We start from the raw sequence: 72,089 nt of genomic DNA on the forward strand, positions 1-72,089 counted from the left end.
TAAAGATTTAAAAATATAAAGGCTAATATCCAATATATATATATATATATATATATATATATATATATATATATATATATATATATAAATTAAAATCTGAATAAAAAGTTATACTAACTGATCGTTATATACATGTCAAGTGATCTAATTTGAATTCTAGGTTATACATGTGATGTGAACTATATCTTATTACATAACGTGTATGATAAAAATTAAATTGTTATAATTAATTATCTTTAAATGAAATAAACAAAGAATCAACTAATATTATTAGAATTAAACCTTTTTTTTTCTTTTTTTAGTAAATAACCTGGAGATATCCTCACACAACATCTTCCAGCTATTTTATTCTCGGAGTACGGCCCCTAAGGCTAGTTTCCTATTGAAGCAGATGATGCATTGGATCACTGTTACCCGGTGAAGGGTGAGACTAATCCCTTTTAAGAAAGAAATGATTTTCCTCTGACCCCAAAAAAATCCAAGAATTTGTTTTACCCAAGTTTGAATCCTTTTCTCTGTAACATCCTATGTAACTAACTAATATAGAGAATATCACATTATTTCTTAAACTATGCTTTAACTGTAAAAACAAAGAAATATAAACATCGATCGATAATACAAACTTTCTTAAGTTACTTTATATGGTACCAAGTCAGGTATATATTTTACATTTAAACTATTGTACATCATATACTACATCCTAAACTATTTTACATTAGTACAATATATATATTACATTCATAATTACCTCAAGTTACAAATTTATACAATACATAAACCTCATTTAGTCTAATCTATATGAGTAGGTTTTCACACTTTTTGCATAAAACATAGTTGTTGCTCCTTGATTTCCCAATACTATGTAGAATTTTGAATGGTCATCGTAAAGATAAATGTTGCGAACACGACAAGTATACCGGTCGTACAAGTAATAAAGTGATTAAGTAAGAGTATCGTTTCCACGAGGATTAAATTCAAGCAATATTTTCACCGCTTTTATCTAACTTAGACGCATCCAAAATGTGTTTTCAAAGATAACCAAGATTTAATTAGGAATTCAAAGAAAGATGACAGTAAAAGCAATTAATTAAAAAAGCTAATAAGAATAAAAATTGAGTTTAAAAGATAGAATAAAAACTATAGCCAGGATGCACTTCACCTCTGATCCTCCCTTATATTCCTATATTGTATTTTATAATTAACTAATTGGTTTTCTCAGACAATTCATTATTTCTCTGTAAATTAGTTGAACCTTAATGTCTTAGTGATTTCAACCCTTTAACTTAATTAGAATCCTAGTTTCCTAGTAATCCTTCTTAAATTAAGCATTAAGCAAATGAATTATAAGTCTGCAATCTATATAAGCCTATGTCTAGGTCATGCACAAATTATTATTCTACCCTTGTCCAGATTAAACCCTCAATATGTCTATTGTGAGTTCTAACCCTCAAAGCCCTATAATTTAGAGTGGCCAATTCTAAACAGAGTATGGAAGAATTAACACAAGCAGAATAAAACAAACTAACTAACTAACATACAAAAACAATATAGAAAGTATAAAGGATTCACATCGGGTCCGTGATCCCAACTACAAAAAGAAATTAGCCAGACATATTAATGTCTGAATTAAACAAATTCAAATAAGAAAAATTGTTCATGAACGAAAAAGAAAAGAAAAAGAAGAAGAAGAAAGCTCAATGGTCTTCAGTCTTCAACTCTGGTGGAATCCTGATCTCCAGCGCGAGTCTCTAAGAATTCTCTCAATTCTCTGATCCTCACAATTCTCTCCATCCAAAGATGGTTTGGTCTGAGGTCTGAGTCTCTATTTATAGAGTCTATGCCTTGCTTAGAAATCTTGATCAAATCTTCATCTTGTATCTTGGTCCAATCTTCTCTGATACAATCTGAGGTAAGTTAAAGATTTTCCCTCTGATTCAAATCTTGATCGTATCTCTCGATTTCAATCTCTTCCAAATACATTATGATATAAGATTTAAAACTAGCGCGGACCTCGCGCTGATAGCGTGGGATTTTTGTTTAGATTTAGTATCTTCGCGCTACTAGCTTGGTGGATCAAATCTTGTGTTTTTCTGTGTTGCTCAATTGGGCCCCTTTCTTGTACTTTTTCGTACAAAAAAAAGAAAATCAGTGACAAGATATCTGATTATGATTTATCAATTTAATAACAATTCTAGCCCTTTTTATACAAGATTGATCAAGATTCTTTATCTTTTTGGGCTTAAAATCATATATATGCTGGAGGCATATCAATAAATTGCAATTGCCTATCCCTCTTTTTATATTTAGTGTACTATAAACTATACATATAATAATCCTAAATTGAATAATTAAAAATTAGAGAGTTATTATGAGGACTTAAGGATCATTAATGAGATGAGAATAAAATTAGAGGAATTTTGATATCCATATTGAGGGTATTCTGAACAGGTGGATCTCTGCTTGTTATTTTTGACTGCTGATGCAGCAACAGACAGTAGAATAACCTTAACCAGGTGAATCGGAGTTACAGAGTTATTCTAATAATATCTGTATCTTAGATGAATTTAGAATTCAATTATGTAAAGATTGACACCCATATTGCGGGTATTCTAAGAAAGTGAGTTTTGACCTAATAGTTTGTACTACTGAGATAGTAACATGTATCTGATTAACCCTAATCAGTGAATCTGAGTTAGAGGAATATTATAAGGATATAACTATCATAAATGATAAGAGGATCCGATTATGTGAATCTTGATACCCATATTAGGATATTTTGACAAAATCATTATTACCGTGTATTTTGTACCGCTGTGACAGCAGCCGGTATAGTTCTGAAATGAGAAAAAGATGAGAAAAGAGAATATAAGTCCAATATATGTCAAACAAGTCATAATTAGACCAATGATGTAAAGTACAGAAAGTTATGAAGTCCGGGTACAGTTAAGGATACACGTTAAACAGTAATAAGCGTATATGTGAGATACTAATTATATTTTTGAGTTAGAAACATGTTAATTAAACAAACTTAATATTAATTACTTAAAGTTGGGATCTTGGGGGGGTTTTTGGGTAAAAATCCTATAACAGTTCAAAGAAAAATTACACTAGGTGTCACTAAATGACAGAAAGTCACTTAAATGATATGGCAAAACCCTAAATATAACACCTCGTATTTCATAAACGTATTATTATACATGAAAATGTGGATTTAAGGGAAGGGTTAGTGAAAATCCTGAAATTAGGGTCAAATTGCATAAGGGTAAAATGGTAATTTACCAAACACGTGTTCCTAGGCAAGAAAAATTGAGTTAAAGGTCTCGAATGACAAAAATAATGCCGGAAATGGATTCAGGGCAAAAAATCAAGTGGATAGGCAAGTTTCAGAAAATTTGATGAATAGTGATTTTAACAGTGTAAAATACTACGGTATAATTGTACCGTTAAGCGTGAAATTATGATCAGTATTTTTAGGAAGTAAAAATATGATGTGAACGAGAAAAATACGTAGGTTATGAATTTGTGGGTTAAATTGGGTGATTTAAGAAAGTTAAGTGACGAGTGGGACCCACTCCCACTTAAGTGAGTGAATTAAGCACATGTGAGAGTGCTTTTTGGAACAAAAATTCTGCACTCTCTCTCTCCTCTCCTTCATCGTGGAGCTCCTCAATGGAAGTATAGGGCAAGGTTTTGCTTTCCTTTTTCCATCCAATCTAGCCACCAAATCACAAAAGTCTAAACATCAAAGTTGTTTATATTGAGATTGTGAGTATCTTTCCTTTCTTGGGGGTGTCTTGAAAGTGAGTGTGTGAGGAGATCCTTCTCCACCTCCTTTGGGTAATATTGTGGTGGTGGGAGGCTTTTGTGGGTGCTTGGACTTGTTCTATTGGTTGGAAACTACTTCTTGGAACATTTGCAAGCTTTTGGTGGTAAGAATCCTTGTTCCCTTTGAGTTTTCATGGAAATCATAAATTGGGTTTATGTTTGATGATGTATTGATGAGTGGTGGTGGTTATGAACCTTTAATGATGTTGCTCTTTGTAAATTGTTGATTGTAATTATGTATAATGATAATTGAACCAATAAAATTTATGGTGATGAAATTGTTGGTTGTAATCATAAACATGATGGTTGAGAATTAATGGTTGGTTGTTGGTATGGATTAATGGTAGGATTATATGATGTGTATAAGTGTTAGAATGGATTGAAAACCTTGGGGTACCATTCATTGAGGAATTCGAACCATGTAGTGGTTGGAAGGAAAAATTGAGGTGAAAAATGGGTACAATTGATGGTTGATATTTTCATGCACAGGATGTGGGATTGGTGAGTTAGTTTGATGACTAAATGAGTTAAGGTAGTTGAATTAAATGAGATAGTGCCATTACGCCTAGGTGATTCTAATTGGTTATGATGTGTGTGAAATGAATTGATATGCATTGAAATGGTATTTATGGTCATTTTGTTGATCATATAGGTTGCCTATCATGGACGCTATAGAAACGGAGTAAACTTGGAACATACGTTGGAGAGCGTTGCTTTGGACTTGGGGTAAACCTTTGGAACTCGGGTTTTAATCCCTTGTGTGCTCCATCACACCTAGTGGAAGGTTGTGGTCGGATTTTGTGCCTTTGAATATTGTGTGAATATGTATGTTCATGCATTATTGCTTGATTGTTTGACATGCTTGGAGCATGTTGTGTGTGAATTGTTTGATCTCTGGCCAGTAGATGTGTGTTGGTTTGTACTTTCGCTGGAGATATCCTTTGGGGATTCCGGTCGGGTTTTGCCGTGGGGCCGACTCTGGGAGCGGTACCAAGATGATCCAAACGTGAGACTTTCGCTGGATAGGGCTCATGAGGAGTTCCAGTTGAGTTTTGCCATGGGGTCGTCTCATCCATGGGAGAGGCACCAGGAAGATTCCCGGAAGTTATATGATGGGGTCCTTGAACGAAATCCTTATGTGGATGTTCTTGGATTTGTGCCCAGTTGTTTGTGATTTTGTATGTTATGCATTTTACATGATGTTATTTGTTGCACATTGAGTGAGCCATGGGATGGAGTTATCCTCTAGTATTCTTGGTTTACTGAGTGAGATATATTTGTATATCTCACCCCGCGTTTGGGGACATCATTTCAGGCTATAGCGAGCATGGAGGAGTTGGATCATGATGTGCATATGGAGAGCATAGCATTTTGGAGGATTACATAGGATGCACATACTAGCATTTATTTTGTATCTTGGACTTAGAGTATGAACATTGGATTGCATGAGATTATAGCTGCCATGCTTTGGTTGTTCATATGTGGTCTTAAGTCATTTGATTATGGTGTTGTATTTTGGTATATGAAATTGTATATGCCTCATGTGGTTTATATTTGTATTTTGGTGAGGATGGGACTTGTCCATGGCACATATGTTATGTTTTGAGGCATTTAGAGTCTTATGTTGTAAATAGACCATTTGATGTTTAAAATGGCTATGATATTGGAAGTCATGGTAATTGTCACTTAGATTGTGCTTAAAAATTAGTTGTTGTAAATAATATTTTGTGGAGGTTATAATTGATGGAAGGATCAATGATATATTGAATGGATTGAAGTATGATGTGATGTAAGAATGTCTATTAGGTTTTAAGAGAATGGCGAAAGAGGGAGGAATTTCCTCAAGAAATTATATGAAAACAGGGGAGGCATGTTTTGCCCAGCTAGAGCGTTTTAGCGCTCAAATGGGCGCTAAAACGCACTATGTTCGTAGAATGGAGAAAAAGTCTCTGCCCTTGGGCGTTTTAACGCTAAAATGGGCGCTAAAACGCTCAAGTGGGCGTTTAAACACTAAAGTTGGGTGCCAAAACCCTCTGGAGACCTGGAGAAGGCAAATTTTTCTGCCTCTGGGTGTTTTAACGCTCAGTTGGGCGCCAAAACGCTCAACCTGAAAAATCAGAAAAACTTAGTTTAGTAAAACGGGCATAACTTGAGCTACAGAGCTCCAAATTGAGCGCGGTTTGAACCCACATGTAGCTAACGAATAAACCTATAATATATTAATGAATGAGAAGCATTTGAAAGGTATAAAAAAATTGTTAGAGTAAATAAAAAAGCAAAGAAATTTAGTGTTAAACATGAATAGGATAAGTTTTAAGCTTTGTTGGTTTATGAGAACCACTTAGCATCTTTAAATGTAAGTTGCATGGTATTAAGCTATGGCATTCATAATTCCGCAATAAGTTTTGAGTTATGATCACAGTTATTTTAAAGGTATAAACGATATTAAAAAGAAAAATTTTCCCGTAATTACAAATAACTACTGTGATGGTAACTGTGCTTAATATCATATTTGGTGATAACACACCGGTCCGGTAACGGGGTGTTACACTAAACACTTAAAGAACCCTTCCCCTTCCCTTCCCATCAGCCGCCCACTTCACCTTCTCTCTAGGTTTTGAGTTTCAAATTTTCTCCACCTTCTCTCTAAGTATTAAGTATGGCTCATACTTCACATTCAGGTGAAAACTCTTGTTGGCAGGTGAAAAGAAAAGTTGGCAAAATAATCACACAAGAGATGGGATGAATTGTGTGTTACTTCTTTCACAAGACATAATAAAAAACACAACCTTCTTATAACAACTTTAACCAAAATCGAAACTCACAAAGTATCAAACATTTCTCAACATAAAAACAGAATCAAAACATATTACATAACATGTAATTCAGAGAATTTACAGCAAATCAAAGTTAAAAGGGAAAAGTGAAGAAAATCAATGTTTATAGCAACACCTTTAAAGAAAACATGTAAGAACGAAATCAAACCAAAAACTGTCAATTCCTAGCCCTTAAACAAATTCAAAACAACATATAAAATGAATCAAAACGAAATCAATTAAATAAAATTAAAAAAATAATGGTAAGAAAAAATAAGACCGAGATATATCGCGGTTCACTCTCTAACCACTTGAGAACTACATCCAAACTTAGGTCGATCGTTCCACTATCATCAAGCTTTCAACAAGTGCTTGAAGAAACTTTTTTACAACAGAAATTTTACAAGTGTATGATCACACCTTGATCACACCCAACCTAAGCCCTTCATATCACTCCAATTGTCTCACCAACAATTAGAGCAACAGAAATCGTCCAAACAGAATTAGGGTAACCTCCCCTTATTCAGTTCCATCAGAAAAAATGTAAAAAGATTGAGAAACTAAATAGTAATTGAGCTTTTCCTCTAGGATATGCAAAAGTAGGCCAATTGGGGTTCAATTTCGAATTCTATGTGTTCTTGTGTTTTCCAGTGTTAATTCTTATTTAAAAACCCTAATAACATGTATTTATAAGTGCCCAATTGAGTCACTAGTCGTTGGACATCTAAAAATTCGAATTACTTAGAGTATAGGTCACTTATAACTGAAAGTATTCGATTATTTTTCGTGGGGTAGTCGAATACTTCTTCAAACCCAGCAAGTATTCGAATATAGAGGTGTTCGAATACTTCTTCAAAGCAGAAAGTATTCGATTACTTTACAAAATGTATTTGATTATGCATATGATAGTTTCTTGCTGCTTTTTTGAATTTAGAACCTTCTAAATAATTTTTACTGACTTCTAAATGACTCCTAATGACATTTAACAAATGTATGATCATGTCTCACACTTATATAACAACTCTTGGTGCGTGTGTCTGTGTGCATGATCAAAGTGTGTGTGTGTGTGTATGTGTGACTTTGTATGTATGATCAAAGTGTATATGTCACTTATGCTTGAGTTTTTGGTCTATTTATGCAATTCTCAAGTTAAAGCTCAATAAACTCATTCATATAAGTTCTAAGACTCTAAACAAACATCACAAATAGTAAGTGTATAAGTCTTCTTTATCTTCATATATTTTCATAGTTTGAGCCTTGTTGTACTTGATTTGGCTTGAAACTTTAACTTCTAGCTTGACTTTGCACATTCGAGTATCCTTATCAACTTTGCACTTTGCTTTGGTCTTCTAGTACCATTTCTGACTTGTTACTATGCCTTTCATTAAGAGCATTCATGTTGAGGTGTGTTGGTCCTTTGTAGGTGCTTTGTTTTCATCAAAACTTCAATATCATAGTCTTCATGACCTATGGTTCAACAACAGAGTTAGCAGAAAGTCAAATGGGGTACCACTCAGGCCTGGTACTGTTATGGGCCTCTGACTTATTATAATTTTCTTTTTTTTAGTAGTTTGGGCTTGCACCCATGAATAACTGTTGTTAGAATTTTTTAAATCTTATTTATATATTCTTGTAAACCGAGTGACTTATAACGAGTTGCAGTGAGATGAATATAGTACATACAGCTGAACGTAGCCTACATTGGATGAATCAGGATAAACCTCTGTGTCAAATCTCTATTTCCCTTCTCTTTACTATTTTCAATTTGTGTGTCAATTTCCAACAATATGTCTATTTGATGCTTTTGATATGCTGTGAAGACGGGGGAAAAAAGACAGGGATTTGATCATTTCTACTCCTTGAGAAGGTCCACCTATTACAAGATGTAGAGAGAGAAAAAAAATCATTCATCCAAAATATGTAGGGTGAATAATCATCTTGTTCGAAGTCAAAACCCACTTTTATGCCTTTTCAGAACGTGTGAGTCAAAGCTCCAGAAATGGACATCATGGTTTGAGGATGAAGATTATGATAATGGAATTTTATGCAAATATTGCCATGGAGATTATAAAGTAAGTGTATTTTGTAAGATATTTGGAGTCGTCTATATTATAAAGAAGATTACAAAAACTCACTTGATGTAAATATCAAAATAAATTCACTTACCTTCGATATTTTACTTCTCTCTTTACTTTCTAAACCCTATTTTTCGCTTTTTTGTTTCTTTGTTGCAAATGGTTTAGGTACGGGTACTTGCAATGACCAAGTTTTATGGTGTCCCCTCATGCTTTATGTACAAGCTAAACCTTCCTCATATCCTCTTCTCCTTACTTCTTTATTTTTATTTTTATGATTTACTAAAATGTTCAACCAGGAATCTCCATTAAATTTTGAAACAAAGCTTACTCATTTTACATTATGTTGGGGACATTTTGATTCAATGTCATCACTATCATTAAAAGAATGTGTTATGGACCAGAGGAAGGCCCATAGTCACAACTGGCCCAAGGTAGCGAAAGACCACAGGTATGACAGAATCGCAAAAACCCTACTTTTAGGCAATCACGACAGTGCATACACACACCCCTCAGGCCAAGGCCATCATATTGTGTGTAGTGATTCATTGTCCCCCAAGATACTTAATTCATAGGTATCTAGAGAGAATCACCAAATCCAAGATTAAAAGGAGTCAAAATGTCGTACTGTAAAGCCTGGTTCGAGACCGTGGCTCAACAGAGGAATATATCTCGTATTCGACCTTTGTATCTGAATTTATCGTCTCAGACCATGGGCATTTGTCCTTTAACTGGTGACCATCCAAATTGACTATTGCTTCAGTTTGACCCGATATTTCCAAGTCCGTAGCCGTGGTTCCTCATACTACCCCGGCTACTAAAGCACAACCAAGGTATTGGTATTGCATATTCTTTCCTGAGCCCATGACGATTCTCCTTCTAAAACGACGGTTCTTCTTTTCAGGTAATCATAACGGCCCTCCACGTGGCCTTCTTACCCTCAAACACAACGTGCCACTGCACCTGTTTGTGCCGCTTGCATTTATTGCAATTGTCAGGGTGTTCTTTCAACTGTCTCATCTAGCAAAGTTACCCTTTTGCCCCCATCGTTTGGTTTCGCGGGTCATGCTATTTGATTTCTTTCTTTCCACTCATTTGCCACTTACGTTTTTGTGAACTGGTGCTGTGCTTGGAGGATTTCTTCAGTTTGCTAGTTTCCTATAATCTTCAACCTTTTTCCAAGTACATTCTTTGCTCCCTACCACATTTCATCCCATGATGCTTGTCGCTTTATTATGCTTGTTTTCCATTTATGCATGCTCAGCCCTTAGCTACCTGATCATATGTCATTCGAACATCTCTTTGCTCCTCGCATGAAACTTCCTTCCTTTGCTTGTGATTGTTTACATTTTACTGTTCCTTTAGTTCAAGTTCTTCTGAAATATGAGTGAGGGGAACTTCAACGGTTGAGGAAGGTCCACCTGCCCTCGGATCTTCGACCGTAGTGATGAAGTTATGGCGGAAGAAGATGATCGGGTTGCGCAAGAGGAAGAAAGTTTCATCCAGAGCCTTCCTCCTGGTCTAAGATATTGGTTGTACGGTAGACCTCGGACCGAGGCGGAAACTCAGGCCACCCTTCTAAGAGGTTACCGAGGAGGTAGGATTAGGGGGGCCTCCTCATCTCGTCCTTCCATACGGGGACGTCGCCAAAGGTCTGGCCGCACTCCAGATGCTTTGCGAGGATGTACGGTTAACAACTCTGGTAGAGACTCTGCCCCCCTCCGTCTAACCTCAGCTTCCGTTTCCAATCCTAACTCGGCTCGAATTTCCTCTCAAGCCGAGTTAATTAATAATGAAGTTAGAAACCCGGATCCATGTTTCAACTGCGTCTACCTTAGCGCCTAATTTGTTGAGAGAGGGAACGACTCTATGGCCGACATAGTTCTAGAGAGTTGTACCCACTATCCCGGCTCATTTACCCTGCTCCTTTAGTTTCATCTGATGATTCGGCAAGCTCTTCTCGTAGTAGTTTGTTTAGCTCAGGTACATGCTTTCTTTGCTACGTACTGTTTCTGTTTTTAATCCTCCCATTTTTATTGTTCTAGGTTTTTATGGAGTCCCCTTCTGCAGAGTTAAACCCTGAGGCGACCTTTTCTAACCAAGAACAGGAAGTCGACGTCAGTCCTGCTGAGCAAGGCTCTGTCCCCGTCAGCGACGCTCTTCGCAAGCAGTTTCCCTGAGTTACTGAGGAAGTGCTTAGCTGCATGTCTCTTATGACCACCGAGGAGATATCCGGGCTTCCCATAGGTAACCCGGTGGGTTCCATACCTTCTGTCCCGCAGAAGACGAGCCCATTTGTTCAGGCCGGAATCCTCAGGAACCTCCCTTTTTCTTCTGGTACCGTGACTTAATTACCAAAATTGGTCTTCGCTTTCCTTTTTCTTCATTCAAAATACACCTGCTCAATCATCTTCTCCTTGCTCCCACCCAAATTCACCCCAACGGGTGGGCGTACATTGTCGCCTTTGAACAGTTATGCACCTCCTTGTCTGTGACATGCACCGTTCCCTTTTTTTATACTTTTTTAACATATACACCCCTCGTACTGGATCCGAGCCTCCCAAGTTCAAAGGGTGGACCAGTATCCGTGGTCGTGCTAGTAATCCTTCCCGGAGATTATTTTTTGTTTATAGTGATTCATTCAAAGATTTCAAGGGCGCATACTTTAAGGTTGTTGCTGAAGTCGGTGCAAAGCCATGGTTTTTAAATGAGAACGGGGAAAGCAAGTTTCCTCTCTACTGGTCCTACGACCATCATCTTCATAGGTCGGCTTATTTTAGGCTCGGGCTGTCAGCCGAGGAGAAAACCAGCGTGAAGACTTTGTTGGCCCATGTCGGCGCGCAAGGCCACTTGAGTTCTGCTTCTTTAATTGCAAAGTCTAGCGCCAACATAGCCCAGACCAGTATGCCCTCATACAAAATATGTATATTGATTTGTAGTAATGGTTCTTTCTCCTTTTTTTTATATATATCTGCACTTATGCCGGCTTCACTTTTTTTTTAAATATATAGGCAGCCAGATGGACCTTGCTGCAGGTGGAGTGCCGGATTATGTTCTAGCCCGGCGAGGAAAGGCTGCTGCTCGCCCACCTCCTGCGCAAAAACGGCCACAAACTGCTAATCCTTCTGCTGGGACCACTACGTCTTTGCCATTAACTGCCGACATATCAGTGTTGGATTTGACCAACGATGTTGTCAACTGGCTTAATGCCGGAAGCTACCAAGTTTCTACTGTTGTGGATCCAGCCGGGACCACAAGGGCCGTAGTTTCTACGGACCGTGGTAGTCCGGCCCCAAATCCTCTTCCTGCCGGACTTAGGAGAGGGGCTTTCTGGGAGACCGGAGTTGCGAAGGAGCTGCGAGGTGTGACGCGTCCTCTGCCTGAATTCTATGGGACCAGCATTCTGTCGAGAGCCCAAGTGGAAGAGCTTGAAAAGGCCGAACTGTATACCTACAAGGTGGCATCCTTAGTGAAGCCGTACTCACTTTTGTTGGAGAAACACTCTGAGGTATGCGCTGAGAAGGATGCCCTTCAAGCTGATAAAGATACTCTTCGGCTGAGCATGACAAGATGGCTGAGGAGAATAAAAGCTTATCTACTGCAGCTGTAATTTGAAAACGTCATTAGAGCAATCTCAAGCCGATTTAAAGCTTGTTGCAAATTCCTTTGGCCTCGAGGCGAACACAGAAGCTGTTATTAATTTTTTCAAGGGAAAATTGTCCTCTTTGTCCGAGCTGGAATCAAATAACAAGGCTTTGCATGGCAATAGTCAAGCAGTTCTTGAAAGGGCTGCTGAAACTGCGTTTAATAACGCTGTTAACCAGATCAAGCATTTTAACCTGGGTGTGACCTTGAACATTGATCAACTTGACTGTTTTGGATATGTTCTGGGCGGTGTATTCGTCTCTTTAGCCACAGAAACCGACGCTGCCGCTGGGGAGGGTACTTCTGCGAACCCGACGATTGAAGCTGCAGGGCATCAATTCGAAGAGGAGATGAAGGATGTGTTTGGGAATGATGCCCAGCAACTTTGAAGAGCCGGAATGCCGATCTATTTTGTAATAATTTTTTCTCTGTTAATATTTTGCTGACATTTATGGAGGTCCAACCTTCATCTTCATGATTAATGCCACATGTTGGCTGTTCCCTTTTTTGACTAACTTAGAATGATTTAGCCATACGTTGCAATTTAATCTGCACGATTCTGTTTTAGTTTGTGACAACATTAAAAAAGTTTTTAGGGCGTCCCCTTACTTTCCACGTTCGTTTCCTTTGCGAGGCCAGAGCTCTCAATCTTGCCCTTTAGGCAAGACGGGTCTAGGTACGACGGCTTTATTGCAAGGCCAGAACTCTCAATCTTGTCCTTTGAGCAAGACGGGTTCAAATACCCCATCCATATTTCGAGGCTAGAACTCTCAATCTTGCCCTTTGAGCAATACGGGTTCAACTACCCCGGCCATGTTTCGAGGCTAGAACTCTCAATCTTGCCCTTTGAGCAAGACGGGTTCAAATACCCCGACCATATTTCGAGGCTAGAACTCTCAATCTTGCCCTTTGAGCAAGACGGGTTCAAATACCCCGGTCATATTTTGAGGCTAGAACTCTCAATCTTTCATTTTGAGCAAGACGGGTTCAAATACCCCGGCTTAATGCATAAAAGACAGAAAATCGTTTTCAAAGGAAATGTATTCTTTATTGAACTTATCCATCATTCGGATTTCTGGCTACAAAGAGGGAGATGGGAAATTAACGTGGACCTTTTTCAGCTATAATACTTTTTTTAATTTGTCTGCATTCCATGTTCTCCTGACATGCTTCCCGTGCAAAGTTTCTAAGACATAAGCTCCTCTTGATAGCTTTTCTTTTACTCTGAAAGGTCCCTCCCATCTCGGAGTTAGCTTCCCGTCGGCTTCATTTTGGCCACCAACGTCTGCTCTTCGCAGCACTAACTCTTTTATCTCGAATGATCTGGGATTTACCTTCTTATTAAAGCGATTAGCAACCAGCTGTTTAGCAGCATAGTTTTTACAGTGTGCAATAACCCAACCTTCATCTATCAGATCTAATTCTGTTGCTATTTTTTTGCTATTTTCTTCCTCTGCTTGTGACAGGGCTTGGACTCTTCTCCATGACGGTTCTCCCAATTCCACCGGGATCATGGCTTCGCATCCATATGTCAAGTTGAAGGGAGTTTCTCCAATAGAGGTCTGTATTGTGGTTCTATACCCCCATAGCACGAAGTACAACTCTTCTACCCACTTTCCTTTGGCGAATTGTTCTATTCGCCTCCGTAGTCCTTCTATTATGACTTTGTTAGCTGCTTCTGCCTGGCCGTTTGTTTGAGGGTGCTCAACCGAGGCAAAGCGATGTCGGATGTGAAGGCTTTCCATCAGATTTTGAAAGGCTTTGCTTATGAATTGAGTTCCATTATCTGTTACCACCTCAACCAGGATCCCGAATCGACATAATAAGTTCCTTTCCAAGAAGCGCTGAATTCGAGCCAAGGTGATGGTGGCTATCGGCTCCGCTTCAATCCACTTGGTGAAGTAGTCAACCGCTACCACTAACCATTTCAGTTGGCCCTCCGCTGCTGCAAATGGACCCAAGAGATCCATCCCCCATTTGAAGAACGGCCATGGAGCTGTGATTAAATTTAATTCCTCGGGAGGTGCCAGCAGGTTCCTTCCGTGCTTCGGGCATAGATCGCACTTCTGTACGTGCTCTTTCGCATCACCGGCCATGGATGGCCAAAAATAGCCGGCTCGAAGCGCTTTTCGAGCTAGTGCCTTGCCCTCATGGATTTCAGACAGAACGTATTGGGCCTTATCCGAGTTTAAACATTTTAGCAACGGGGAAAAGACTCCTTGCTTATAAAGCTTCCTTCTACCATAGTATATAACGCCGCATCCCGGACCAACTTCCTAGCTTCCTCTTTTTCGGTAGGCAATGTCCCTTTTTCGATGTATTCGATGATGGGGTAACACCAATCATTCACCTATGAAATCTGCATGACACACGTCGGCTCCGGAATGCTTTGTTCAACCACAGTCCTATGGTTTCCCCAGCCCTTGGTGCTTGCCAACTTGGACAATATATCGGTCCTACTGTTTTCATTTCTCGAAATATGACTAATCTCTACTTTTTTGAAGTTCGCGATTATCTGCTTTGCATACTCAAGATATTTTGTCAACAAAGGTCCTCTAACCTGGTAACTTCCTTCAATTTGGGAGGTGACCAACTGGGAATCACTATAAACCTTCACTTTTCGAGCTCCGAGCTCTTTGGCCTGCTGTAAGCAGGCTATGAAAGCTTCATATTCCGCCTGGTTGTTGGAAGTTTCGAAGTCCATCTGCATAGAGTATTCAATTGCTACACCATCGGGGTTTTCAATGATAACCCCAGCTCCACTTCCTTTTGAATTTGAGGACCCATCAACATACACTTTCCAGGTATCCGAGCTACTTGAGGCTTTATGTTGGATTGAAGTGAGCTCTCGAACAAAGTTTGCCAACGCCTGAGACTTGATCGCCTTCTGGCTTTCGAAAGCTATGTTAAATTCTGACAACTCCACAGCCCAGCTCATAATTCTTCCCGCCAAGTCAGGTTTATGGAGTATTTGCCGGATTGGTAGGTCCGACCGTACCAAGATTTTGTGCCCTTGGAAATATGCTCAGAGTCTTCTTGCCGAGATTAGGAGAACGAAAGCTACCTTTTCCAACCATTGATATCGGAGCTCAGCCTCCTGCAAGAGCCGGCTCACGAAATATATCGGTTGCTGACCTTCTTCGTTTTCCTGGACTAAAGCCGAAATGACTGCCACATCACCAACAGACAGGTACATAATCAAAGTTTCTATCTCCCTTGGCTTTGCTAATATTGGGGGAGAGGCCAGTAGCCTCTTAATTTCCTGGAATGCGGCTTCACATTCCGAAGTCCAGCCGTACTGCACTTCCTTCCTTAGCAAATTGAAGAAAGGCAACACCGTTTCTGCTGACCGAGGTAGAAACCTGGTAAGTGAGGCTAACCTTCTTGTTAACTGCTGTATTTCTTTCGTACTCGCCGGTGCTGTCATTTCTAGTACGGCTCTACACTTGTCCGGATTGGCCTCAATCCCTTTGTGTGTTAACATAAAGCCAAGGAATTTTCTTGCAAAGACCCCGAAAGCACATTTTGCTGGATTTAACCGAATGTGATGTTGCCTTAACTTGTCGAAGGTCTGCTCTAGATATTTAATGTGCACCGCTACATCAACCGACTTGACTATCATGTCATCAATATACAATTCAATATTCTTGCCCAGTTGATCCGTAAACACTTGATTCATCATTCTTTGATAAGTAGCCCCTGAGTTTTTTAGTCCGAAAGGCATCACATTGTAATAGTAATTCGCCCTTCCCGCAATACACAACTTGGCTGTCCAATGTAGTGATGGTCAATAAGCCAAATGGAAAATGGAGGGTGTGCACAGACTACACTGACCTGAATAAGGTATGTCCAAAGGATGCGTACCCAATGCCTAACATAGATCAATTGGTTGACAGCTCATCTGGGTTCCGCATGCTGTCCTTCGTGGATGCATACTCAGGGTATAATCAGATTCCATTACTACATTGGACATCCAAGTTGTGTATTGTATTTCCCGGAAAAAACCTGCTTCCGACAATTCCTTCACATAATCCTCCAACACCTGTCGACGTTCCGAGGTAAGCTTTCTCTTTTTTTGAGCTACCTGATTAGATCCAGGGTATACCGCTAGCTTGTGGCAACAAAATTCAGGGTCAACCCCGGGAATGTCTGAAGACTTCCAGGAAAAAAAGTCCCTACTGTCCTAGGTCCCCAATGGTTATCTCTTCCAGTTCTCCGTCAGGCTCAGGCCTCGGCATCTGAGTATCATCCCTCATATCGAACTCGACCATTTGAACAGAATTTGTTTTCAAGGGGTTTTGGCCGTTATGCTTGGTCATTGCTAAAACTTCCGGATCTTTGTCTACCACTCTGACTGATTTGAAGTAAAAATCTCGAGACTCCTTTTGATCATCATATGGCGGAAGAAGATGATCGGGTTGCGCAAGAGGAAGAAAGGTTCATCCAGAGCCTTCCTCCTGGTCCAAGATACTGGTTGTACGGTAGATCTCGGACCGAGGCAGAAACTCAGGCCACCCTTCTAAGAGGTTACCGAGGAGGTAGGATTAGGGGGGCCTCCTCATCTCGTCCTTCCATACGGGGACGTCGCCAAAGGTCTGGCTGCACTCCAGATGCTTTGCGAGGACGTACGGTTAACAACTCTGGTAGAGACTCCAGGCGGAAACTCAGGCCACCCTTCTAAGAGGTTACCGAGGAGGTAGGATTAGGGGGGCCTCCTCATCTCTGTTGAGCCACGGTCTCAAACTAGGCTTTTCAGTACGACATATTGGGTGCCATATAAACCCGGCTTTACATCCCGGCATCCTGAAAGCTCAGTCTACCGGGCTGGGGTGCAACTGTTATGGACCAGAGGAAGGCCCATAGTCACAACTGGCCCAAGGTAGCGAAAGCCCACAGGTAAGCACTATAAATAGGAGCTAAAGACCACAGGTTTGACAGAATCGCAAAAACCCTACTTTTAAGCAATCACGACAGTGCACACACACACCCCTCAGGCCAAGACCATCATATTGTGTGTAGTGATTCGTTGTCCCCCAAGATACCTAATTCATAGGTATCTAGAGAGAAGCACCAAATCCAAGATTAATCACCTAACCATGGTTGGACATCTCTGCCTCAGGAAGAACAAAATGTAATTTTTTTTATTAAATTATATCAATTTTGAAAAATAAGTTATAAATATTTTAAATTACAATAATTTTGACTTCAGTTTTTAACTTTTCTATGCAAAACCTTGTAATTTTTTTCAAAACAAACTGATATTTGCATCACTTTTTAAGGAACGCAAGTTAAAATGCTTCTATTCAATTTTACATTGTCAAGCCCATGTAATAACGTGTGAAAGCACAAATTTGATGATAATATAAAAATTTATATTGATAGCAGATTAAAATTAAATTCACATCACATTATCATAGTTTGATAGGTGTTTAATAAAGTAATTTTGTTAAGTTTTTGCTAAGTATGAATTCTCTTATGGGAGAGGTTATAGTTACAACCTTTTTTTTTTACAACCTCTTACAACCATATATCATAACCGTTGATTTCTGCCAATCAACAGTTATGATTTTCGCAAATTAAACTCATTAATTAATTATTAATTCATAATAATGACAACCGTTGATTGACAGAAATCAACGGTTATGATATATGGTTGTAAGAGGTTGTAAAAAAAAAGGTTGTAAGTATAACCTTCCTCTTTTCTTATTACCTAAAAAAATTCTTTTACAAATTACATTTTGTAAAATATCATATAAATTTAATATAAAAATACAAATTATCATACTAATGTGATAAAGTAAAATTCATATTCTTAAATACAACTATATCATTCCTCCTCAATGTTTTTTTTTTTTTTGGGAGGGAGGTTTTTAAATTTCGTACATATAAGTGTATACCCATATTAGAACCAATAGGGTATCGAAAATCACTAAACCTGTATTCCTAGTTGCATACTTATTAATGATTCGTTGATCCGTTACTATAGTGCATAATGATTCGCTGATCTCTAAGGTATCTCTCTCGTACGTGCCTAAGAGAAAGCATATAGATCCAACAGTAACACACCAGTCACCGACCGGACATTTCTATCACTACGACATCACAAGTTATTAAATTTCGTACATATAAGTGTATACCTATATTAGAACCAATAGGGTATCGAAAATCACTAAACATGTATTCCTAGTTGCATACCTATTAATCCACTTTTTTTAAGTCACTCAATATATCAATGTTGATCAGCCACAATGATGTGATGTCAATACTTGATATCATTATCAAAGCAAATCCAGAATAAGAAAATCACTCAGAACACTTCCATTTTTCGCTAAAGTTTTAAGTGTCTGCTAATTTTTTATAACGAAGAAGCTAATATCTTGTTTTATTTTATTTTGGGGGGAAAGGGGGTTGTAAAAAGAATATTACAAAGTAAACTACAAAAAAATATGACTATATACAAACTCGTGATGCTACAAGTAAATATTAGTTCAACCTGTATAGTATATATAGACTAGCAGTATAATGTGTATGAAATTATTTATGACAAGATGTCAAATGCCTGAGCCACACGTGCAACCTTAATGAAGACATCTTCCAATGTGGTATCAGCTAAACCCCATGCAGAAACAGTGAAGTTTCTCTTTGCAGTTTCAACAGCTAGGAATACATTGGCTATTTTAACCTCCTCTTTTGGCAGCTCAAACTTTTGGGTACCAGAGATATGGTATATCTTGTTAGCATTTGGGGAGAGTTGTTGAACCAAGTTCTCTACATGCTTTTCATGATCCATACATGTTGTAATCGTGAACACATAAGTTCCTCCATATCTGGCTTTCAGCTATGATAAACCAACAAAAAGTATACAAAAATCACTTGGTAGTAAAAGCTGAATAACCAGTGAGGATTTTTGAAGCTCCATTCTAGGAATATGAACCATATATAACAAAGAATGAAAGTAAAAACCTAAAAGGTCTTCTGCAATTTATAGGCTTAGCCCATTAATTGTGTGGAACTAAATTATAAGTTGGGCTTAATAAGGATAGGCAACCCAAACCCGTGAAAAGCTTTATTTTGCAAATGATTTTGACAAAGCACTTCATTTAAGCAATGTTACCTCCTTTGGATTTCCTATGCACTGCATGCTACCATCTGCAAATATTCCTAATCGATCACATAGGACTTCTGCCTCTTCCATTGAATGTGCTGAAAAGTGTATTGCAAATAAGAGTTATCAATCTGTATATAGAGAGCTTGATAAATAGAAAGAACACATCCACACATCCATGTTGTTATGTAACCAAGTAAATAAATCAGCTGATATATCTAAATCATATACACCAAGCAAATAACGGATATAATAAATTAATTCAATAACATGTACATGTGCTTCAAACACAATAGGAGAGAATGAGACAGTACTGGTGAGAATGATTGCACGATCTTGTTTTGCACGCTTAACAACATTCCATAAGTTGTTTCTTGATGCAGGGTCTAATCCAGTACTTGGTTCATCCATATAAACAACCTTACAAAAAATTTAGCGCTTGCAGAATAAGAAAACATAACATGAATTGTCTATAAGGAAGAAAAAAAATTTAAAAATTGATTTGAGAAGAAAACATACTCGAGGATCTCCAATCAATGAAATAGCAACACTAAGCCTCCTCTTCATTCCTCCACTGTATTTTCCAGTTTGTTTATCAGCAACTCCTCCATGAAAAAGGTTTACACTTTTCAAAGATTCTTCCACTGCCTGCAGCAATAGATTGGGAGCTAAATTTTGCTAAAATCTTTTCCGTCTGCTAAGTAAATGCTACAGAGAAAGTTGTTCAATTTGTATCTACACAATCTTGTCATCTAAAGATCCATACCCTCTTAACAGAAGAATATGCCATAAATAATTAAGGGGAAAGAGAACAATCTTTTCTTGTCTGCTAAGTAAATGCTACTGTCAAAGTTTCAACTGTCCAATGATACCACTAATAGGCAAGATTATAATCTCAAATTAACTTACTTGTGTTAAGGCTGAACCCTTAAGATTTTTAAGTCTGCCATAAAAGAGAAGGTGCTCTCTTCCTGTTAGGGTTTCCCACAGCAAGCTAAAATAATAAAAGAAAAAAAATATATAAAATTTCTCTGTTTTAAATTTAACATTAGTAAAAATAACATAAAAATTGGAGGAAATTCCAGCTTACTCATGCTGTGGGCATACACCCATGCTAGTATATATTCCATCCATATCAGTTCTTATGTCAAGACCTTGAACATATGCTGTACCAGAGGTTGGCTTTGTGAGGCCAATCATCTGTAACCATATACAAGCTGGTAAGGTTTATGAATTGAGAATAAAACCAGTCAAAGAAAACACAAGATTTTCATGGAATTCTAAAAGAATTTCATAACGCAGTGAAATGCAAGGAATTTTCCAAAAAGTATATTGCTGATGAAAATAAATTTTGACACACCATGTTGATAAATGAAGTTTTCCCAGCACCATTGGGACCAAGCATACCAAAGCATTCCCCTTGAGGCAAAGCAAGGGACAACCCTTGCACTGCAAATTTCTCTGGGTTACCATCCCTTCCTGGATAGACCTTTCGCAGGTTGTCACATACAATTGCATGATTAATAGTTGGTTCAAGTAGCAGCTGCTCCACCTTCTCTCTCTGAAGAGAAAAAGAAGAAAAAAGTAATACATCATACGTGCAACTAAGACTCGCCGTAAAGTACAACAACATTGGCAAAAAAGACCCTTGCAACATAGAGATCTTCCAGAAAAAATGTACTGTTTAGAGTTATGCTACAGGTACAAACTAGGGAAGTCTGACTTTTAGTTTACCTTCATCAATCATCATGCATTCTTTCCCTTGAAACAATACATAATGTTTTAGAATAAAAGATTGTGACTGAAGAAAGTTTTTTGTTTGTCTAATGAAATCCATTCCTAATTAAAATGTCACCTAACTGTTCCAAGTTATTGAAGCATTCTCTATCGCACTACCACTCCTCACTGAGGCAGCATCATTACATCATTTTCTAAAACCAGTCAGTGAAATCTACCTATCGATGGACATTACATTTCTTAAAATTTTAAAACCAGTAGACGGATAGATAATAATGAGTACATGTATTCAATGCAATAAAAATTCACCTCTTGATTGACGTCCGGTTTCTCCATCTGAACAAAAACTTTAGATCCATGCCTTTGAATACTAGGCTTCCTAAACGATGAACTAGGCTTTTTCTGAAATCCTTTCAAGAAAAAAAGAGGACTTTTCCCACTTCCTGATGACAAAACTTGATCCATGTAATATGCGAAAAGAAGCACCAATACCCACTCCACGAACATGATAATTAAGACCTCTTTCATGCCATTTGTGCTATTACTTAGATCTCTCCACCGCATACCATTAGTCCCCAAAGCATCCGCATTGAATGAAGATTGTGCAAACTCATATAACCCACGAAATAAAGCAAACCCAGGATACAACTCCATAACAATGATCCACCCTCCTAACGAAATTTCACAGGCAATCAAAAGGCCAGAAGAAAAAGGTTAGAAAGTGCAAAAATGTTGGCACATGAAACTTAAAGAACACTGAAGTGAAATATAAATAGATATAAATCCTAATCACAATGATCATATCAGTCCATTCTTCAGTTAGTAGAGAGAATCAAATAATTGCTGAATTTGATAGTGATACATCAGAATTCCCTTAAATTATTGATGTAACCTTAAATGCCAACTCATATCATTTATCCTTATGTATCAATTCAGAGAAACATCACATTGCTAAATAAAGTAATCAAGTGACTCTCCTCATGTGCAAAAAATTTATTGAGAACAGAAACAATTATTCGAATGCCTATTGGCTATTGCAATAGTTATTAGCATCAACAACAATATTATCCCCGTAGAAAACTATCTCTTGTAAATATTGGTTATTTTATTATTATTATTTATTGTATTGGGTCAAGCTCATTAGGTCAAGTATTAGGTCAAATATTAGGGTGTTCATTCTTTATAAATAGAGACTCTTTTGTACAGATTATTAACACACAATTTAATAATATATCAGAATACCTTTTTTCAAGTTGCTATCAGAGCTATCGATTCTGAGGGCTCTGCTTCCGCAATTACCTCATCCGCAATTACCTCAGTTAAAATAGAAACCTTCTTTCTCAGCCTCTCGCCGCCATTAGCCGCCACCGGAAAATTTTCCGGTGGACCAAGAGGACCTGTTTTCAAATCCTTTTTTTTTCTCGCAGATCTATCATTCTACGGAGATTTCTTTTTCATCAGACGATCGAAATAGCTCAAAAAAAAAAAATTGGTACTGTTCATCGTGCACTATTCACGTGGTACTGTTCATAGGGTACTGTTCACGCGGTACTGTTCAAAAAATAAAAAAACCTTTTTTTTTGTTTTGTCTCCTCTTTCTGGATCTGTCCTTTTCCCTCTGATCGGACGTCGTTTGGTATTTTCTCTGTATTTTTTGGCTTCTTGGTGTTATCCTTTGACCAATTCTTGTGCAGTATAGCCTCTTCTCAAAGGAGTTCCTTTACAAAGTTTTATGATGGTGCATCTTTTAGACCTAATAGAGATGATCGATGGTGTTCTTATTGTAAGAGCACAGGTCATATCAAGGATTTATGCTTTCGCCTCCATGGAAAGCAAACTGTTTTAGAAAAGATGGCAAGGATGCGTGGTCAAGCGCATTTTACTTCCTCTGAAACAAACCCTGAACCTAATGAGATCCAACCTGTATTTCGTCCAGATGAGTTGGAACGGCTCCGAACCATCCTTGTTTATCTGAGTAAGCCATCTAATACTAGTGTTTTGGCTATGACTGGTATGAGCTCCAAAACTCATTCTTTCTTTTCTTCATGTACTGATTTTAAACATTCTTGGGTTGTTGATTCTGGTGCTACTGATCATATGGCTTGTTGTGCTACTCCTTTACTTCTTATCATCCTACCATTGGAACTCATACAATAGCCATAGCTGATGGCTCGCATACATCAGTTGCGGGTTCTGGTGACATAAACTTACAGCAGTCCTTACATCTTAAAGATGCTCTTCATGTTCCTAAACTCCCCACGAATCTTCTTTCTATTCATAAAATTACAAAAGATTTGAATTGTACTGTAACCTTCTTCCCTACCCATTGTGTTTTTCAGGATCTCGCCACGGGGAAGACTATTGGTAGTGCTAAAAAGCAAGGTGGGCTGTACTATCTGGTGTCACAATCTCCCGCAAATAAAGTAACAGATCACATCTTGATGTCTCATGGTCAATCAACTGTTGATTCTTTGATTTGGCTTCATCATAAGCGCTTGGGACATCCTCCATTTGGTTTACTCAAGTCTTTATTTCCGTCATTGTTTTTGTCTAAGCCTGTGGAGACTTTTCATCGTGATGTTTGTGAGTTTGCTAAGCATCATCGTGTGTCTTTTCCTTCTAGTAGTACTAAGAGTGTTGAACCTTTTGATCTTATTCATTCTGATGTTTGGGGTCCTTCTAAAGTCCCTCATGCTTCTGGAAATAGATGGTTTGTTTCTTTTATTGATGATTGCACTCGTGTAACTTGGGTTTACTTAATGCGTGAAAAGTCTGAGGTACCACAACTGTTCTTTCAATTTTATAAAATAGTTGAGACCCAATTTGGTAGAAAAATCAAGAGACTAAGAACAGATAATGGTACTGAATATGTTAATCACAGTTTTTCCCAATTTATACGAAATAACGGTAAGATTCATGAACTTACTTGTGTTGACACCCCTCAACAGAATGGGGTTGCTGAAAGAAAAAATCGTCACCTTCTTGAAGTGGCTCGTGCATTAATGTTTCAGACACATGTACCCAAATACTATTGGGGAGATGCTATTCTTACTGCAGCATTCTTGATCAACCGTTTACCCACTCGGGTCCTTGACCATGTAAGTCCTATTCACTCTATAACTTCTTTTTTCCCTTATATTCCAACTATGAGTCTTCCTCCACGAGTGTTTGGGTGTGTTGCTTTTGTTCATGTTCATAAACATCATCGCAGTAAGTTGGACTCTAGGGCTATTAAATGTGTTTTTCTTGGTTATGTTCCTGATAAGAAGGGCTACAAGTGTTATCACCCTGGTAGTAGGAAATTTTTTGTTTCTATGGATGTGACATTTCAGGAATCTGAGTCCTTTTTTCAAGGTCCTCATCTTCAGGGGGAGAATCCTTCACCTCCCTTCTTTGAGTCTTCAGTGTCTACTCATTTACCTGTGTCAGTGTATCCTCCTCTTGTTCTTGTTCCTCCTGTGTCTAATCCTCCTGTGAGTGATCCTCCTGTGTCTGATCCTCCTGTGATTGATCCTTCTGTGACTGATCCTCCTGTGACTGATACATCAAGTACACCAGAGATACGGAAGATTATGACACCTGAGTTGGTATATCAAAGAAGGAAACAACCCACATTGCCTCAGCAGCAACCTCAATCGTCTGAACCACTGGTAAGTCCTGAATCTCATATTTCTGATCATGATGTTAATACTTCTAATGACTTATCCATTACTACTGATTCTGATGACTTACCCATTGCTCTTAGAAAAGGAAAAAGATCTTGTCCCAAGAAATCTTGTTCCTCTTGTCCCTGTTGTACTCAATACCCTATCTCCCATTTTGTTTCCTCTACTAATCTTTCTGTGCAGCACAAAAGCTTTGAAAGATGGGAATTGGGCTCAAGCCATGCAAGAGGAGATGAATGCGTTGGAGAAAAATAAAACATGGGAGGTTATTGATAGACCTAATGGAAAGAAAGCAGTAGGGTGCAGATGGGTTTATGCCCTGAAATATAATTCTGATGGAACTCTTGAGAGATACAAGGTTCGATTAGTTGCCAAAGGTTACTCTCAAACCTATGGCATTGATTATGAAGAAACATTTGCTCCAGTTGCAAAGATGAACACGGTGAGAGTCTTGTTATCCCTTGCTGCCCATTACAATTGGGATATAAATCAATTTGATGTGAAGAATAATTTCCTCAATGGTGAGTTAGAAGAAGAAGTCTACATGGAAATCCCGCCTGGTTTTGATTCTGTGAAGGGAGAAAATAAAGTTTGTAGATTAAAAAAGCCTTGTATGGATTGAAGCAGTCACCTCGTGCCTGGTTTGGAAAGTTTACTAAGGTTATGATGACCTTAGGATACAGACAGAGTCAAGAAGATCACACTCTTTTTTTCAAGCACTCCCAAAATGGGAATCTTACTGTGCTCCTTGTATATGTTAATGATATTATTATCACAGGTGATGATTTTGTGGAGAGACAGATTCTGCAAACACGGCTTGCCTCTGAGTTTGAAGTCAAAGACCTTGGGAAACTGAGATATTTCCTAGGGATAGAAGTAGCTCATTCGAGTAAAGGAATTTTTATCAGCCAGAGAAAATATGTTCTTGATCTTCTCAAAGAAGCAGGAAAGCTCGGGTGTAAACCCTCTAATACACCTATTGAGCAGAATCACAAGATAGGCTATGAAGAAGAAAGTCCTCCAGTTGATAAAGGACAATATCAACGGCTAGTTGGGAAATTGATATATCTGGCTCATACTAGACCATACCTAGCTTATGTTGTTAGTGTTGTCAGTCAGTTTATGCACGATCCAAAGGAGAAACACATGCAGGTAGTAGAGAGAATTCTTCAGTATCTTAAAGCTACTCCTGGTAAATGATTGTTATTCCGACGTGATGGCAATCTCTCTTTAGAAGTCTACACTGATGCTGATTATGCTGGATCCGTGACTGACCGTCGATCTACCACTGGTTATTACATGTTTCTCTGTGGTAACTTAGTGACATGGAGAAGTAAGAAACAAGATGTGGTTGCCAGATCAAGTGCAGAAGCTGAATTTCGAGCTATGGCTCAAGGAATTTGTGAGTAATTGTGGCTAAAAATTGTACTTGATGATCTCAAAATAAAATATGAGGGACCTATGAAGCTGCTATGTGACAATAAGTCCGCTATTTGTATAGCTCATAATCTGGTTCAACATGATCGAACTAAACATATTGAGGTCGACCGCCATTTCATCAAAGAGAAACTTGATAGCGGGTTGATTACCACTCCATACATTCCCACTGGGCGTCAATTGGCTGATCTATTAACAAAGGGACTTCCTCCAGACAGATTTCAAGAACTTACTAGCAAGCTGGGAATGATAAATATCTATTCCTCAGCTTGAGGGGGAGTGTTGTAAATATTGGTTATTTTATTATTATTATTTATTGTATTGGGCCAAGCCCATTAGGTCAAGTATTAGGTCAAATATTAGGGTTTTCATTCTTTATAAATAGAGACTCTTTTGTACAGATTATTAACACACAATTTAATAATATATCAGAATACCTTTTTTCAAGTCTATCTAACTGTGTAATAGTACTTTATAATAATCACATAAATCATATATGGAAAACCATATGAAGGACCCAGGATGGTTATCATTTCTTAGTCATTTGACTTACTTGGAAACGATGTATCTTGAACAAAAAATCGGAAAAGAAAGCCAGCTAATAGCCCAGTTCCAAACACACCTATATATGCAATTACTGTAATAACAAAAATAGCACGTAAGTAATTAGATTCGAGAAAAGAAAATGATGATACACCCATTATTATGGACAACCTAGTCCAGCTATCATCAAACCTGTTGCTGTCTTAACATTTGAAAACAGGGAAGCCAATAGAAATGCCAGCGAAATTTGCAAATTTATATAGATGAAATAAAACACGGATTGGATGCTGTAGTCATTCTTTGTGAAGAATTTTAACCCTGAGGAAAAAAAGCAGAGTTGCATTAAAGAGAAATGGTGGAAAGTGCCAAAAAAAAACAAAAAACGAAAACAGTTCACTGGTTTGCATTCTTACCTATGACTGAGCCAAATATCACAAAACACAGCATGTAGACAATGGATAAGGCAAGAAAATAACCATAAGAAATCATCCAATACGGCCCATCACCAAGACCATGCATTTTCATCATGATTCTTAATTTTTGTTGCTTCTCATAAATAAGCGATGTCAGGACAATCTACATCAATAAACACACGTGTTCAAAAAACATGCTAGAAAATAAATCCCTGTGTTGACACAATAGATATTAGATAAAATTGTTGACCTTTGACTTTGAATCATGTATAGTTCTGCATGCCATAAAGAGGATTTAAATGTGATAACAATTTAGCCAACACAAACCCATTCTGCAATCAATGTCACTACTTTCCTCTCATTTCAGCTAAATTCTACTGCTAAAAACAACTTAGCTCATTGCAAATATATTTCTTCACATATTTATATACTTACAGGGAAAAGTTGCAGGATGACCCAAGTAAAGAAGAGAGCCCCCAGAAGAGAAGCCAAATCAAATTTAATTGGGGTCTCAGGTTTTGGCATTCCCTTTACAAACTCAAACAAAATTTTGGTACCAGATCCCAGCAGAAACTGAAGGTAGGCATTTGATACCTGCAAGCATATAGAGACTAGATGTCAGTCCCTATTATAGAGACCCAAAAATTCATCAGCTTAGTAACAGAGATAAGTTCACTGAGGGTATTAGTTATGAAGTCTAAAATACAGCAATTGAATGCTACATGGGCATCATGATTATAATTCCACTTCTTCCATTCAAATTACACATTTGAAAAAAGAGTAATAATTAAGCAAGTTTCTTCTCCAGAAATTAATATTTTCTTCAAAATCTATTCCATCAGTAACAACTCATGTATGTCTTTTGACTTTCAAGTTGATGGGCTAGGACAAGTGGGCCCACGTCTAGCTATTTGGAGTTAGTTAGAAGAGAGAGATTGAGGGTCTATATAATATGTGTGAGAGGGAAGGGGAAAGGCATGTTGATTGTAATGGCGGAAGAAGGGTAGAAGGGTACTGTGGAGTCCCCTGAATTATCTTTTATTTTCTGTTTCTATTTCGCTTTCCTTCAAAGTTATGTCAGCCATTGTTAGTGTTTTGCTGTTGACCTTGTCTTACTTTAACTGTTTGTGAATTTGATTCTGAATTTCTTCTTTATCCAAATTGGGGTTTCATCACAAGTTAATATTTCAACAAAATAATTTTATTTTACTTTATTTTCCTTCTTTTTATATATTCACAACACAGGCTAAGCAAGTAGCATGTAGTTATTTTCTATACTAAGAGTTTCCTGTTTCACGACGTTTATATCAATTATTAGAAAAATGGCATGGAGGAAGCACAATTTAAAAACAAAGTTTAGATGTATACCAGATTTACAGAACGAGGAATACGCGCCAATGCAAAAGGTGCAAAGCCTGTGTCATTTTTGTAGGTTGAGTTGTACCATATGCTGACATTATATCTATTTCCATTTGAATTTAGAAAATCATAACCTGTCAAAAGAATAATATATACAATAAGCATTTCCTTCCACTCTTCAAGTAAATTGAAATATAATGATATATCTACCTGCAGCTATCTCATCGATCTGTTTCTCTGTGTAACCCCTTCTATAACCTTTAAACAGCTCATTGTTTACCTCAGAAGAACTATTACGCCATAAACGTAAACCCTGAGCACATGTTACCTCTAGATCCAGTGGAAAACAAAAACTTGAATTAGTAACAAAAATTCCAGGCATCATATGCAAGCCTTTAGCACAAACAACCTAGAGAACAACATGACAGTACATAAAAGACCGGTTACTCCATGCAAACATATTCAAAATGACTTGTGGGAGCATTTATGGCCATAAGATTAGTATCATTGTTAAGGTGTTTCAAATGCTTAAAAAAGACAGCAATTATGTCCTTTTGACAAAGTAAACAAGAGAATCTTGTGCATAACGTTTTTATTTTTTTATACTCCCTTTTGATAGTTCCAAGTTTTGTAAAAGTATCAATGAGTCTTTTAAGTTTGAGTCATATCACTGAATGAATAACATGGCAAACAGTTTATTGGAGAAAGGTACAATGATCCTGTAGCTAAACTTCCTCACTTAAAAAGTAAAACATCTATGACTAGTCAAACTGTCATCATCAAGCATGCACCCATCTTGCACAGCCATAAGGACATATAGCCATGTGAATCTAGAAAGTTCAGTTCATGGTATTCCCCCCCTTCCGGAAAATACACAATGAGAACAACTTTGCCTCAGTGTTTGACTTAATCCAGAGCAGGCCAATTCTGAGTAACTGCTAGTCAATCTTGTGCTTCTGATTTTGTTGTCATTTAGTTTTAATTACATATTCCATCCAAAAGCAAAACACAAGAACTTAAACCATTTACAAATCGAAAACAAAAATCCAAAGCATGCAAGTTCGTTATCTGATTATTTTAATCATACATTGCCGTCTTGATTAATAGATAGAAATTGCAAAACTGATTGTCAACTTTCATTATAAAATAGCTATAAGCATCATAGCCATGCCTACTGATTCACTGTCCTTTTTTATCACATCTAAGAAGAAACATTGTCAATACAAGGATGTCCCATACCTTGCTGGCTGCTAATGGTTGATATCTGAACAGGAATGGAGAATGTAGAGTTCTGTGTACACTGACTTTGTAGATAATAAATGGGAAGATCCGAAAAGAAAGCAGGTTCCAGAAAATTGTCGTACTGTGTCTTTGATGGTGATCCCTATATCATTTTGATCGTTGCACCACCATCCAAGTTAACAGAGATAGGATAGAGTAAGACAATATTTTCACAGTCATATTTTGATATCCAAAACACGAAATTAAAGTGAAAAAAATATATATATATATTGCCACTGGCACTTACTAGAGATAAATAATTTAAATAATATTAACTCACCACGACATTTGCTGCCAAACTACCCATAATATCGGAGTTATTTATGGTAAAGGTACTTGGGATCATATTCCCAGATAAAACTGTAAAAGAGGAAAACATATAATTTAAGTAAGAAATTAGAAAAATGAAAAGAAGCAATTTAATTTAGGATTTATTCTTTCTCATATTGTAATAGATAAATTTATCTATTATACACATATAAAAGTGTGTGAAGCCAGTGTGAGAAAAACGAAAAAAAATATTCACATGGGTCCATACACTTTTACATGTATGTAGGATACAATATAAAAAACATCATACACTTTTATGTGTATGTAGGATACAATATAAGAAACATTAATCTCTTTAATTTAAGGGGTAGGGTAATATATTTATTTATATATATATACTTTCTCCAAAAGATTGGTTAGTGCCAGTGAAGAACATAGTAACAGGACACGAGCCATTGTTCCTGCAAGACTGGTTTGGCAAATCAGAAAAGGGAAGAAAATCCGTTCTCACAGCACGATATTGTGGAGCAGGCACTTGCAACAAAGGAGGCCATTCAGGAGGGTTAGGAATTGGACATGTTCCAACTTGATCCAAATCCGAATACTGAATACCACACACTTTCTCAATACACTTGTCACCTTGTGTCTTGCTACAAATGCATCCACACTTGTTTTTAGCCTTGTCCAATTGAATATCTAGCAGCTTTTGTATTAGAACCAGCAACAGACACAGCAAGAACGGGAACATGATTAGCCGAATCGTTGTCTTCACATTTCGTTTCTGCAAACAATATCATACATATATAAATAAATAATATACATCACACAAAGCATGAGAAATTAGAAACATGTTTACTCAATAATGTTGAATGAAAGTTACCTGGAAGGTTAAATTCTTCCTAAGGAGAGCGTTTGCTTGAGTCCAGAAGCTCGCGGGTTCATTGGACGTGTTTCCATTTTCCATGTCTTGTGTGTTTTTGCTCTTTACTCACACTCCTCCAAACTTGAACTGCATGTGTAGTGTTTATATACATCTTTTATGGTGTGACCAAGTCATCACTCAATTTCCACTTATTTCCGAGAATGATATTATTGGTGAGATTGTCAAGTGTGAATGCGAACTTGGCTTAAGCTTAACTAGGCAAGGATGCTGAAATTCTGTCTCCGATTATGCCCTTGGTCAAATGAATACAATACCCCTCTCTCACATTGATGTTAATTTTTATACAAAGTTCATTTTCAAACACCGCCATTCTTTCACGCCAGCGTGGATATGCCTGAATCGCAGGACAGAGTTTACGAAACATTCCACACACACAAAAAAAAAAAACACACTATAATAAATATCATTTTTGGTCCTAGCAAACTTCCTAGAAAATAAAAAGATTATTTGTGGTTCTAAGAAATTCAAAATGGATCATTGAGTTGAAATCGTGATCCCTCACAAATTCAAAAAGACCCACATTAGTCTCTCAAAAGGACTAAAATGGGTTCACTTTAAATTTCTTAAAGACCACGAATAGTGTTTTTATTTGATAGGGACTAAAATGGACATAGTAAAATTTATTGAGGACCGAAAAAAGTACTTCCTCAAAAAACTAAGGGCGTGATTAAAAATAGTTTTTTAATTTTCAAAAATAAAAAATAAAAAAATCTTTTTGATAATACTTGTTTTGTAAAAATAATTCTAAAAATTATAATTTTTTTTTTAATTTTTAGAAACAAATTTAAAAAATATATTTCAGTTATTTTTATTTTGTATTTTGATTTTTAACTTTTAAAAAAAAGTACACATAAAATATTTATTTTATTAACTATTTTATAAAACAGTTAAATAAATAAATAAAACACAATCAAGCACACAATAAAATACTATTTTTCCCATTTTGCCCAATAGTCCACTCATTGTTTTCTACTTGCCGCGTATTTTCCTTAACCACGTCAACATAAATATCACCCTAAAATCTGTTGACCAAAAATAATGTCTTAGGTAAACGATGTGGACATTTTAAACACAAAATAAGCGATTTGGTAAATACGAGTAGCCACCGCTGTTTAATGAAATAAAAAATAACTTGAATTAAACTTTTGGTATTTTATACTGGAATAAAATCCGTTTACAAATTTTTTTTGCAAATTACACTAAGTATGACCGGTCGTACACTGCATGATTAAAGTATGACCGGTCGTACTTAGTGTAGTTTGTAAGAGTTTGTAAATATAACTTACCTCTTTTATACCTGATATTTATTTTTAATTTAGTTCCTGTAAAAAAAATTTAAATCAATCAGTGGCAGTTGTTAAGTGAGACAGAATTAGTTTACAGAAAGAAAAAAAAAAGTGGGACAGAATTATGTATATTTTAAAATTCTAAATTAAAATAAAAACAATTTTTTTGAAAAGGAATAACATTATACAACATTAGCATAAGTAGTAAGCAGCTTTAGTTCCTTACGGTGATCTCGTGTTCGAGCTCCGAAAATAAAAAATAATAATCTTAAGAGAGTTATCCCTTTTATATAATCTGACAGTTCTCAAACTGAATTAATTCAAAGGATAAACCGACAAAAAAAACAACTGAAATAAAAAAAAAAGGCGAGCGCACACCCTAGTCCTACAAGGCCCCTCGCTTCGATTCGCCCCAGAAATCAATCCGTCATTGTACTTAAAAATAAATAAAAATAAAATCAATCCGTAATTCTCAATTCATTGATTGTCTATGATGATATCAGATCAAGGTATTTTGGTGCATCAAAGCTTAGGATACATCAATTCCATCTTCAATAATTTATATATATATATATATATATATATATATATATATATATATATATATGGAATAAATACTTCTCATATTATATGAAAAGAATATCTTCTCCTACAAATACACAACAAATATTTGTGTAGTAGATAACACATAAAAGTGTGTAAGGCACACCTAGGGCCATGTAAAAAGAAGAGAGAGAAATATGGGTTGTACATACTTTTAGGTGTTTGTAGGTTATAAAATTATGTCCTACAATATGAGAAACATTAAACTCATATATATGTGTGTGTGTGGAAAATATATCTAATGTTACTTTAGAGAATTTTGCCTAATGTTCGTTCCCTAAACAATATCATTTTGAGTTGAAAAATTAAAAAATTAGAATGATAAATACTATTATAATCCTGAAATAAATTAAAATTACAAACACACCATTATTTCCACCCCAAAACGATGGCGTTTTGGTGAACATTAGATAAAATTATCTAAAGTAACTTTTAAAAAAATAAACTATATATATATATATATATATATATATATATATATATATATATGAGAGAAATCTTTTAACTCTAGAGTAAGACTTACAACTCTTACTCTCCATCTCAACCGTTGATTTTCGTCCATCTAACGGTTATCTATAACAATTAATTATTTATTTATTTCAAATAAATAATAACAGTTAGATGGACGAAAATCAACGGTTGAGATGAGAGTAAGAGTTGTAAGTCTTACTCTAGAGTCAAAAGATCCCTCCCCATATATATATATATATATATATATATATATATATATATATGGGGAGGGATCTTTTAACTCTAGAGTAAGACTTAGAACTCTTACTCTCCATCTCAACCGTTGATTTCCGTCTATCTAACGGTTATCTATAACAATTAATTATTTATTTATTTCAAATAAATAATAACAGTTAGATGGACAGAAATCAACGGTTGAGATGGAGAGTAGGAGTTGGAAGTCTTACTCTAGAGTCAAAAGATCTCTCCCATATATATATATATATATATGATAAAACTTTGAAATAATAGTAAATACATCATATTAGGGATTGCAATTAGGGGTGACAATATGGATTGAGCCCGGTGGGTCAACCCGCCAAAACGGAGCGGGTTGGGTTGAGGTTTTCAACCCACCTCAACCTGCCCCGCCTAGAAGTGGGTCAAAACGGGTTCAACCCGTCGCGGGGCGGGTTGACCCCGGGTTACAATTTTTTTATTTTTTATTTTACAATTAGGTAATATTTTATTAGTCCTTAATTTTTGTGATATTCAAAAAAAAAAAATTATCTTAGTACTTCCTAGAAAAAATAAAGAATAACAATTTTATTTATGACAAATGTTATCTATATATAAATTCCTAAAGAATGTTTGACAAATATTAGTATACATTTAAGATTGAGACTAAAAAAATATAGAGAAGTGTGAAATAAAATAAAATAATATTAAAAAATTCATAAGATTAATTTATTTTTGAATTTTAATAATTTTTTTTTAATTGGCGGGTTAGTGGGTTGACCCGCCAACCCACCATAAAACGGGGTGGGTTCATTTTTCCAACTCATATTTTTTGGCGGGTCAACCCGCCCCGCCCCGTTTTTGGCGGGGTGGGGCGGGTCAACCCAAATTGTCACCCTTAATTGCAATTTTCAACACCATCCGCAGACACAAAACGGAAAAATTGTGTTTAGGTCAACTCATTTTTAAATTTGTGTTGTGTTCGTATTGACAAAAATTGACCTGCAAAAATTCATGTTATGTTACATGTCAATCCGCAAATCCTAAATTGATTCACATCAATCTTCTTACAAGTTATTTGTGTCATGTTATATCATAAATAGGCTATTCGTGTCTTATTTGTCGTGTTGACCAACATAATAAGTAACATGGTTTAGAGTTGACAAGTTATTTATGTCATGTCTTGTCGTATCATGACAACTTTCATAATAAGCACACGCTATGAGTTTCCGAGTTATTCATATCGTGTCATGTCAACATGTAAAATAAGCAAGTCGTGTTCAAAGGTTTTAACCCGTTTTCAATTTTATATTATGTTCATGTTGAATGTATTCGTATTCTTGTCGAATTCATATCGTGTCGTGTTAATAGGAATTGCCACCCCCACATCACGATATGTATACATACTAATTAAAGGGCTTATATGAATATTTATTATTTATAGTTATACTCGATATATGAACTGTGTTCAATATTGCTATTAAAATATGTTTTTATAATATATAACAATTATAAATGTATTCATGTATTATAGTTCTTTTTTTTACAACAAAAGTAAATTATATCAAAAATGAAATATTTATGTGAAGAATTTAAGTATTATAATTCTTACATAAATAAAAAAATTATTATCTGACATATTTTAATTTTTTTACTGGACACACAGCAATTGAAGTAAATTTATTTTTTGAGAAACAAGGGGGGAAAAATTACACACACATTAAGTAAAGTATTCAATGACATCACTTAGGGGATGTTTGGTAGGAAAAAAAAAATTAGATACGCAAGAAAATAAGGGTAAATTTTCAAAAAGATCATGTACTTTGATATCATATTTCAGAAGATTTACTCAAGTGATTTACCTAAAAATTCATTTTGTGTGCAGATTATGAATAAAAATTTCATCCAAAAAGACGATATTTGATATCGCATTATGTCACTTTGGCATGATTTTGTCCTTGGGACATTTTTAGTAAAAACCAATAAGCTATTTAAATTTTGTTTTTCTAACATCACTAATTTGATCCATTGTCACCTAGTAATGTTCAATGACATCCCTTAGCAGTAGCACCCCTATGCTGTTTTGTCCTTAGGTTATTGTTAATAAAAACGAATAAAATAATTAAATTATTGTTACTTTTTTTTATTATTATTTCTTTTGATTACATACAATGCAATCTCTACGACCCTTATTTTGTCCTTAGGGAATTGTTAGGCAAAACCAATGAAGTAATTAAATTATTTTATTTTTTATTTTTTTTTGTCTTTTCTTTATTGCTAGGAGACAAACACAATATAGAGGTATATAGTAAACTGGGTAACCATCCCGCTCCGCTTTTAACCTGCCTTAAAATGACTAATCCAATGGGTTATACGGTTATACCTATTTTGTTACCTGTACTCAAATACCATGTTCTCTCTACGACCCGAATTTAATAGTGAATTCGTTATTAGTGTTACTTGTGGCAGTTATGGTTTCAGAAGGCAATTTGTCAACTAGAGTTGCTTTCAGGCATCGAATGACATTTATTTGTAATGAGAAAACATCCACAGTTATCTTATTTTCCCATGGGTTTAGAAGATTCCCAAAAAAATTAATAAAGTTCAGCACAGTTATTAGATAACTGTGTTTCTAAGTATGTTGACAGAATTTCGATTTCTGATCGTATATGTGAAAAATGTTTTATTTGAAGAGGTTTACTTACTTAATATGATTTTCTGCCTCAAAAGAATTAATCTTTGACCGTCGATAAGAAGATATATTGAGAGAAAAAAAAAAAAAACACTTTCAATTTCCCATCAACCATGCAATGCACTAAACCTAAACCGTATAAGAATGGAAGACACAGGAAATGACTAGTCAAGCCGGCAATGAAAACGAACATCATGCGGAAAGACACGGAAAAATATGAGAATGGAAGAAAAGTGCATTATGCACTTGACTTATACTAGCTGAATTGTTTGAATGAAACAAAATTAACTTTATTACTAACCTAGTTAGATCATACGCAAAATGTTCTACGGATATCTCTGAAAAGTGAAAACACGTCACGTTACGTTTAAGATATATGACATAATTAAAATAAAAGTATTTAGGAAAAAAATGATTTTACCTTGACGTCTCTTAAGATTTGAAAAAATTACTCAGATTTTTCTTTTAATTTTGGAAATTATACTTACCTCATCTCATATATACATTTTACCTGTACATAATTATTTAAAATTAATGATGTAACGTATGGGTGTACGCAATGTTGTCAAAATAAGTTTCTACATAGAAACGGAAGGGAATAGTAGAAACGTAAATCATAGAAATGACGTAAAACATTTTTCTACTACTTAAGATTAAGACACAAAATTATATATTCATGCGAGATAGGATATTCTGCCTATCATTTTTTCTGTCTATGTAACACCCCGTATATATCCGGTAATGTTATCATACTATCGTATTAAGCTGCACTTAATTAAAAATGCGGAATATCTTTTTCTTTTCAATTATGATGTCATTAATCATTACCAACTTGATTACTTAACCATTTTCAAAACATCACCTGTATGTACATTGCAATAAACAGCTAACTGAAATACCTCATTAATTAAAATAACATAAGTATGCCTCTAGTCATGGAACTACCACACGTAGACCGGACCAACTAACAGTTTATACAACTCAACTCAAAAGTACTAACAACATAGTGGCATGGACAACTCTCATGCTCACCCAAATAAGGCAACAAAGCCCACAACGTCTCAACAACAGCAACATAATGAAAGTAAGCTAATACATCAAATCAGCAGATATAACCAGCATCCAACATGTCAGCATAAATAACAACAATATCATCAACTAAGCTTTGGCCTTCTGCCGCCAGAGACATCAGTCTCCATACTACCTGAACCTGAAATAAGCATTCCTCAAACGTGGGGTGAGATCTCTAAACCAGAAATCTCAGTAAGACAAGGGGTCCTCAAGGATCTTCCACCCCAAGTTCACTTACATATGCAATATAAGTTCAAAAGCAGTTTATCAATATCATTTCTAAATCAGTGCAATGCAGCAGATAATCATGTCATGTGTGTCAATACTCAATACTATTCTACTGGCCAGAGAAATTCAGGATTTATATACGCCAAATACCCACACATATGCAAGACGCTACTTGCATCCACCCCGGATCACCGTCTTGTATGATGCCACATACTCAGGCTTACCGTCAAGATGGAACAACACATGCATATTAAAAGCCATTACACAGCATACATACTCCAACACATGCATATTAAAAGCCATTACAAATGCATATTAAAAGCCACATACTCAGGCTTACCGTCATGGTGGAACTACACAATGGCTAAACCGAGGACACGAAAGCTTACCTTGTAAGCTAGCTATCCAAACCAAGAGTCCACACAACTCAAGGCCCACAAACAGCACAATCACAATCTGCCCATACCATAATTACTCATCAATAATCATAGCTCAGATTACATTAAGTGATTAAGTCTTTCCTACTCATTTTAACTCATTACATGTTGTTTCTGCAGGAAGTATTCGAATACTCCACTAGTAGCATTCGAATACTCCAGCTCTCTAGAAAGTATTCGATTACTTTCACTAAAGTATTTGAATACTCACAAGTATCCGAATACTTTTCCCCCAGTATCCGAATACCTCAGTATCCGAATACCAAACCTCACTGTATTCGAATACCTTCCAGTATTTGAATACTTTTTCAAAGGTATCTGAATACTTTTCTTCCTAGAAAAGTATTCCAATACTCCTGCAAGAAGTATTCGATTACCAAGGACAAGTATTCGAATACTACACGGAAAGTATTCGAATATTTCTCCAACAGAATGCAGAAATTCGAGCCAACTTCTGCATAATGCCAAATTTAAGGATCCAAAAGCGATTGGGAGTCCAATGACTCCCTAACTCAAACCACGTTGTATTAGAAAAAATAGTTACGCTTAGCATTTTAATCCCAAACTCAGGATTTTGAACCTACTCATTTTTACAAGAATTATCATATTTTTCTTATAATTTTCGCAGCACCTTACCGGTAGGCGCTTTTCATAGCCAGTATCAGTTTCTGGCACCAGTTCTCATTATTTTAACTTGAAACTCATTTTACAAGTCCTATATATTATTCTAGGAATTATCGTGCACTTATTATAATTTTCCGGGATACTTTTTCGGTACGCATTTATACCGACTAGCAGAACCGATATCTGCATTTTTCGTCAGAAAAGCGACTTTCAGCATTATTACTCACTTACTATAATTATTAGAGCCTCATAATAATTATTAGGGTCGATTATAGAATTATCTCATTAAACTCATAATTAACTGATTACTTTCCTTAATTAACGATGCAGGTTCTTACATTCACCCCACCTTTTTAGGTTTTTGTCCTCAAAATCAGAAAACATACTTGTCCTGAAGCGCGGGATACTGCCGGAGAAGCTCGTCCTCTCGCTTCCAGAATTACCCTTCAGGAATTCTTCCCGTTCAACGTACTCTGACCATCGAAATGATCTCACTCCTCAGCTGCTTCTCGCCACGATCGAGAAACTTGAGTGGTCCGACCGGAGTTTTCAAGTCCTCTCGAACCTCCACAACATCCGGTTGCACCACATACGAAGGATCCGCTACAAAATTGCAAAGTTGAAACACGTAAAACACGTCGTGGGTGTTGGTCAAGTTCAGAGACAAGGCTAACCGGTAGGCAACAAGTCCTACTCTACAAAGTAACTGGTATGGCCCAATGAATCGCGGGCTCAGTTTCCTCACTCTGAGTGCCCGAACAACACCGGTGACAGTGAAAGTCTCACAAACACGAGCTCACCCTTACTGAACTCCAGTGGACGATGCTTAACATCATAGCAACCCTTCTGGCGATTCTGCGCCTGCTTCAGCTTTTCTCTGATCATCTGGATCTGCTGGGTAGTATCTTGAACAAAGTCCAAGCCAAATAACTCTTTATCTCCAACCTCAGACCAGCAGATAGGTGTACGACACATTCTACCGTACAATGCCTCGTAAGGTGCCATGCCTAGGCTAGCATAGAAACTGTTGTTATACGAAAACTCCACCAATGGAAGGTACATATCCCATGCCGAGTCCTGCTCCAACATGCAAGCCCGCAACATGTCCTCCAAGGTCTGGAGAGTCTGCTCAGTCTGTCCATCAGTCTGAGGGTGATAGGTTGTACTCAATCTCAACTGAGTACCAAAAGCTCCCTGCAGCGCCTCCCAGAACCGAGATGTGAACTTCGGGTCCCTATCACTGATGATACTCTCGGGCACCCCGTGAAACCTCACGATCTCGCGAACATACAGTTTGGCCAACTGCTCTGAAGGGAAACTCACCCTTACCTGAAGAACGTGGACACACTAAGACAATTTTTCCACTTCCACTGCGGTACAACAAGAGGTTGCAGCTTATCAACGGCTTCTGGTGTTCAATCTTCATCTTCAGGCATCTGAACAAAAGGTCACATAACAACAATGCCCTTCCGCATTCCAAGGCACACCGTCCTGGTTTTTCTCAAAAGCTCATTCCCGACTCTCACAGTCTCCATCTCGAGAAGTGCACCCCCATACAAGGAAGTCACATTCAGATCTTGAAACTTCACAATGACATCAAAAACGTCATTTGATTCTCTGGGATCATCAGTCACTCTCTCAACAGAGGCGACCTGACCCCACATACTCTATTCCACACAATAACTTGAGTGAGTTTGGTCCTATTCCATGACTCTAACATCGACTAGACTTACAATTTTATAAATCATTATTTTCAAAATAATTTCATGTTCCTTTCACAGTATTAAATCATAATCATGTTCATCTCACCCAATGCATGTTAGTTAACATGCTCATTCACATAGTAACGTACCTTAGTTCACGTACACTTGCAAAATTTTAAATTTCAATAACATAATAATTCAGAAACTCTATGAAATAGTATACCTCAATCTCCATGGCATCTGCAACTCAAAAGTCAATCAACGGTGAAATAACATAGATACATCATCACGATTTATCGTACATATGTCATGCTTTACACTACCCATGGTTTAACATGCCAACTACTTATGAAGCATATCAACAAACAACATAAGAACCTAGAGTCATGGAGACCACTCAACCCTCAAGCTAATTGTACATGCACTGCCTCGCATATACAAGAACGCGCGTGGCCTTGCCACAAATTCCAAGTGTTACACACTCAGTTTCCTGAAGAGAATTTCACATCCTCCAACAGATCACCATCACGCTAAGTAATGGCGTAAGGCATCTTGCCTCAAACACATGACCGGTTCTTCCCATGGAGACACGCTCGGTCGGAAGAAGTCTTTCGTCGATAGACCCTCAGAACGCTACTACAACTCAGCCAACTCAGGAGGCGGCATCCGGTATGGAGCTAATAACAAGGCCCCCCACCAGGCAACAATCAATGGAGAACTCTATATCCCGCTGTGGCGGAAAATCAGGAATCTCCTCAGGAAACACCTCGAGGAACTCCCCCACCACAGGAATGCCAGTGATATCCTCCTGTGTCCCACTCACCAAATCTCCCAACATGACATAACCAAATGCCCCTGCTCTCAAGGCCTTCCTAGCCTGCAGCAATGAAAAAGGTGAGGAATTGACTGTGGAATCACACGGAGACATCACCACTCGCTAGGCACAACAATCGATCAATCAATCAACTATTGGACAATCCATCCACGCCAAGGATGATTTCCGAATTAGCCATCGGCAACCCCATCAGATCTACCGAGAAGTCACGGTCCTCCTACTGAAACACGACATCTCGATGTACAGTGGTAGCATCACACTTTTCTCCGGTGGCGGTAGTCACCCGCAACGGTGGAGAAAGCACAGACATGGGCAACTCAAGCCCCAAAGCAATCGGGGTTGCAACAAACGAATGCGTAACCCCAGAATCAAACAATACATCAACAGATGAATCACCAACAGACACAGTACCTCTGACAAGGTTCGGAGCTCAATCTGACTGCTGCCTATCCAAAGTGTAGACACGCCCAGTAGCAGGTGGCACTGTAGGTGCCGAAGTAGGTGCCAAAGGAACCATCTGCAATGGAATTGCCTAAATAGCTGCAGCTCTCGCCGACGACGATGGACAGTCTCTAGAAAAGTTGCCCTCTTTGCCACACTGAAAGCAGATCAGCTGACCCGTAGTACAACGACCAACATGCTCCTTTCCGCACCCCGTACACCTCGGAGTGGAAGGAGGCCTAGCAAAGCTCCCCTGCTGTGAAGCAATCCTCTTGAACTGATCAGGCGCCTGCCTAGTCGCCAACTGTATACCTTTGCTCTTCCCAGCAAACTGCTTGTCCTTCCAAGAAGTAGGAGCAGGAGTGGAACTAACAGTCCCCTTTGTCTCGTCGACCTTGGCCCTCTTGGCCCTGCTCGCAATGCAGACATCCTCAATGTCCTTACACTGCTGAACCAGTGTACCAAAATCCCTCGAAGCAGCTCCAACAATATGCTCAGCAATCACCTCACTAAGTCCTCTGCGGAACTTAGCAGCCAGAAACATCGGAGTAGGAGGAACCATCCGGAAGTGCGCAAACTTCACAAGCTCATTAAGCTTGGCCAGGTACTCGCCAACAGACATCGAGCTCTGAACCAATCTATCAAATTCCCCCTACTTCCTCTCCTGCGCATCGTAGGGAAAGTTGTAAGAACCCGCACCATTAATTAAGGAATTTAATGAATAAATTATGAGAAAATAGGAAATGATTCCATAATTGACCCTAATAAATATTATGACACTTTAATAATTATAGTAAGTGAGTAATAATGCTGAAAGTCGCTTTTCGGAAGAAAAATACAGATACCGGTTCTGCTAGTCGGTATAAGTGCGTGCCAAAAACGTATCCCAGAAAATTATAATAAGTGCATGATAATTACTAGAATGATATGTAGGACTTGTAAAACGAGTTTCAAGTCCAAATAATGAGAACTGGTGCTAGAAACCAGTACTGGCTTTGAAAATGCGTACCGGAAAGGTGCTAAGAAAATTATAAGAAAAATATGATAATTCTTGTAAAATTGAGTAGGTTAAGAATCCAGAGTTTGGGATTAAAATGCTAAGCGTAGCAATTAAAGTTAATATTGTGTGTTAATTGGGTAAGTGGCTATAAATACCCTTGTTAAGGGCACAAAACCCTAGGTTTTTCTGTTGCTACGTGAATGCTGGAGTGGCTGGTCAGTTGCTACTGTTCCATTGAGTTTTCTTCACCATTTTGGAGATCAAGTGTCACTTTTGCTTGGTTTCTTCACCTCCAAACACTTGAGCCTTGTGTGAGTGGCCTTTGTGAGTGTGTAGAGAGTTTTGGTTCTGAGTTGAGGGACTGTTTGAAGTCAGTTTGTGGGCTGAGTGGCCTTGTGTGAGGGTGAGAGCTTCCTACTTGGCTTGTGAAGCTTCAAGAAGCTTCTTTGTGAAGAAAGGACCAACCTTTGTGTTGCATTTTCGTACACCTTATTTCCAGAACCTGTAGAGACAGTGTGGTGAGCTCCATGAGCCATTGATCCTCTGTTTTGAGCTTTGGTGAGTTGTACCTACCTTGAGCTTGTGTTTTAATGGGTTAATCAAGTAACCAACTGTCATATGAACCTAAGTGGACTTAAAGATGCATGTTTTAGCTTCTGGAAATGTTAAAAATGGAACCTTGAAAGGATATCTTCACGAAATGCATTTTCTGCATTCTGTCGTGAAATATCCGGATATGTGCCCGAGAAATATCCGGATATATGATATCCGGATATGGGTTTTGAGTATCCGGATATTAGATATCCAGATATGGGATTCTGGATATCCGGATATTGAATATCCGGATATGTCCAGTGAGATATCCGGATATTGCATATCCGGATATGGTCCCGAGGAATATCCGGATACTCTGGGATTTCGTAGAACAGTAGCTGTGTTGTGTGTACAATAGGCTATTGGGGGTCTGTGGACCCTAGATTGATGAAGTTGAACTTCTGTAATTAATGAACTAAGTCAGAATCGTTGTGATTAAGGACTTATGGCTTGGTATGGAGCCTTAAGACGTAAAACGTAAGGAAAGGCGTTGTCTTTAAGTTATATGCTTGTGTTGCATTATTATTGATATAGTATTGGTCCATAACATATTGTGAATCTTCTGTGTTTGGACTTTGAGCTGTGGACTCTTGGCTTTTGGAGTTAGATTGCAAGGTAAGCTTTCGTGTCCTCGGTTTAGTCATGTTGTGGTTCCACCATGTCCCATGGGGGTATGGTTGTATGCATGCTGTGTTAGTTGCTTTGAATATTTGAAATGTTGTTGAGCTTTATGTGTAATGACTTTTAATATGCATGTGTTGTTCCATCTTGACGGTAAACCTGAGTATGTAGCGCCATACAAGACGGTGATCCGGGGTGGATGCAAGTAGCATCTTGCACTATTTGTGGGTATTAGACGTATATAGATCCTGTATTTCTCTGGCCAGTAGAATAGAATTGACACACATGACATGATTATCTGCTGCATTGCACTGTTTCAGAAATGATATTGATGAACTGCTTTTAAACTTATATTGCACATGTAAGTGAGCTTGGGGTGGAAGATCCTTGAGGACCCCTTGTTTTACTGAGATTTCTTGTTTAGAGATCTCACCCCACGTTTGGGGGAATGCTTATTTCAGGTTCCGATAGTTTGGTGACTGATTCCTCTAGCGGCAGGAGGCCAGAGCTTAGTTGATGATATTATGTTGTATTGCTGCCATGACTGGATATGGATGTTGTTTATGTTTTCTGCTATTTATGCTTATGGTGTTGTTGAGACTGATGTTGGGCGTGTTGCCTTATTTGAGTGAGCATGGAGATTGTCCATGACACTTTATGTTAGGGCTTTTGATTTGGAGTTATATAAACTGTTAGATAGTCCGGTCTACGTTGTTGTAGTTCCGTGAGCCACACTTTTATCATCTATGTTATGAGGTATATTCAGATAGCTGTTTTATTGCAATTACATATAGGCGAGGTTTTATTAATTGATTAGCAAGTTGGTAATGATAATGACATCATAATTGAAAAGAAAAAGATATTCCGCATTTTTAATTAAGCGCTACTTAATACGATAGTATGATAACATTACCGGATATATATGGGGTGTTACATTTATGGTATCAGAGCAATGGTTCGAGGGAAAAGCTTGTATGTATTGCAATAGCTAGGATGTTTGGTTGTGTCTGTCTTGTGTGTTTACTCCGTCGAATTTTATTATGATAATGCATATGTAATCACACTGCGTGGGCCTGATCAACTCATAATTTGTGTAACTTGTGCAGAGTCATGGTAAGGTCCGGGAGAACACGAGAGACTTCTGAGGATCAATCTGATCCTATCCTGACTGCATTGGCTGAGATACAGGCGGCTAGGTTAGCCGATCAGGAGGCCACTAGATTGGCCAACGCGGCAATGATGGATGTTGTTCGCGAGGCGAACCGGATAGCCGCAGAAGAGGTTCGTGAAGCGAACCAGAGGACCACTGAGGATGTACTCGAGGCGAACATGATGGCGAACATGACGATTATGAGAGTCATGTTGGAGGAGATGAGGGCTGGTCCTGCTGTAGGCCAGGCACCACCGCCACCGCCGCCGCCGCCGCCGCCTCCACCTAGTGTTCAGGATGAGAGCCTGAGTCACATTGGCAGTGCTGCTCATGTCGCTGAGACGAGGGAGACTCTTGTAGAGCCTGCTGAGGATCGTGATGTGATAGACCGCCGGCTAAATGCTTTCAGGAAGCATAAGCCACCTGTGTTTGAGGGGTCTTTAGATCCTATTGCTGCTGCTAGATGGCTTGAGTCGCTGGACAAGATATTTCGGGTCATGCAGTGTACAGATCCGCAGAAGTTGATGTTCTCGACTTACATGCTGGAGGGCGATGCCTATGAGTGGTGGACGAACACCTCTCGTGCTTATGAGATGCAGGGTCGTGTTTTGACATGGCCATTCTTCGAGGAGTGTTTCTTGGGCAGATACTTTCCCTATGATGCGCAGGAGAGGAAGTAGGGGGAGTTTGATAGATTGGTTCGGGGCTCGATGTCTGTTGACGAGTACTTGGCCAAGTTCAATGAGCTGGTGAAGTTTGCACACTTCAGGATGGTTCCTCCTACTCCGATGTTTTTGGCTGCTAAGTTCCGTAGGGGACTTAGTGAGATGATTGTTGAGCATTTAGCTGGAGCTGCTTCGAGGGACTTTGGTACACTGGTTCAGCAGGGTAAGGACATTGAGGATGTCTGCATAGCGAGTAAGGCCAAGAGGGCCAAGGTCGACGAGACCAAGGGGACTGTTGGTTCCACTCCTGTTTCTACGTCCTGGAAGGACAAGAGGTTTGCTGGGAAGGGCAAGGGTAAACAGTTGGCGACTAGGCAGGCACCTGGTCAGTTCATGAGGACTGCTTCATAGCAGGGGAGTTTTGCTAGGCCTCCTTCCACTCCGAGATGTGCGGGGTGCAGAAAGGAGCATGTGGGACGTTGTGCTTCGGGGCAGTTGGTTTGTTTCCTGTGTGGCAAGGAGGGCCACTTCTCTAGAGACTGTCCGTCGTCGACGGCGAGAGCTGCAGCTGTTCAGGCAGTTCCTTTGCAGATGGTTCCGATGGCTTCTACTTCGGCACCTGCAGTGCCACCTTTTGTTGGGCGTGTGTACACCTTGGATAGGCAGCAGTCGAACCGCGCTCCGAACCTTGTTAGAGGTACTGTGTCTATTGGTGGTATTGTTGTTGATGCATTGTTTGACTCCGGGGCTACGCATTCATTTGTTTCTACCCCGATTGCTTTGGGGTTTGAGTTGCCCATGTTTGTGCTTTCTCCACCGCTACGGGTGACTACCGCCACCGGAGAGATATGTGTTTCTACCACTGTACATCGCGATGTAGCGTTTCAGTGGGATGGTCGTGAGTTCTCGGTAGATCTGATAGGATTGTCGATGGCCAACCTTGAGATTATTCTGGGCATGGATTGGTTGTCTAGAAACTGTGCACTGATTGATTGCCGTGCAAAGCGTGTGGTGATGTCTCCGTGTGATTCCACAGCTAGTTCCTCGCCATATATTTCATTGTTGCAGGCTAGGAAGGCCTTGAGAGCAGGGGCATTTGGTTATGTCATGTTGGGAGGTTTGGTGAGTGGGACACAGGAGGATATCACTGGCATTCCTGTGGTGGGGGAGTTCCTCGAGGTGTTTCCTGAGGAGATTCCTGAGTTTTCGCCACAGCGGGAGATAGAGTTCTACATTGACTTGTTTCCTGGTGTGGGGCCAATTTCTTTAGCTCCATATCGGATGTCGCCACCGGAGTTGGCTGAGCTTAAGAAGCATATTGAGGATCTTTCAGCGAAAGATTTCATTAAACCGAGTGTGTCTCCTTGGGGAGCACCGGTCATCTTTGTGAAGAAGAAGGACGGGACAATGCGATTGTGCACCGACTACAGGCAGCTGAACAAGGTGACAATCAAGAACAAGTATCCTCTTCCTCAGATTGATGATCTGTTGGATCAGCTCAGGGGTGCTTGTGTGTATTCCAAGATTGATCTCCCGTCCGGATACCATCAGATTCGGGTGAAGCCGGAGGATGTCCCTAAGACCGCGTTTCGTTCGAGATACGGTCACTTTGAGTATTTGGTGATCCCGTTCGGACTCACCAATGCGCCGGCAGTGTTCATGGATTACATGAACAGGATTTTCCAGCCGTATCTGGATCAGTTTGTGATTGTCTTCATTGATGATATTCTGATCTACTCCAAGACTGAGGAGGAGCATGCAGAGCATCTGAGGATTGTTCTGCAAGTGCTGAAGGAGAAAAAGCTTTATGCTAAGCCTTCTAAGTGTGAGTTTTGGCTTAAATCAGTCAAGTTTCTGGGGCATGTGATTTCAGCAGATGGAGTTGCGGTGGATCCCAACAAGATTGAGGCCGTACTGAATTGGGAGAGGCCAAAGACAGTCATGGAGGTGAGGAGCTTCTTAGGTTTGGCAGGTTACTATCAGAGGTTCATCAAGGGTTTCTCTACGATGGTTCTCCCTTTGACTCGACTTACCCGAAAGGAGACTCCATTTGTGTGGACTCACAAGAGTGAGGCGTGCTTTCAGGAGTTGAAGGAGAGATTGACTTCTTCACCTGTGTTGATCCTTCCTGATCCTGAGGAGCAGTTTGAGCTTTACTGTGATGCTTCTGGAAAGGGGCTGGGTTGTGTGTTGATGCAGTCTGATAGAGCTGTTGCTTTTGCTTCGAGGCAGTTGAAGCCTCATGAGGAGAACTACCTGACTCATGATTTGGAGTTGGCTGCGATTGTGTTTGCTTTCAAGATTTGGAGGCATTACCTGTTTGGCATGCAGTTTGCAGTGTTCAGTGACCATAAGAGCTTGAAGTATCTGTTTGATCAGAAAGAGCTGAACATGAGGCAGTGGAGATGGATGGAGTTTCCGAAGGACTACGACTTTGAGTTGAAGTACCATCCTGGCCAGGCCAATGTGGTAGCTGATGCTTTGAGTCGGAAATCCGTGAGTCTATCCAGTTTGACGAGGGGTGACTTCGACCTCATAGAGAAGTTTCGAGATCTGAGGGTGACCACCTTGTTTGGGGGTTCACTTCTCGAGATGGAGACTGTGAGAGTTAGGAATGAGCTTATGGAGAAGATCCAAGAGGCGCAAGTGCACAGAGAGTGTCTCGACTACGTGAAGAACCAAGACAGTGTGTCTTGGAATGAGGATGGACTTCTGTTGTTTCATAAGCGTATTGTGATTCCTCGAGGTCCCTTGACCGAAGAGGTTATGGCGGAAAGCCATAAGGGGCAGTTTACTGTTCATCCTTGTGCTACGAAGATGTACCAAGACCTGAAGAGAAATTTCTGGTGGCCAGGAATGAAGAAGGACATAGCTGTTTATGTGTCCAAGTGTTTGATCTGCCAGAAGGTGAAGATTGAACACCAGAAGCCGTCTGGTAAACTTCAACCTCTTGAGATTCCAGAGTGGAAATGGGAAAGCATTTCCATGGACTTCGTTGTGGGTTTGCCGAAGACTCAGGTTGGCTGTGACTCGATATGGGTCATTGTGGACAGATTGACAAAGTCTGCCCATTTTCTTCCAGTGAAGGTGAGCTTCACTACAGAGCAGTTGGCCAAGCTTTATGTTTGCGAGATCGTGAGGCTTCACGGGGTGCCCGTGAGTATCATTAGTGATAGGGACCCGAAGTTCACATCTCGGTTCTGGGAGGCGCTGTAGGGAGCTTTTGGTACGCAGTTGAGACTGAGTACAGCCTATCACCCTCAGACTGATGGACAGACTGAGCGGACTATCCAGACCTTGGAGGACATGTTGCGGGCTTGCACGTTGGAGCAGGGCTCAGCATGGGATATGTACCTTCCATTGGTGGAGTTTTCGTATAACAACAGTTTCCATGCTAGCCTGGGCATGGCACCCTACGAGGCTCTCTACGGTAGGAGTGTCGTACACCTACCTGCTAGTCTGAGGTTGGGGATCGTGAGTTGTTTGGCTTGGACTTTGTCCAAGATACCACCCTGCAGATCCAGATGATCAGGGAAAAGCTGAAGCATGCGCAGAATCGTCAGAAGAGTTACTACGATGTCAAGCATCGTCCACTGGAGTTCAGTGAGGGTGAGCACGTGTTTGTGAGACTTTCACCTGTCACCGGTGTTGGACGGGCACTCGGAGTGAGGAAGCTGAGCCCGCGGTTTATTGGGCCATACCAGATTCTTGGTAGAGTAGGACTTGTTGCCTACCGGCTTGCCTTGCCTCTGAACCTGGCTAACATCCACGACGTGTTTCACGTGTCTCAGCTTCGGAGGTACATAGCATATTCGTCGCATGTGGTGGAACCGGATGATGTGGAGGTTCGGGAGAACCTAAAGACTCCCGTCGAACCACTAAAGATTATCGATCGTGGCGAGAAGCAGCTGAGGAGCAAGATCATTCCGATGGTCAAAGTGCAGTGGACCGGAAGGACTCCTGAAGAGTGTACTTGGGAGCGTGAGGACGAGCTTCTCCGACAGTACCCCGAGTTTCGACCAGGTATGTTTATGATTTTGAGGTCAAAATCCTAAAAAGGTGGGGTGAATGTAAGAACCCGCACCGTTAATTAAGGAATTTAATGAATAAATTATGAGAAAATAGGAAATGATTCCATAATTGACCCTAATAATTATTATGAGGTTTTAATAATTATAGTAAGTGAGTAATAATGCTGAAAGTCGCTTTTCGGAAGAAAAGTACAGATACCGGTTCTGCTAGTCGATATAAGTGCGTCCGAAAAAGTATCCCGGAAAATTATAATAAGTGCATGATAATTACTAGAATGATATGTAGGACTTTTAAAACGAGTTTCAAGTCCAAATAATGAGAACTGGTGCTAGAAACCGGTACTGGCTTTGAAAAACGCGTACCGGAAAGGTGCTCAGAAAATTATAAGAAAAATATGATAATTCTCGTAAAATTGAGTAGGTTAAGAATCCAGAGTTTGGGATTAAAATGCTAAGCGTAGCAATTAAAATTAATATTGTGTGTTAATTGGGTAAGTGGCTATAAATACCCTTGTTAAGGGCACAAAACCCTAGGTTTTTCTGTTGCAACATGAATGCTGGAGTGGCTGGTCAGTTGCTACTGTTCCATTGAGTTTTCTTCACCATTTTGGAGATCAAGTGTCACTTTTCTTGGTTTCTTCACCTCCAAACACTTGAGCCTTGTGTGAGTGGCCTTTGTGAGTGTGTAGAGAGTTTTGGTTCTGAGTTGAGGGACTGTCTGAAGTCAGTTTGTGGGCTGAGTGGCCTTGTGTGAGGGTGAGAGCTTCCTACTTGGATTGTGAAGCTTCAAGAAGCTTCTTTGTGAAGAAAGGACCAACCTTTGTGTTGCATTTTCGTACACCTTATTTTCAGAACCTGTAGAGACAGTGTGGTGAGCTCCATGAGCCATTGATCCTCTGTTTTGAGCTTTGGTGAGTTGTACCTACCTTGAGCTTGTGTTTTAATGGGTTAATCAAGTAACCAACTGTCATATGAACCTAAGTGGACTTAAAGATGCATGTTTTAGCTTCTGGAAATGTTAAAAATGGAACCTTGAAAGGATATCTTCACGAAATGCATTTTCTGCATTCTGTCGTGAAATATCCGGATATGTGCCCGAGAAATATCCGGATATGTGATATCCGGATATGTGCCCGAGAAATATCCGGATATGTGATATCCGGATATGGGTTTTGAGTATCCGGATATTAGATATCCGGATATGGGATTCTGGATATCCGAATATTTAATATCCGGATATGTCCAGTGAGATATCCGGATATTGCATATCCGGATATGGTCCCGAGGAATATCCGGATATTCTGGGATTTCGTAGAACAGTAGTTGTGTTGTGTGTACAGTAGGCTATTGGGGGTTTGTGGACCCTAGATTGATGAAGTTGAACTTCAGTAATTATCGAACTAAGTCAGAATCGTTGTGATTAAGGACTTATGGCTTGGTATGGAACCTTAAGACGTAAAACGTAAGGAAAGGCGTTGTCTTTAAGTTATATGCTTGTGTTGCATTATTATTGATATAGTATTGGTCCATAACAGATTGTGAATCTGCTGTGTTTGGACTTTGAGCTGTGGACTCTTGGCTTTTGGAGTTAGCTTGCAAGGTAAGCTTTCGTGTCTTCGGTTTAGCCATGTTGTGGTTCCACCATGTCCCATGGGGGTATGGTTGTATGCATGCTGTGTTACATGCTTTGAATATTTGAAATGTTGTTCAGCTTTATGTGTAATGGCTTTTAATATGCATGTGTTGTTCCATCTTGACGGTAAACCTGAGTATGTAGCGCCATACAAGACGGTGATCCGGGGTGGATGCAAGTAGCGTCTTGCACTATTTGTGGGTATTAGACGTATATAAATCCTGCATTTCTCTGGCCAATAGAATAAAAATGACACACATGACATGATTATCTGCTGCATTGCACTGTTTCAGAAATGATATTGATGAACTGCTTTTAAACTTATATTGCACATGTAAGTGAGCTTGGGGTGGAAGATCCTTGAGGACCCCTTATTTTACTGAGATTTATTGTTTAGAGATCTCACCCCACGTTTGGGGGTATGCTTATTTCAGGTTCCGGTAGTTTGGTGACTGATGCCTCTGGCGGCAGGATGCCAGAGCTTAGTTGATGATATTATATTGTATTGCTGCCATGACTGGATATGGATGTTGTTTATGTTTTCTGCTATTTATGCTTATGTTGTTGTTGAGACTGATGTTGGGCGTGTTGCCTTATTTGAGTGAACATGGGGATTGTCCATGACACTGTATGTTAGTGCTTTTGATTTGGAGTTGTATAAACTGTTAGATGGTCTAGTCTACGTTGTTGTAGTTTCGTGACTAGAGCCACACTTTTATTATCTATGTTATGAGGTATATTCAGATAGCTATTTTATTGCAATTACATACAGACGATGTTTTATTAGTTGATTAATAAGCAAGTTGGTAATAATAATGACATCATAATTGAAAATAAAAAGATATTCCGTATTTTTAATTAAGCGCTGTTTAATACGATAGTATGATAACATTACAGGATATATACGGGGTGTTACAAAAGTACTTGCCCAAAAAGCATTCCTCGAAGAATGGTCACGTCATGACATAACTCTGCATCTCATAAGCACGAGAGGTGTTCGTCCACCACTCATAGGCATCGCCCTCTAGCATGTAAGTCGAGAACTTCAGCTTCTGCGGGTCTGTACACTGCATGACCCGGAATATCTTGTCCAGCGCTTGTAACCATCTCGCTGCAGCAATAGGACCCAAAGAACCCATCAAACACAGGTGGCTTATGCTTCCTGAAAGCATTCAGCCGACGATCAATCACATCATGATCTTCAGCAGGCCCCACAAGGGTCTCCATCGTCTCGGCGACATAAGTAGCACTGCCAATGTGACTCAGGCTTTCATCCTGAACACTAGGTGGAGGCGGCGGCGGTGGAAACTGACCTACAGCAGGACCAGCCCTCATCTCTTCCAACATGACTCTCATCATCGTCATGCTCGCCATCCTGTTCGCCTCGAGGACATCCTCAGTGGTCCTCCGGTTCGCTTCACGAACCTCTTCTGCGGCTATCCGCGTTGGCCAATCTAGTGGCCTCCTGATCGGCTAACCTAGCCGTCTGCATCTCAGCCAATACAGTCAGGATAGGATCGGGTTGATCCTCAGAAGTCTCTCGTGTTCTTCCGGTCTTTACCATGACTCTGCACAAGTTACACATATTATGAGTTGATTAGGCCAACGCAATGTGATTACGTATGCATTATCATAATAAAATTCGACGGAGTAAACACACAAGACAAACGCAACCAAACATCCTAGCTATTGCAATACATACAGGCTTTTCCCCCGAACCATTGCTTTGATACCATAAATGTAACACCCTGTATATATCCGGTAATGTTATCATACTATCGTATTAAGCTGCGCTTAATTAAAAATGCGAAATATCTTTTTCTTTTCAATTATGATGTCATTAATCATTACCAACTTGATTACTTAACCATTTTCAAAACATCGCCTGTATGTACATTGCAATAAAGAGCTAACTGAAATACCTCATTAATTAAAATAACATAAGTATGTCTCTAGTCACGGAACTACCACACGTAGACCGGACCAACTAACAGTTTATACAACTCAACTCAAAAGTACTAACAACATAGTGGCATGGACAACTCCCATGCTCACCCAAATAAGGCAACAAAGCCCACAACGTCTCAACAACAGCAACATAATGAAAGTAAGCTAATACATCAAATCAGCAGATATAACCAGCATCCAACATGTCAGCATAAATAACAGTAATATCATCAACTAAGCTTTGGCCTTCTGCCGCCAGAGACATCAGTCTCCATACTACCTGAACCTGAAATAAGCATTCCCCAAACGTGGGGTGAGATCTCTAAACCAGAAATCTCAGTAAGACAAGGGGTCCTCAAGGATCTTCCACCCCAAGCTCACTTACATGTGCAATATAAGTTCAAAAGCAGTTTATCAATATCATTTCTAAAACAGTGCAATGCAGCAGATAATCATGTCATGTGTGTCAATACTCAATACTATTCTGCTGGCTAGAGAAATGCAGGATTTATATACGCCAAATACCCACACATATGCAAGACGCTACTTGCATCCACCCTGGATCACCGTCTTGTATGACGCCACATACTCAGGCTTACCGTCAAGATGGAACAACACATGCATATTAAAAGCCATTACATATAAAGCTCAACAGCATTCCAAATATATCAAAGCATGTAACACAGCATGCATATAACCATTCTCCCATGGGGCACGGTGGAACTACACAATGGCTAAACCGAGGACACGAAAGCTTACCTTGTAAGCTAGCTATCCAAACCAATAGTCCACACAGCTCAAGGCTCACAAACAACACAATCACAATCTGCCCATACCATAATTACTCATCAATAATCATAGCTCAGATTACATTAAGTGATTAAGTCTTTCCTACTCATTTTAACTCATTACATGTTGTTTCTGCATGAAGTATTCGAATACTCCATGAGTAGTATTCGAATACTCCAGCTCTCCAGAAAGTATTCGATTACTTTCACTAAAGTATTCGAATACTCACAAGTATCCGAATACTTTTCCCCCAGTATCCGAATACCAAACCTCACTGTATTCGAATACCTTCCAGTATTCGAATACTTTTTCAAAGGTATCCGGATACTTTTCTTCCCAGAAAAGTATTCCAATACTCCTGCAAGAAGTATTCGATTACCAAGGACAAGTATTTGAATACTACACGGAAAGTATTCGAATACTTCTCCAACAGAATGCAAAAATTCGAGCCAACTTCTGCATAATGCCAAATTTAAGGATCCAAAAGCGATTAGGAGTCCAATGACTCCCTAAACAGATAACCACCAACATGTTATGACCCCAAAAACACATCCCTTTACTCAAATGGTTAAAGTTTCACTTATTAACCGATTAAGTAAGCTTAAAACCTCAAAATGCACAAAGGATGATCATGAATACCTCCAAGAGGTTTAAACTCAGAAAATGGCACTGACTTGGAGCCTCCAACACAGCTCCAAGGTACTGACTTCTTCAAGAAACGAAAATACACTTCAAGCTTGACCCTTTATGCCAAAATGTGGCTTCTTGAAGCTCAAGAAGCCAAGAACAAGCCCCCACTCCCACAAACTCAGATTAAACAGCCCCTAACACTCCCAACCAACAGCAAGCATATCCTCAGAAATGCCTCACAACTCACCACCAAGTTTATCCCACACTCAAGTGTTTAAGTGGCAAGAACAAGGAGAAATGTGACACCTTTGGCTCACAAGAGGGAAGGGAGGTGAAGGTGGCAATGGGAGGCACAAGGCTGGAGAGAAATCAGAAAACTCACGTAGGCACATCACACATGGCCTAGGGTTTGGTGCAAGAGTCCTATGTATAGCCTCATTAACTCAAACCACGTTGTATTAGCAAAAATAGCTACGCTTAGCATTTTAATCCCAAACTCAGGATTCTGAACCTACTCATATTTACAAGAATTATCATATTTTTCTTATATTTTTCGCAGCACCTTACCGGTACGCGCTTTTCATAGCCAGTATCAGTTTCTGGCACCAGTTCTCATTATTTTAACTTGAAACTCGTTTTACAAGTCCTACATATTATTCTAGGAATTATCGTGCACTTATTATAATTTTCCGGGATCCTTTTTCGGTACGCATTTATACCGACTAGCAGAACTAGTATCTGCACTTTTCGTCAGAAAAGCGACTTTCAGCATTATTACTCACTTACTATAATTATTAGAGCCTCATAATAATTATTAGGGTCAATTATAGAATTATCTAATTAAACTCATAATTAACTGATTAATTTCCTTAATTAACGGTGCGGGTTCTTACAGTCTATATTTGAGGATCGTACAGAGTTAGGATTAGTTTGGTGTATCAAGGAGTGATAAAGTAGAAAAGTTTCTTTTCTTTTTTTTAAGAGAAAATACTATTTTGAATCCCTAACAAAAAATTATGATCCTCACTCTTGTCCCTTACAAAAAAAAAAATAGTCTCGAGGTCTCTAAAAAATTTAAAATGGACCCATTTAGTTGAAATCATGGTCCCTCACAAATTCAAAAAAGACTTATATTAGTCCCTCAAAAAGATTAAAATGGATCCATTTTGAATTTCTTAGGAATCTCGAGACTAGTTTTTTTTGTAAGGGACTAAAACGAGAATCGTATTTTTTGATAGGGACCCAAAAAGATATTTACTCTTTTTTAATACATAAAAAGTTTCTTTTTAGTTTAGATAATGATGCAATCAATTCAATTTATTCCAGATGTACCAGTAAATTTGATTTTTTGCTATTGTATAACGCTGGGCTAGAATATCTTATTTTTATATTTAAAATAAGATATAGGAAGTAATGTGATATCCTCTGCTCTAGCCAGTTATTGGGAATGTTACAAGGGAGATTTTGCATGCTAGATTGTCGTTGGTTCATCTCTTACATGTCTTCTATGTTATAATTTACGGATATGTTATTTTACTTACATTTTTTCATGCTTAACTTACCTATCAATTTCCAATAACATTATATTAGAATCTCAAGAGTAAGGAGAAATGACAAAGGTTAATTAAAATTCTAATCTAACGATGCTAGAGATTGATAGGCATGAGAAAAATATAAGTAGAATAACATATCACTATAATTTATATTAAACAAAAAAAACTATGACTAGACTTTTCAAAAATTTGTATGTGCTAAAGAATAGGTTTTCCACCATCTATTTCTTTATTATTGTCTCCGCCACAAAAAACTATGAGTGGAGTTCATGGATATATTTTTCTCTTTTAAAATCTAAATCTTTAAAACTTTTATCCTTTTTTTGGTAATTAAAACTTTTATCTTTTATTTTTTAGCATAATTTTGTTTATTTAAATAATATAGATTTTTAATACCCTTTTATGATAATTTTAATTAGAAACACAGCTTATGAAAATTACTTTATCAAATAACTTTAACTTGAGCTTTAAAATAATTTTAAATTAAATTTAAAATAATTATCAAATAACTTTTAATTTTATTTTTTAACTTTTAATTTAAAAAATATGTCAAGAGTAAATACTCTTTTTGGTCCCTAACAAAAACACGATCTCCATTTTAGTCTCTTACAAATTCAAAGTTATCCCATTTAGTTGAAATCGTGGTCCCTCAAAAATTTAAAAAAGACCCATATTAGTCCCTCAAAAGGACTAAAATGGATCCATTTTGAATTTGTTAGGGACTAATTGACTAATTTATTTTTGTAAGGGACTAAAGTGGGGACCGTGTCTTTTGTTAGAGACCCAAAAGGATATTTACTCATATGTCAAATATACTCAGAGTCGTTAATTAATTGTGGATAAAAGCTTAGAAAATGTATTTTAAGAAGCAACACAAAATATGTTACCTAAAGAGTTTTTACTCTATTATATATAGATTTATTATTTCTCCTGTCACACGAGATAAAGTTATCTCATGTAATTATAAAAAAAAAATAGTTATCTCTTGCAATCCCAAAATTATGTCTTTTTGAATGTTAAGGGAATTAATAAATGATGTTTTAGTAAAATTCATAAAATAAAGAAATAAATAAAATTACCGAAACACCCTCCATTAATTCCCCTAACCTTCAAAACGACATAATTTTGGGGTTGCAGGAGATAACTTTATCTCCTGTGATAGGAAAAACGATAAACCCATTTTATGTGTCATTTACATGGAAAAATAAGTTGATCATATCAACTAAATTTGGCATGTCTTATTTTTAACTTATCTCCTCTCTTTTTCTTTTTTTTTGGTAAACAACTTATCTCCTCCTTAATTAAAAGCAGAAGCTTACCCACACATATTTTTATATAAGCTCTTATTATAAAAAGAATTTTTTTTATAATGAAAAAAAGAAGAAGCTAAAAGTTATAAGCTCCCAAAGGAGTTTTCTTTGAAGATGTGAATTAGCTTTTTTGACTCCTCTATTTATTTTATAAATTTATCTTTATTTTAAATTTGTATTTATAAATTTTATCATTTACTTTAATATTTTATCCTAATAATAAATAATTTTATCTTCCTTCATTCAAAACTATTAGAACAACTTCGTATAATTACCAGCCAGCTTTTAACTTTATTTTTTACCTTTTTTTTACTTTAGCTTAAAAGTAACTTTTAGCTTAAAAAGGAGATATGTCAAACGATCTCTAAAGCATATGTATCAAACCCTACAATGAAATACCATCTTTCTCAAGTATAGTTTTTAGAAATACCATGTTTGTTTCAATGTTTTTCACCAAAAACCCATCTATCCAATTTGTCTGGATTTATGAAAAACATAGATATCCACACTGTTTAGAAACCCAATTTGAAGGTGGGATTTTTCGGAAAACCAGTTATTTGGCTTTTAATGCACTGTTGATTTCATAAAGTTACCTAATTTTCCCAGTAAAGTTTTTCCCCACCAAACAACTTTTTTTTACATTTTTCTACTTATCTCACTTTATCTATCTTTACAATCATTTCTCTATCTATCTCATTTTTCTACTATTCCAAAAAAAATTTCTGAACCAAATGTCCCGTAAGCCAAGAAGCAGAAAGATAGCTTTCTGGGCATGTTTATTTGACCCATAATGCGGTCCAGTTATCAACCACATCGAAATTCACCCCTTAGATATGTATCTTTCTCTCATTTACATGCTTCATCTTTGTTATGGACCTGGATAGACCCATGTTATAGAAGATCCAAGAAGGGCTAACAGCTTAGAGAATATTTTTTGATTAATGCTATGTTAATGGATCAAGAATTGGGACCCTAATATTCTTAAGAGACCCATAATTCCACTATTGCCAAGTAATTCATTTGTAAATAAAGGGTTAAGTTAATAAGGTACACACATTCTAAACATTTTCTCTCTTTACTGTTATGTTATCACTGTGCCCACACACCACCCATTTTTCTAATGTCGTTATTCTTAGTGCACAATGATCTGCTACGCTCAATGGCATCTAATTCATAAATATCTAATAGAGCATCTAGATCCAATATAAACATATTAATCTCTGGGTAGACATCTTTATCCCTAATACAGAACAACCTTATTTATTTATTAACTTAGTATCAAAATTCTTGCTTGTACATCATCATGGCATTTTGAAGATCTTCAAATGCACAAAGTAATTTTGACCAGCATAAATCTGAATATATAATATTAGATGGAATTCTAATTTTATCAACTTTTTAAAGTCTTAACTATTTATTTATAGTTTATCATATCTTAATTGATAAGTTACTTTTAATTAATTCAGAAGCTAAATGAGTTGAACTGGGCATAAACTGATTCAAATATTAGATAATTGCAAATAAAAAATTAATAATCTTGGAAGAATAGAAGAGGCACGCAACTTCAATACTCCTTGGGAAAATTGTCTTTAGAAAACATGTGAACCGTGACCCTTGACTCGATTTATTTATTATTACTTAAAAGTTTTGAAAATAACAGAATCTCCTTAAACTTGAAAAAACCGCTGTTTCCTGGAACATGCAAAAAAATCCCAATGCCATTAAGGATTATATTGAATTTAAAGTGAAACTATAATCACCATGACTAATTTAACCTTTTATTTATACAACATAGTATTTCCCATTATAAACACAGATTTCATAATCAAGTCTCGTTCTTCTGTTCACGTCAGGTACACTAATTGTTTAAGCAATAAAATATGAGGTTAGTTGGCATGAGCCATGCAATTATTAATTAACCCTTGTATGCCGAAATAAGATTGAAAATGTGGCGTTAGAATACCGCAAACTACCCTTCAAAATTCGAATACATCTTTGGCAAAATATTGCTATTAATGTAGCATTTGTAATTGCTGCGTCATTACAATATGCAACGACGGTAAAAGATAAATTTAATTTTTTTTATTTGATTATTGAATTCCACTCATAAACTTAAGTCGTACGCGTATTGACTATATAGAATGTCTAACAATAAAAAAAACGAATCATTCTAATATACAAAAGTGTCATTCTAATAAATAAACTTAAGTAGTACACATCTTTCTCTCTATCAAGCTACTAATATATAAATGTGTCATTTGTACTTCAAGAAACGATATGGAGAACTTTTTATTAACCATGGGACTGACGTAGAATTACAAACAGAAATAAATCATTCTATGTGCAATGACATTTTGAAATAATTGCAATTATATCCGTTGAAATTGGAAACTCAAATGTAATTTCAAACATTTCATTCAAAGCGTTTGTGTTTGACTCGACGAAAATATTAATAAATTGATTAGAAACAAAGGGTTTCACTCTCATGGCTTGTGACCGAGCGACGACTATACATAAACATTTCTTTATTTTAATTTATATAATTAATTGGTTTGTTAATGCTTAGCACTCTACACTCTACAGTTTCGTGTTAAAAATTCTTGTAATTAAGTGGAAAAGTTTCAACTATCAATTCACACATGTTACACTACCAAAAAAAAAAAAAAAAACATGCTACGAAGACTTGGCATTCCAATTCTATTTTCGTAATGAATCTGTATAAGAAATGTTTGTAAAATTATTTTTATAGTAAAAACCTAATTAAAGTAAAACAATGATGCCTAAGCTACATAACTGAGGACATGTATTAAAATTTTTGCCTGGATGAGAAGTATATTTTAAAAGATAAAAGACAGAAATATAATTATTAATTAAAAAGTCAATGACTGATATAATGATAAAAGTATATGTACTTATTCAATAAACTATAAAATTATTAAAATCAATCCACCGACATATTCAATATACGTAAATCCAATTACTTGCTTAAGGTGCAAGTAAGCAGGCCATGAGCATTTTTAACCAGTATGAGGAGTAACTGCGAACAATTGAACAGACAACGCGTCAGCGTAAATAACGTACAAAATCTTTGACTTTAATATTTGTTTTTTGTTTTCGAAATTCATGGACAAATTGATTCTTTGACGGAGTAGAGAAAAAAAAATAACTTTTCATGTTATAATTATGTACTATTAGTAGTAGATAGAGTAAAAAAACTAAAAGAACACAACTTATATTCTTTTAAGCACAAAAAGTTTTTCCGTATATATATATTGGGTTCCTATAGACACAAATCTAATGTGGGTTCCATCCACACTTCAAGAAAGGGTAAAAGATTTTTTCGGTCAATAAAGATAAGTTGTTTTGATGAGGCCAAAATGACGTCGATTTGTGACGAAAATTAAAGTGTTTTTGTAATTTTAATATATGCAGGATTATATTAATTTTTATTATTATAATCTTTTAATCTTTTAACCCTATAATAACATCATTTTGAGCTCATTGAAGATAATTTTACCTAAATATTTTTTCCTAAAAAAAATATCATAATCCTTCGACCGATGTTGTTGCATGAAAGTAGAGTATCATTTCTGCGAAATTGATTTCTCATTTATATTTTATTGGAACATGATTGGTTAGCAGTTAGCACAGCACTTCCAATGTCCTAATTAGCCTTCGAGTGACTAACTTGCCCTTCACCGTCTCTGTTCAAATGACCAATATGTCCTTTTGTAGAGCATGGAATCAAGTTCTCTGTGCGGTGTGTCTTAGTCGTGTTAAGAGCACAAAAATTAACAACAAAATAAAAATATATATTAATTGAAAACGAAGATATTGTTAACTAAAAAGGAGATATACATATTTTACGTAATTATCAAACTATTAATTTGAAAGAATAAAATGGAATAAAAATAATTTAAATATCAACAATAAGTTTTATTTTAACATGTTAATTTAGTTTATGATGAGTGGTACCCTTGACATATTTCTAGCTTGAATCTTATAACACTCCTTTTCTTTCTTTATTTTTTAAATATTTTAAAGTTGTTAAACAAAAGTGAAGGATTATTAAATATTTGATTTCACTAAAAATAAGTTTATTAAAATAAATTCTCCTTTACTAAAATGTCTAAATTATTATTATTATTATTATATTATTAATCCATTATCCCGCTTATTACTACCAAGTGTAAAGTTTTTTTTAAAAAAAGAAGGGAGTATTTATATATATATATATATAATTTTAAATAATTTAAAAAATGATTAAACATATTTTCGTGTATAATATTTATGATAAATTGGAGTTAATAATAATATTTATTTCTAAGGGTTTGCTTGAGTCAGGGGTTCAAACCCTGCCTCAAGTAAATTCTTGAAAAATCTTTAGGGACCAGAGGACATGCCTCTCTCGTCGAATGGAGAATTAGTCTCATCCTTCCTTCGGTAGCAAAGCTCAATGCACTCGTTGTTCCAATGAGGTGCTAGCCTTCAGGGCCGTACCCCGAAGTCAAGGTGACCGGAGGAGGTTGAATGCGGATACGAATACCTCCAGATTAATACTAAAAGGAAAAAGAAGATATACATATTTTGCTTAACTATCAAACTATTAATTTAAAAAAAAAATGGAATGAAAAGAATTTAAATATCAACAATGAGTTTTATACTTTTATTTTAGGGTTTCTCTTTTCTCATGTCACATGAGATATCATCTCTCATTCATAGATACAATAAGTGGTGGAGCCCACCACTTGTTAAAAAAGAAGAAGAAATAAAAAGAATATCACGATTTTCGATGTCTCATAACATGAAAAAATTATCTCCTTTTACCTAAGAAAATAACTTCCCTTTATTTTAACATGTTAATTTAGTTTATGATGAGTGGTACGCTTGACATATTTCTAGCTTGAATCTTATAACCAATGTTATTAAACTCGACCCGGTCATCGACCCGGTCGAGGTACTGGGTCACTGGGTCAACCAGTGGGTCACTGGTTCAACCGCATGACCCGGTAAGTATATTCAAACCTGTAATTTATACTCAAATACCTGTAAAAAAAATACCAATTCCAAATATTCTAATTTAAAATGCAATTAATCATATACTATTGTCCAACAAAAGATAAAACAAATATATAATACTTGTCTAGTTCTTAAACACTTAATATCTAGCACAAGTTTAGAACAATAACTCTTGTCGATATCAAGAGAAAACAAACAAATCAAATTACTAGCACAAAAACATATAATTATGCCCACGGAGGCAAAGTTGTGTCAATTAATTCATCCTCTCCTCCTTCATCAAATAAATCCAAAGCTTGACCAACATTGCCTTCAGTTTGATTTGCATTTTCCTTGATGTTGTCTTGTGCCTCATCTTCATCATCATCATCCAAATTTAATTGATCTAAAACAAATATTATTTTTTCATGTAAGTTAGTTATTAACATGAAGTAATCAAACAATCAAATAATCATAGAACAATAAGTAAACACACCATTATCATCTAGAGTTGGTTGAATGGACATATTTGCAAGCTCATTCCGTAAGGTTTCCATTTCTTCAGCTCAAATGTTTCAAAATTTATTGGATCATAGTTTTGATTCTTCAATCGATTCCTATGCATACCAAAAAAAAATTGTTCAATTTTCAACATTAGAAATACTTGGAGAAATAATTATATAAAAAAAAGTAAATACTCAATAATACCTTTGTGCCAGCCTCAAGTTGTAACGGACATAGACAAGATCATTAAGCTTTTGGTGCTCTAATCTATTTCTCTTATTCGAATGAATATGTTCAAATGCACTCCAATTGCGTTCACAACCTGAAGCACTACATGTTTGACTTAAAACACGAATAGCCAATTTTTGCAAATTTGGTGCACCACATCCATAAGATCCCCACCATTGATCTAGAACATTGCATGTGATAAAATAAATTAGTATTAATATTATTCAGCAATAATAAGAATTAATGATCATAAAAAAAAAGATATCAATGATAAATTTTACTTGGCATCACGGTATTTCGTTCGCGTTTAGCAGATGGCCTTCCAAAATCTAACTCAGCATTTTTGAATATTCTCATCTCACTTGTCAACTTAGAATTTAAATCAGGATCCCCATAAGCATATTTCTCAATGACATCCAAAAGGCCTGATGTTGTGAACTTATGTTTTTCAAATTCTTCATCATTGTAACGACAACCTGGGTTCAACCAATAACCAGCAGCATGAAGATTTTTGCGAAGCTGTGAATCCCAACGACGATCTAAGATTTGCAAGTAAGGCTCCACCTTCTTCTTGTTTCTTTGAAATCTCTTTATCATCTCCTCTCTAGCTTTAAATATAGCTTGATAAAGAAAACCCATGGCAGGTTTGTTTTCACTGTCAACAATACGTAACACACGAATAAGTGGCTCAGTAAGCTTCACAATCTCAGCACATTGTTTCCAAAAATTAGAATCTAAAACTTGTTCCACAAATTTTTTTGCCTTGGCCTCCTTAGAATAAGTTGAGCTTGTCCAATCTCTAGAAGTTACCATAGCCCTTAATGCATCTTTTTGAGCCAATATGCTTTGTAATGCAATAAAATTAGTGGCAAAACGAGTAGGAGCTGGACGAAGAATTTCCCTTCCACCTGTATATTTTCTCATCAAATGCAATGGATGACAATGGTTTATATTTAAAACCTATCTGATTTTAAAATAAATTATCTTAAACTCTTGCAATATTTTCCTTAAAGGTTATCTTGTGCCTTTTCATGTCAGTTTAGTTAAAGTTTCTTATATTATAGAATAGAAACATAAGAAACTATACTGAATTGGAGAAGTTGCAGTGATGCAATATGGAAGGTACCATTGTTGTTACTCTTCAGTCATTGTTAAGTGACAAGAGAATCTGTCTCACATTCTATCATTGTTTGAGTTCTACTACTATCCTACTTGTGTTAGAAGTAAATGTTATTTGCTCTATAAATCTAGCTAATTTGACAATGAAACTCTTCCCTTTTATAGATGTGAGGGAAAAAAATTAATCTATAAAAATATCCTATTGGTCTTAAAATTAATCTATAAAAACTCTTCCCTTTTATGAATCTAGCTAATTTGACAATGAAACTCTGTTGGCAGAACAGAGTGGTCTTAAAATCATTGAAGTACATTAGAGATTAGACTCAGATTTTCCTAACGGTCCATAAAAATATTTTTCTATTTACATATCCTATCCTTTCGTTATTTTTTGTCCAATTTTTATTACCCAAATGGCCGACACAGGTTGACGATCTAAAGTGAAAGTGAAGATCTAAACGAAAAAACAAACAGGTTGACGAACTTCCTTACAACACCGACACAATTACAACCATGGTTACAGCACAGACACACACAAAAAAACATGCATAAAAGAAAAGAAAAAACGCAAAGTTAGGGGAACCTTACCAGAAGATCTAAACAAAAAGAAAAAACTCAGAGTGAAGAACAATGCTTGAAACTTGAGTTGACGAACTTGCTCAATGCCTCGCTGACGAACAGTGCTTGAAACTAGCTGAGATGAGATGAGACTTGAGACTTGAGGGTTTGAGGGTTTGAGACTAGCTGATTAGGAATAAAGCGAGTCAAGTGGGTCATGTGACGACGTCGTATTAGTTTTTTTTTTTTTTAATGAATACGCATGACCCGTCCGGGTCACCGGTTCTCCTAAAACCCGGCCGGTTCACACCGGTTCGTACCGGTTCCATGACAAGTCCGATCCAACGTCCAACCCGGACCGGTTTAGGGACCGGGTCACCGGTTTCCGGGTCGGTCCGGTTTTGATAACACTGCTTATAACACTCCTTTTCTTTCTTTCTTTTTAAAATATTTAAATGTTGTTAAACAAAAGTGAAGGACTATTAAATATTTGATTTCACTAAAAAAAAGTTTATTAAATTAAATTATCCTTTACTAAAATGTCTAAATTATTATTTTTATTATTATTATATTAATCCATTATCCTGCTTATTAATACAAAGTGTAAAGTATTTTTTTTTTTAAAAAAGAAGGATATATATATATATATATATATATATATATATTTATAATTTTAAATCATTTAAAAATTATTAAACATATTGTCGTGTATAATACTATAAATTGGAGTTAATAATAATACAACTCTTTATTAATAACCTTTTTAGGTTTATTTAATATTTTTGACAGAGGTAGAAAAAATCTTATCAAAGTGGCAAATGACTTTAGTATATTAGCATGCTTGGGAATACATTATTTTTTTAAGAAAAAAATTCTTAAAAATTTTGGGAATAGTTAAAAAAAAATCAGTAGTATTACTTTGAATCACTTATACCCCTATGTTTTTTTATAAGCACTTAACCTCTTGCGATTATTTTCATCCATACCCCTCCTTAACACTGTTAGAAAATTAACTAAATATACTTAATCTACCCTTCTTAGAAGAAGAAAATAAAATGATAAAGAAAAAAAATAAGACCAAACGTTATGAAAACTTATAACACTTAATAAAATACAAAAATAAAAAATAGCAAAAAAAATCAAATGTTGTTATGTGTCTAAATAAAAAAAATTATAAAAAAAATAAGATCAAATATATTAAAAATCATTGCAGTGACAGAAAAGACTAATTTAAAAAATAAATTCTAAATGAAAAAAATTGAAGATAAAAAAATTGAAGAAAAATTAAGATAAAAAATAAAATAAAAAACAAATAGAACAAAAAGAAATCACAGTTATGATTTTTTAATATATTTGCTTTTATTTTTTTCTATTTGTTTTTGTCGTTGGTCTAATTATTCTTTTTATTTAGATATATTTGATCTTTTTTTATCTCTGTATTTTATTCTCTCTCTTTTAATTTTTTTATGAAAATCTTTAGTAAATAGGATGACATAAGACTAAAAAAATCGAGAAGAAAATTACAATAAAAATTAAGATAAAAAATAAAATAAAAAACAAATAGAACAAAAAGAAATCACAGTTATGATTTTTTAATATATTTGCTTTTATTTTTTTCTATTTGTTTTTGTCGTTGGTCTAATTATTCTTTTTATTTAGATATATTTGATCTTTTTTAATCTCTGTATTTTATTCTCTCTCTTTTAATTTTTTTATGAAAATCTTTAGTAAATAGGATGACATAAGACTAAAAAAATCGAAAGAAAATTACAATAAAATGACCCAAAAATAAAAAAGAACAAATATATCCAAATAAAAAAGAACAAATATATCCAAATAAAATAGAACAAAGATAAAAAAAGAAAAAATAATAAAATTAAATAAATTAAATATATTGAAAACTCATAAGTAATTTCCTTTTATTCTATTTCTTTTTTATTTTATTTTTTATCTTAATTTTTTCTTCTAATTTTTTGTCTTCAGTATATATATTTTTTTCTTGTGGATTTTTTTTATTTTTAGTCTTTTCTGTCACTGTTGTGATTTGTAATATATTTAGTCTTATTTTTTCGTATATTTGTTTTCTATTCTATTTTCTTCTTTTATACAATGATTTTCTTTTTTTATTTTGACACATTTGATTTTTTTTACTATTTCTTTCAGTTTTCATGACATTTGGTCTTTTTTATCACTTTATTTTCTTTTTCTAAGAAGGGTAGAATAGATATACTTAGTTAATTTTCGAACAGTATTAAAAAAGGGTGTAGATAAAAAAAAATCACAGGGTTTAGTAATTAAAAAAAAGCATAAGAATGTAAGTGATTCAAAACAATACTACAAGGGATTTTTGAACTTTCCCCAAAAAAAATTTATATTTTTTTTTTACTTTAAAAGACAATAATTTAAACAAGTTTATAATATGTAGTAATATAAACAAGGTGAATAAATGGTTAAAAGTAAGGTGTTTAAATTAAATGATTAAGCTTTATAACTTCGTGTTCAATTTAAATTTCGATCTTTCAATTTTATTATTTTGAATATTAATAATTATTTAAATTTGGTTATTTAAGAATCAATATTTTAATGATTAAAATTATAAAAGCATTTCTTCGTAGAAAATAAGAATTACTAATTTAATGAGTACAAACTGTAAAGAATATAACCTAAAGAAATATAAAAATAATCAATACTTAATTATAAACATCAAAAATATAAAGGTTAATATCTATAAAAAAATAACTATAAAATTTAAAATCTGAATAAAAAGTTATAATAACTGATCGTTATACATGTCAAGTGATCTAATTTGAATTCTAGGTTGTGATGTGACCTAAATCTTATTTTATTTTTATTTTTGGAGTTACCCAACCCTAATTATCTCTTTGAGACGAGTTGGCTCCCTCCGGTATCCCCACGAGCTTCGACTCTTTGAGCCGGCTATGTGACCTAAATCTTATTGCATGCATAACGTGTTTGATAAAAATTAAATTATTGTAATTAATTATCTTTAAATGAAATAAACAAAGAATCAACAAATAGTCTAATATCATTATATAGTTTAAATATTGAAAATTAAACTTTTTTTAGTAAATAACCTGGAGTTATCACATACAACCTTCTCAAACTACCTTGTTCTTGGAGTACGAGGGTGTTAATGGACCGAGCCGAGTTTTGGTCTTAAAAAGCTAAGCTTGTATTTAAATATGTAAGCCTGACCAAGTCTGTTACCTGTTATAAATATAATTATCGGCATGTGGCCTGGTTTATTTACAAAAAATAAAAGTTTGGTTTAGTCTGTTTAAAAAAAAATAAGATAACAAAAATTTATCCAAACATAATATACAATCAACAAGACTAGTAATTTCATAAATATTCATAAATTCAATGTATATCCAAACAGCATAATATAAAACAAAATCATTCAAAAAGTCTGTTTAACCAATAAAATTGGGTGAAATGAATCGAGGAGAAAGAGAGGGCTATTACAAATAGTATAAAAAAAATAAATAAAAAATAATATACTAGGCCAACCTGAGAGGCTCTAAGGTCGAGCTTTAAAATTAGAGCCTGAGGCCTCTTTATTAAATGAGCTTTTATACAAGTTCAAACTTGGTGTCATGAACCAGTTTTAAACATGTAAGCTCAGGTCTTTACGAGTTGAACCAAAGGCCCCTAATTCGTTTAGTACCTCTAAATATTATCCTTACGACTAACTTTTCATTGAAGTAGATGGTACATTGTACTACTATCACCCGAAGGAGAATGAGACTAATTCCCTTTTAAGAAAGAGACGATTTCCCTCTTAGCTCAAAGAAATCCATGAATTTGTTTTTCCAAGTTTAAATCCCTTACCAAATCTCACTATTGCGAGCATAGAAAGAAGAATCAAATCTCAGCGGGCAATTAATAGTGTAACAATGTATCTTCGGTTTTTTATTGTCTTGCTTTTTATCATTATTTTTATTTCCATTTCTGTGGAATTAATTAATGTTTTCATTGTGAACTATGTATCAGTATTATGGGAAACTACAAAAATACACATACGCGTTTACAAGGTTTGACTTCATTAAAAAAAAAAATCCGTTGGGTTTTTTTTTTTGGTACATTGCCAGGAGGTATCCCCATTCAACCTTCTCCGGGCACCATGCCCTCGGGGTACGGCCCGTTTGGGCTAGCCCCTCATTGTAACAGTGAGTGCACTAAGCTTCGCAACCGGAGAAAGGACGACACTAATCCCCCAACCGAAGATTTCTTGGCTTATCCTCTGGCCCCCAAAGATTTTCCAAGAAACTGCTTGAGGCAGGGTTTGATCCCTGCACCAAACAATCCCTTGGGAGCTCAGCTGCCAACTGAGCTACCCTTGGGGGTTAAATCCGTTGGTTTTTGGTAATAGCATGATGTTACAATCCTAAGTTGTAAGCTATGTAGTTTTTAGCTCCATTCCGAGGTATGCAATATTAGAGATGTGTAAAATAATCAAAAAAATAAATCCAATTGAACTGCATTGATTTTTAAAACCAAACCATTTTCGAACACTTTATTTCATCATTTTTTGAATTTCTTTTGTTTTCTTTTCTTTTTCAAAATAGTGTCAATCTTAATCGAATCAGTTTTGAAACAAACCGATCCAAAATGATTTGAACAGAATCAAACCGTTTTCGAACCGAACCATCTAAACTAATTCGGTTTGGTTTAAAAAAATCCAGTTCAATTCGACCCATGTACACCCCTATGCAATATCATCTACAAAATTTTATAGATCATCACTAATATATAGGGAAAAAGTAGCTAATGTTACTTTTGATAATTTTGTCTAATGTTCATCGAAACGACGTCATTTTTGTTGAGAACTCGATTCCCTCAACTCGACTAAGAAGCCTTTACGGAAGTCAAACGTCGAGCTAGGAGCTCGGCTCTTCAATCAAAGAGGTCGGCCTATGCTCAGCGAAAAAATGAAAAACAGAGGAGAGAGAGAACACAAGCAATTTTTATCGTGGGAAAACCTTCTCCAATGTGAAGAAGTAAAACTCACAAGACACTAGTCTAGAATCAAAGTTCCACTATGAAAATAATAGGTTACAAAAGATCAAGCACCACCAACGATGGTGGTACACTCAAACCTCACCTACAATGGTGGTTTTCTCTTAAACTTTCCTAAGGAGGTATACCACTCAAGCTTCTCCCTAAAGGTACTCTCAAAATCAAAGCTTTGAGCTTTTCACTCAAAATACTCAAATCTCACAAGTCAACATTTTTCTTTTTCTTTTTCTTTTTCTTCTTCTTATCTAACCTACCTCCATCCCACAACTAATGTATCTATAAAAGAAGGAAGAAGGTTTAGGGTTTTTCAAACCCCTCAATGGGCTTTGGGCTTAGCATTAAGGAGGAAGACCAACAAATCTCCCCCTTCTGATTTTAATGTGTTGGCATTAGCAGTAACTCGGCACCTTCATAGCAGTCTTCAAATTTTCTTGTTGGTACCGGTTTCGTCATCATGTCAGACCAATTCAGGTCAGTGTGCACTTTGACAAGTTCAAGCTCTCCATCTTCCACCTCATCCCGGATCCAGTGATACCTCACATCAATGTGCTTAGTGCAGGAGTGATAGGTCAAATTCTTCGCAAGATGAATTGCGCTTTGATTGTCACATCTTAGCTCGTACTTGTCTTGATCATGGCCGAGTTTAGAGAGAAACTTCTTCATCCACAACATTTCTTTTCTTGCCTCAGTCGCGACTATGTACTCAGTTTCGGTCGTCGAAAGTGCCACACACTTCTGTAGTCTTGATAGCTAGGAGATAGCTCCACCTGCAAATATCATCATATATCATGTCGTCGACTTCCTTGAGTTGGAATCTCTCCCTAAATCAGCATCTGAGTAGCCTTGCAACTCGGTTTTGCCTTCTTCAAATTGGAGGCACAACTTTGTTGTTCTTCGAAGATACTTGCAAATCTACTTCACTGCTTCCCAATGTTCTTTGCCGAGGTTTGACAGATACTAGCTTATTATTCCAACATCATATGCTAAGTCGAGTCTCGTACAAACCATTACATACATCAAGCTTCCAATAACGGATTGGTGTGTGATCTTCAACATCTCGTCTGTGTCTTCATCAAATCTCGGACATTGCTTATGGTTAAGCTTTATGTGTCCAGCTAAGGGGATGCTCACTGTTTTGGCTTTATCCATGCTGAATCTCTTCAGAATCTTCTCAATGTATTTTTCTTGACTCAGCCACAGTAGCTTCTTTTGTTTATCTCGGATAATCTTGATTCCAAGTATCTTCTTTACAGGGCTGAGGTACTTCATTATGAAGGACGAGCTCAAAGCTTTCTTCAGGGTGGTTATTCTCGACTTGTTTTTCCCTACAATAAGCATGTCGTCAACATATAACTACAAAATCAGAAAATCTCTGGCCTCATACCTCTTCATAAAAACGCAGTGGTCGGCCTCTGTCTTCACAAACTTGTGATCACTCATGAAGGATTCAAACTTCTTGTACCACTGTCGAGGTGCTTGCTTCAAGCCATATAGACTCTTCTTCAACTTGTATACCAAGTCTTCATTTCCGGAGCACGGAACCCTTCAGGTTTCTCCATATAAATTTCTTCTTCTAGGTCACCGTGAAGAAATGTCATCTTCACATCCATTTGCTCTACTTCGAGGTCCATAAAAGCCGCCATGGCTAACACGGTTCAGACCGAAGTCATTTTCACAACAGGAGATAATATCTCCTTAAAGTCTACTCCCTTCTTCTGATTGCAGCCTTTCACCACAATCCGGGCTTTGAATCTCGACTTCTGGTCGTTCTCTTCATTCTTGATTTTATAAACCCACTTGTTCTTCAGAGCTCATCTTCCTTCAGGCAGCTCGGTCAGCTCATAAGTTTTATTTTCGTGAAGAGACTTTATCTCGTCTTGCATTGCCTTTTTCCATTCTTCCTTATCTGAGCTCGTCACAGCCTCATCATAACTCTGAGGCTCACCATCTTCAACAACAACAGTGTATGCATCAGGTGGGTACCTTGTAGAAGGTCATCTC

At 36.8% G+C, this 72,089-nt stretch overlaps 2 protein-coding genes across 5 annotated transcripts; both read right to left on the minus strand.

Annotated features, from left to right (window-relative positions):
- Positions 1–18,899: 18,899 nt before the first annotated feature.
- Positions 18,900–31,135, minus strand: LOC133297902 (ABC transporter A family member 8-like). Of its 4 annotated transcripts, none has more exons than XM_061497137.1 (18): positions 31,052–31,135; positions 30,571–30,952; positions 30,182–30,261; positions 29,860–30,004; positions 28,831–28,950; positions 28,630–28,754; positions 27,697–27,855; positions 27,262–27,424; positions 27,041–27,166; positions 26,859–26,942; positions 21,513–21,874; positions 20,827–21,027; positions 20,557–20,666; positions 20,376–20,460; positions 19,986–20,114; positions 19,781–19,886; positions 19,476–19,564; positions 18,900–19,199 (listed from the first exon to the last, which is right to left on the minus strand). In XM_061497137.1, the coding sequence occupies exons 1-18, from the start codon at positions 31,133–31,135 to the stop codon at positions 18,900–18,902; spliced, it is 2,850 nt and encodes a 949-aa protein (XP_061353121.1). The 4 variants fall into 4 exon arrangements, with proteins under 4 accessions (XP_061353121.1, XP_061353125.1, XP_061353124.1 ...); XM_061497141.1 differs by lacking the exon at positions 31,052–31,135 and having other exon boundaries at positions 30,571–30,640; positions 30,683–30,934; XM_061497140.1 differs by lacking the exon at positions 30,182–30,261 and having other exon boundaries at positions 20,827–21,009; positions 29,860–29,990; positions 30,576–30,952.
- A 31,755-nt stretch (positions 31,136–62,890) lies between these two features.
- LOC133297896 (uncharacterized) lies at positions 62,891–64,187 on the minus strand. The gene is made up of 4 exons (XM_061497124.1): positions 63,656–64,187; positions 63,351–63,555; positions 63,168–63,259; positions 62,891–63,048 (listed from the first exon to the last, which is right to left on the minus strand). The coding sequence occupies exons 1-4, from the start codon at positions 64,185–64,187 to the stop codon at positions 62,891–62,893; spliced, it is 987 nt and encodes a 328-aa protein (XP_061353108.1).
- Between the last annotated feature and the right edge of the window lie 7,902 nt (positions 64,188–72,089).

Source organism: Gastrolobium bilobum, unplaced genomic scaffold (genome assembly GCF_033153095.1).
Source record: "Gastrolobium bilobum isolate Gb01-03AN ecotype WA unplaced genomic scaffold, APGP_CSIRO_Gbil_v1 utg3829, whole genome shotgun sequence".
In the NCBI taxonomy this organism is placed as follows: domain Eukaryota; kingdom Viridiplantae; phylum Streptophyta; class Magnoliopsida; order Fabales; family Fabaceae; genus Gastrolobium; species Gastrolobium bilobum.

What these genes read in the sequence shown, in the direction of transcription:
- LOC133297902 (XM_061497137.1), bottom strand. Translation starts at nt 31,135, where the DNA reads ATGGAAAATGGAAACACGTCCAATGAACCCGCGAGCTTCTGGACTCAA. An exon ending in GATATTTGGCTCAGTCATAG is followed by an intron (nt 27,167 to 27,261) that starts GTAAGAATGCAA and finishes TTTTTTCCTCAG; the next exon opens with GGTTAAAATTCTTCACAAAG. An exon ending in CATTGATTGGAGATCCTCGA is followed by an intron (nt 19,887 to 19,985) that starts GTATGTTTTCTT and finishes ATTTTTTGTAAG; the next exon opens with GTTGTTTATATGGATGAACC.
- LOC133297896 (XM_061497124.1), bottom strand. Translation starts at nt 64,187, where the DNA reads ATGGTAACTTCTAGAGATTGGACAAGCTCAACTTATTCTAAGGAGGCC. An exon ending in AACTTGAGGCTGGCACAAAG is followed by an intron (nt 63,260 to 63,350) that starts GTATTATTGAGT and finishes TGGTATGCATAG; the next exon opens with GAATCGATTGAAGAATCAAA. An exon ending in CGGAATGAGCTTGCAAATAT is followed by an intron (nt 63,049 to 63,167) that starts GTCCATTCAACC and finishes TATTTGTTTTAG; the next exon opens with ATCAATTAAATTTGGATGAT.